The 60904-nt window shown below is 55.4% G+C and overlaps 2 protein-coding genes across 3 annotated transcripts; one reads left to right on the top strand and one right to left on the bottom strand.

Moving 5' to 3' along the window:
- Positions 1-3171: 3171 nt before the first annotated feature.
- Positions 3172-28608, bottom strand: LOC142913394 (activin receptor type-2B-like). The gene is made up of 12 exons (XM_076060934.1): positions 28597-28608; positions 27660-27821; positions 27421-27527; positions 27107-27207; positions 18457-18614; positions 14805-14945; positions 13692-13838; positions 10107-10240; positions 9759-9870; positions 9497-9635; positions 6654-6784; positions 3172-4804 (listed from the first exon to the last, which is right to left on the bottom strand). Exons 1-12 carry the CDS (start codon positions 28606-28608, stop codon positions 4220-4222), a joined length of 1929 nt encoding a protein of 642 aa, XP_075917049.1. The 3' UTR covers positions 3172-4219.
- A 9402-nt stretch (positions 28609-38010) lies between these two features.
- Positions 38011-52819, top strand: LOC142913353 (semaphorin-4D-like). Of its 2 annotated transcripts, XM_076060858.1 has the most exons (14): positions 38011-38127; positions 41220-41371; positions 42036-42092; positions 42606-42704; positions 43460-43571; positions 44170-44277; positions 45407-45552; positions 45984-46156; positions 46249-46393; positions 47059-47260; positions 49734-49855; positions 50818-50981; positions 51318-51379; positions 52183-52819. In XM_076060858.1, the coding sequence occupies exons 1-14, from the start codon at positions 38034-38036 to the stop codon at positions 52746-52748; spliced, it is 2202 nt and encodes a 733-aa protein (XP_075916973.1). In that variant the 5' UTR covers positions 38011-38033; the 3' UTR covers positions 52749-52819. The 2 variants fall into 2 exon arrangements, with proteins under 2 accessions (XP_075916973.1, XP_075916974.1); XM_076060859.1 differs by lacking the exon at positions 42606-42704.
- The last annotated feature ends 8085 nt before the right edge of the window (positions 52820-60904 follow it).

The raw sequence follows: 60904 nt of genomic DNA, 5'->3' as shown, positions 1-60904 counted from the left end.
ATGAGGATGTCTGCTGCTGTACATTTGGAGTTATTTCTCTCTCTCTCTCTCATCACTCATCATCACTACGGTGGCTAGGAGATTAACTCTCTCGCTTGGTATATGGAGGTCGTGGGTCAATACAGACCCTGAGGATGTCTGCTGCTGTACATTTGGAGTTATTTCTCTCTCTCTCTCATCACTCATCATCACTACGGTGGCTAGGAGGTTAACTCTCTCGCCTGGTACACGGGGGGTCGTGGGTCAATACAGACCATGAGGATGTCTGCTCCTGTACATTTGGAGTTATTTCTCTCTCTCTCATCATCATCATCACCACTACAGTGGCTAGGAGGTTAACTCTCTCGCCTGGTATAGGGGAGGTCGTGGGTCAATACAGACCCTGAGGATGTCTGCTGATGTACATTTGGAGTTATTTCTCTCTCTCATCATCCACATCACCACTACGGTGGCTAGGAGGTTAACTCTCTCGCCTGGTATACGGGAGGTCGTGGGTCAATACAGACCATGAGGATGTTTGCTGCTGTACGTTTGGAGTTATTTCTCTCTCTCTCATCACTCATCACCACCACCACGGTGGCTAGGAGATTAACTCTCTCGCTTGGTATACGGGCGGTCGTGGGTCAATACAGACCCTGAGGATGTCTGCTGCTGTACATTTTGAGTTATTTCTCTCTCTCATCATCATCATCACCACTGCGGTGGCTAGGAGATTACCTCTCTCGCCTGGTACACGGGGGGTCGTGGGTTCAATACAGACCCTGAGGATGTCTGCTGCTGTACATTTGGAGTTATTTCTCTCTCATCACCATCATCACCACCACCACGGTGGCTAGGAGATTATCTCTCTCGCCTGGTATACGGGAGGTCGTGGGTCAATACAGACCATGAGAATGTCTGCTGCTGTACATTTGGAGTTATTTCTCTCTCTCATCATCATCATCACCACGGTGACTTGGAGATTAACTATCTTGTCTGGTATTACAGGAGGTCGTGGGTTCCATCTCGACCTTGACGATATCTGCTGCTGTACATATGGAGTTTTCGTGGTAGTGTATAGTGTATTTTTACGCGTGCATGGTGTGGTGTACACATAAAACAGCGTATCGTGTAGTGTATAGTGTACACTACGCGATACACTACACCAGTGGCGTCGCTAGGATTGGTGTCACCCAGTGCGGTGACCCATGTTGTCACCCCTCATGGACCTCTGCCCGCACCAGACCATACAGACTCCTGAGATTTTTGTACCGTTACTCGTACATCGTAATTCCCATATATCACTGAATGCAATGGCAATATTAGTGACGTAAACAACGAGCAACATTAAAATTACACCTTTAAATGACAATATCGCTTTTAATTACTACTTCATTCTCAAAAACGTTATCGATATAGGTTCACAAAAACTAAATGGCGCAATATTGTAGCTAAAACACCAGAAAATCTGACAAAATTCAGCGACTATAGAAACACCAGCAGTGACCGAAACCGGCAGCGCGTGCAGACGAAACCACGTGACTTCGAAGCGTCACTGTGATTGGGTAGTAACGACAGCTCTGACCGGGGCGCATTAGGTTAAAAAGTAAATTAGCATAGAGTTTTAGCCTTTGTAGGTGTATTGTACACGTGTAGAGGTGCTAACTACTCACTGTTCGGTAACCTGCATGGCCACTAGGTATCAAAGGGGCAGTGCAGCGTTACCTCGGTGTAGATAACGGTTAGGGTCAGACGAGGTGAAGTGGGTCGTAGCCACGGTTTGGTAAGAACCAATCAGACAGTTCCACGTGTGAATGTGGGATTGGTTACACCTGGCCACAAACGGGTATAAGGGTGAGTTCTCTCCCTACACGAAGACCGAAGCCCGGGCTGAAGATAGCCAGGACCCTGGACCCGGCTTCCCGGCCCTTCTGAGGGCTAAGGCTCGGCGTATCCAGTGGTCAAGACCCGCCAGGCCAGCGGTGGGTCAGATAGCCTCCCTAGGTCCAAGCCGGAGGACTGTAGGATAGCGGTAGACGTGTAAGTCCCGCCAAGACAGGATGCTGTACCTCCTTAGGTTAGCAAGAGACTTGTGTGTAGGTCCCGCTAAGTCCGGACGCTGTACCTTCTTAGGGTATCGGTTGAGAGGACCGTATACCCCTCTGTGTGTGTTAAGGACTGTGTAAGAGAAGACAATAAACAGAGTGTGCCTCGTAAGAAGTTTACTCGTCATTATACAACACAACACACGTGTGGCGATGTCAATGGGCTGTGTACACTTACCTGCAGGGGCAGGCAGGGTCCAGCAGGGGCAGTCGCTATATCCCCAGCCCCAAAGCAGGAGGGGGCTATGGGGTGTCCTGGGATCCCCCAGAGCCCCCTCTGGAACTCTCTGGAAGGTGGGCGGAGTCAGGGGCTGACGCACCGGTGCTGGGTATAAAAGCCGGACCACGGGAAGGGTCCGGGGCCAGTCCAAGACAGAAGCCAGAAGACCGGCTGGCTAGTGCCCTGGGACCCCCTAGCCCCGCTGCCCTTGTAAGGACCGGGACTCTGTGTGGCTCAGTTGTGAGACCCTGGGATACCCCCGGCCCGATGTCTTTGTGAGGGCCGGGTCCGAGTGGGCCAGTGGTCGGAACCCGCACCTTGGCTGGGTCGGGTCGGTGCAGCCTCCTCTAGGGCACCCGTAGCCGGAGGACCCAGAGTTGTAGCCCCGTGACAGGGCAACGCTTGCCCAGAGGCAGTAACTCCCCAGGCAGTGGTTGGAAGGGCCCATCGCCCTGTGTGAGACTGGGACTGTACTGCCGGGTGTTTATGTTGCATAAAAGTGTCGCCTCCAAGATTTGTCTCTGACTTCCATAAAACCCGCTGCGCGTGTAAGCTGGACTTAGCTATAGAACTGCAGGAATATATTTATTTATTAAAATAATAAATTTATACTGAAACACTGCACAGAAATTGTACAGTCATTTTGGTGTCACCTCCTCTGATGGTGTCACCCTGTGCGGTCCGCACCCCCCGCACCCCCCTAGTGACGCCACTGCACTACACTCCTATGCACTACCCTATACACTAACCCATACACAACCCCTGTTGTGGGTGTGTGATCTTGCTGATCCTAAACGGGCTACGATTTGCTAATGCGTCATAGTCATTGGGAGCGTAATGGGGCGGAAGCTTTACAAACGACAAACATTTGAGAGTGATGCCAGTCTTTATTAACACCGGAGGAATCTGAAGAGCTGTAAAGCTCTTGGTGTGTCACAGATGTCCAGTAGGGGGCACGGTGTCAGAACGTTACAACAAAAACAACACAAGACACAAACACGATAGGACTTTAACAGTATAGGAAAGGTTGATGGTCACTCATCCAGCTGTGGATTGACCAGTGAGGCCTAGTGGAGTCTGTTCAGTCAGGCCTAGTAAAGACCCAAACACCTCTATTATGGCTAGTAAAGCCTGTTTAGTAAGGCCTAGTGAAGCCTGTCCAGTCAGGCGTAGTAAAGCCTGTCCAGTCAGGCCTAGTGAAGCCTGTCCAGTCAGGCCAAGTGAAGCCTGTCCAGTCAGGCCTAGTGAAAAAGCCTGTCCAGTCAGGCCAAGTGAAGCCTGTCCAGTCAGACCTAGTGAAAAAGCCTGTCCAGTCAGGCCTAGTGAAGCCTGTCCAGTCAGGCCTAGTATAAAAGCCTGCCCAGTCAGGCCTAGTGAAGCCTGTCCAGTCAGGCCTAGTGAAAAGCCTGTCCAGTCAGGCCTAGTGAAGCCTGTCCAGTCAGGCCTAGTGAAAAGCCTGTCCAGTCAGGCCTAGTGAAGCCTGTCCAACCAGGCCTAGCAAAGCCTGTCCAGTCAGGCCTAGTGAAGCCTGTCCAGTCAGGCCTAGTGAAGCCTGTCCAGTCAGGCCAAGTGAAGCCTGTCCAGTCAGGCCTAGTGAAAAAGCCTGTCCAGTCAGGCCTAGTGAAGTCTGTCCAGTCAGGCCTAGTGAAGCCTGTCCAGTCAGGCCTAGTGAAAAGCCTGTCCAGTCAGGCCTAGCAAAGCCTGTCCAGTCAGGCCTAGTGAAAACAGCCTGTCCAGTCAGGCGTAGTAAAGCCTGTCCAGTCAGGCCTAGTGAAGCCTGTCCAGTCAGGCCTAGTGAAAAGCCTGTCCAGTCAGGCCTAGTGAAGCCTGTCCAGCCAGGCCTAGCAAAGCTGATGGTCATTCGTCCAACTCATGGGGTACCCCCCCCACCCCTACCCACCGCGCCCGCCCCGGCCTAGAGGCTCGACTCCTCGATGGGGGCGACAAGGAGGAGGAGTGAAGGGGGTGTCGGGGTGGAGAGACGGACAACGACGCCGGGGTCGGAGCAGAAGGGCCTGGCGGTGCCGGTGGTGGGTGGAGGGGCGGTGACGGTGGCGGTGGTGGTGGTGGGTGGAGGGGCGGTGACGGTGGCGGTGGTGGTGGGTGGAGGGGTGGTGACGATAGTGGTGGTGGTGGCGGTGGGTGGAGGGGCGGTGACGGTGGCGGTGGTGGGTGGAGGGGCAGTGGTGGTGGTGGTGGGTGGAGGGGCGGTGACAATAGTGGTGGTGGTGGCGGTGGGTGGAGGGGCGGTGACGGTGGTGACGGTGGCGGTGGGTGGAGGGGCAGTGACGATAGTGGTGGTGGTGGTGGGTGGAGGGGCGGTGATGATAGTGGTGGTGGTGGTGGGTGGAGGGGCGGCTGTGGTGCCACCGCTGCCACCAGGCAGCCCCGGGTCAGTCCGCAGCTGCGCCAGACGCTCCTCCACGCAGTGCGCCGAGAGGCGAGCCTCCGCGTCCTTGTCCCAGCACTCCTCCATGGTGACACACAGCTGGGACAGTCCCTGGGAGTCACGCACCAACATCGTCACCACCACCGCTACCACCACCATCCCCACCAAGCCACCACCACCACCAAGCCACCACCACCACCAAGCCACCACCACCACCAAGCCACCACCACCACCAAGCCACCACCACCAAGCCACCACCACTGCCACCACCACCACCACTGCCACCACCAAGCCACCACCACCAAGCCACCACCACTGCCACCACCACCGCTACCACCACCACGCCACCACCGCCGATAGCGAAAGATCAAAATCAATCACCGATTGACAGACCGGGAGAGACGATGGTAAATGTGACATCAGTCGTGGTCAATCCACTGCTGGATGAGTGACCATCATCAGAGGTTAAAACGCAACTCCAAATACAGCAGCAGACATCGTCAGGGTCTGGATCGAACCCACGGCCTCCTGTAGACCAGGTGAGGTAGTCAACATCTCATAGCCACCGCTGCACCCTAGGAACATTGACCAGGAGGCGCGACAGAGGAGGCTAAGAGAGAAGGGAGACGACATAGAGGGAGGGAGGAGGGGAGGGAAAGAGTGAGTGAGCGAGTGACTCAGTGAGTGAGTGGGTGAGCGAGCGAGTGACTGAGTGAGTGAGGAAGTGAGTGAGCGAGTGAGTGACTGAGTGAGTGAGCGAGTGAGTAAGCAAGTGAGTGACTGAGTGAGCGAGTGAGTGACTAGTGAGTGAGTGACTGAGTGAGTGAACGAGTGAGTAGGAGGGTGAGTGAGTGAGTGACTGAGTGAGTGAGTGGGTGAGTGAGTGACTGAGTGAGTGAGTGAGTAAGCAAGTGAGTGACTCAGTGAGTGAGTGGGTGAGCGAGCGAGTGACTGAGTGAGTGAGGAAGTGAGTGAGCGAGTGAGTGACTGAGTGAGTGAGCGAGTGAGTAAGCAAGTGAGTGACTGAGTGAGCGAGTGAGTGACTAGTGAGTGAGTGACTGAGTGAGTGAACGAGTGAGTAGGAGGGTGAGTGAGTGAGTGACTGAGTGAGTGAGTGGGTGAGTGAGTGACTGAGTGAGTGAGTGAGTAAGCAAGTGAGTGACTGAGTGAGTGAGTGGGTGAGTGAGGGAGTGAGTGGGTGAGGGAGTGAATGAGTGAGCCAGTCAGTGAGTGAGTGACTGAGTAAGAGAGTGAGTGAGGGAGTGAATGACAGAGTAAGTGAGTATTGTGAGCGAGTTAGCGAGCGATTTAGTGAGTGAGTGAGTGAGCGAGTTAGTGAGTGAGTGAGCGAGTTAGTGAGTGAGTGAGCCAGTCAGTGAATGAGTGAGTGAGGGAGTGTGTGAGTGAGCCAGTGAGTGAGTAGGAGAGAGAGTGAGGGAGTGAATGAGAGAGTGAGTGAGTGACTGAGTGAGTGGGTGAGTGAGTGACTGAGTGAGCGAGTTAGTGAGTGAGTGAGGGAGTGTGTGAGTGAGCCAGTGAGTGAGTGACTGAGTGAGTGGGTGAGTGAGTGAGTGAGTGACTGAGTGAGTGAGCGAGTGAGTGAGCGAGTGAGTGAATGACTGAGTGGGTGAGTGAGTGAGGGAGTGACTGAGTAACTGAGTGAGTGAGTGAGCGAGTAGGTGAGTAAGCAGGTGAGTGAGTGAGCTAGTGAGTGAGTGAGAGACTGAGTGACTGAGTGAGTGACTGAGTGAGTGAGCTAGTGAGTGAGTGAGTGACTGAGTGATTGAGTGACTGAGTGACTGAGTGAGTGACTGACTGAGTGACTGAGTGAGTGACTGAGTGATTGAGTGACTGAGTGACTGAGTGAGTGAGTGACTGAGTGACTGAGTGAGTGACTGAGTGAGTGAGCTAGTGAGTGAGTGAGTGAGAGACTGAGTGAGTGACTGAGTGAGATGTCGACCGGGTGCTTGAGCCAGGGCTCCTGGATCGCTGGGCGGCCATTGCCGTGCACCACGATGTGCTGGAGCTCATCCAGCGTGGGGCACTCACCCACCTCGTCCTCAAAGGGAGCGCGGTGCTCACCCAGCACGCCTGGCACAACACACACAGACACACACACAGACACACACACAAACACAACACACACAGACACACAACACAGACACAACACACAGACACACACACACAGACACACACACACAGACACACACAGACACACACACAGACAACAACAACCGCCATTCGCCACTAAGTGGCGGTGACGTCACCACGACGCTTGTGCCAGGCCATGTGCACCTTGAGGCCACGTGAAGTATCGAATGCCCGCCAGCAGGAGGTCACGGGGCAGACCCAGGTGCCACGGGTCGACTGACTGAGATGACTGAGATGACTGGCTGATGCACCACCTGTGCCCCCTACTGTGCCAACCTGCTGTGCTTTAGCCACCCGGCGCTCCGCTCGTTGTTGTGAGCGTCGCTCCTCCGCCCTCCGTTGTTGTTGGAGGGCGACTACCTCCAACTGCCCAGTAGTGTCCTTCACGAGCCTCCTCCACAGAGGCCGATCTTGACACCGCTGGTACCAGTCATCGGCAAGTCCACTCAGCTCCACGTACTCCTGTACCACATCACTCCATCTCTTCTGTAGCCCATGCCGCGCCCGTTTAGCCCCCTTGATCCGGCCGAACAAAAACTGTTTCGGCATGTGGTGGCTGGGCATGCGGGCTACATGGCCCAGCCAACGCAGCCTTGCCTGCCGTAGGAGCTCACCGATGGGATTTTGTCCAGATCTTTCGAGGATTTGTGAGCTCCTCACACAATCCAGCCTGGTTAAACCCAGGATGGATCGTAGGCAGGCCACCCTAAAAGTTTATAACCGGGGGGTCCACGTTTCGCAAGCGTAGAGAAGGGAGGGAATGACCGTGGCCGAGAAGACCTGGAGATGCGGAGTGAGAGACCAGGTAGCTCCATACAGCGTTACGCAACCGATGAAAAGATATTGCCGCTCGACTGATTCGGAGTGAGACCTCTGCTGTTAAACCGGAGCCGGTCATGAGCACACTGCCCAGGTTTGAGAAACTCTCCACTCTCTCCACAACTGCCCCGTCACCAATTGGGAGTTGTGGGGGTGGATTGACCGATGGTACAAAATACCCAGGCAGGTGCTTAGTTTTGGTGGGGCTGATGGTAAGGTCCTACCTCTTAATGGCAAGCTCCAGGTTCAGCAGCAGCGCCTCCAACTCCTCCTCTGAGTGAGCAACTATCACCAGATCGTCGGCATACGTAACATTGTTGAGCAATAGGGAGCCATCCCTTGACCGCACCCGGGCATCGATCAGCCTCCCATTATATCTGTACCCGATGGAAATTCCACCGGTACAGCTATTGAAGGGCTCATGAACTACGTGGTCAAAATAGATGTTAAATTATGTGGGAGCCAGAGGACATCCCTGTCGCACCCCAAGGTGTACAGCGAATGGCTCCGACTCCCAGCCACGTAGTTTTACCCGGGCCCGCTCATCATCATGAAGGTCCTTAATGATTGTGAGCAGAGGGTCAGGTACTCCAAAAGCACGAAGAACAACCCAGAGCCCAGGCCTACTGATGGTATCATAGGCCTTGACCAGGTCAATAAAGCAGAGATGTAGGTCTTGTTGGAATTCCCTACACCTCTGCTGTAGCAGACAGACGTAAAATATGGCATCAGTGCAGGACCGCCCTTTCCTGAAACCGCATTGGGGCTCCGCAAGCCTCTCCTCAGCGTGCCTGGCAAGGCGATGTCGAATAATCCTTGCCAGGACCTTTCCCGGCACACTGAGGAGTGAGATGCCCCTGTAGTTGTTCCAGTCTGTGTGGTCCGCCTTCTTAAAGAGGGGGACCACCAGAGCATCCTTCCAATCCTGCGGAACCCATCCAGTGGTCCAGACTGTTGTTATGATGTCATGTAGGGCAGTTTGTGCACAAACGCCACCCTCCCTCAGCATTTCGCTTGGGAGATCATCTCTGCCCGGTTCCTTTCCTGGTCTCAGACTCTGGATCGCCTTCAGTACTTCTGCAACAGATGGCACCTCAGCCAGCCACTCACAGGGGGTGACTTCTTCCTCCAATATTTGAGGCACCGCAGCCTCGCCAGGGTCATCCCCACTTTGTCCCATGTTCTTTTCCTGGGTGAGGGATTTCCCCTCCCCTAGGACCTCACAGAAATGCTCAACAAATCTGCAAACCTGTTCCTGGGGGTCAGAGATTGGATCACCGTTCTTTCCCTTAATGATGGTATTACACACACACACAGACACACAGAAACACACACACACAAAGACACACGCACAGACACACGCACAGACACACACACAGACACACGCACACACCACACACACACAGACACACGCACACACCACACACACACAGACACACGCACAGACACACACACACAGACACACACAGAAACACACACACACAGACCCACACACAGACACACGCACAGACACACGCACAGACACATACACACACAGACACAGAAAAAGATACACACACACCACACACACAGACACACGCACAGACCCACACACAGACACACGCACAGACACACGCACAGACACACGCACAGACACACGCACAGACCGACACACAGACACACGCACAGACCCACACACAGACACACGCACAGACACACCCACACATAGATCCCCCCCACACACATCACGTGGTGTCGGCACCGTGGTATCGGGGTGGGCGGGGTCGGCCAGCACCACGCCCCGGCGGCCTTTGTCTCCCCCGGGGCCACGCTGCCTCCGCCACCGCCACTCACCGCCACCGGCCGTGCAGCGTGTGGCGATCTCCCACAGAACCAGCCCCAGGGCGTAGACGTCGATGCGAAGGAAGGCGTCGCGCCGCAAGCAGACGGCGCCCTCCAGCAGCTCGGGGGCCATGTAGCAGAGAGTGCCGACCTGCAGGGCGCGACGCTCGGGTTTCACGTTCGGCGCGACGCTCTCCGGTCTCTTGGCGGGTAACGAACGGCGGCGGCGTCCGACGCTCGGCGTCTCCGACGAGCAAGCGGCGACGGCGTTTACCCGCGGGATGTCGCCGAGCGGGCGGCCCGGCTGGAGTTTGAGCGCCAGGCCGAAGTCGGCGATGACGGCCGACAGATCGCTCCTCAGCAGCACGTTGTTGCTCTTCAAGTCGCTGTGGGTAGAGATAAACGGGGGGGGGGGGGGTGGGGGTATTGGGGTGATATAATAACAAAAAGAGTTTAAAGATTAGATTAGTTTTTAGTTTTCTCTCATCGCGTTCGAGCGGTCGAAGGGTCAGAGAGAGCAGCGTGAGCAGCAAGCGGAGTCTGAACCCAAGGTTGGCAGGGCCCCCCCCCCCACCCACTCCGCCACCCACGGTGATCCGTGGGCGGCCTGCTACTGACATACCGATGGGCGATGGCCGGCTTGCCTCCATGAACGTGGTGGTGCAGATGGGCGAGGCCGCATGCCAACGTCTCGCCAATGTGGCACAGCTCGGCCCACGACAACGTGGAGCACTTGAGGTGATCGGACAGGGAGCCCTGGGGTGATGAGAGGGGAGCAGCAGCAGTGGTGGTGGTAGTGGTGGTGATAGTAGTGGTAATGGTGGTGGCAGTGGTGGTAGTGGTGATGACAGTGGTAGTGGTGGTGGCAGTGGTGGTAGTGGTGATGGTGGTGATGGTGGTGATAGTGGTGGTGGTGGTGATAGTAGTGGTAGTGGTGATAGTAGTGGTAGTGGTGGCGGCAGTAGTGGTGATAGTGGTGATGGCGGTGATAGTGGTGGTGGTGGTAGTGGTGGTGGTAGTAGTGGTGGTGGTAGTGGTGGTGGTGGTGATAGTAGTGGTTGTAGTGGTGATAGTAGTGGTAATGGTGGTAGTGGTGATGGTGGTGGTAGTAGTGGTAGTAGTGGTGGTGATGGTGGTGGTAGTGGTGGTGGTAGTAGTAGTAGTGGTTATAGTAGTGGTGGTAGTAGTGGTAGTGGTTATAGTAGTGGTGGTTGCAGTGGTAGTAGTAGTGTAAGTCTTTGGATGAGTAGTCTATGGGTCTCTATGTGAGTAGTCTATGAGTCTCTGTGTGTTGCTCTTTTCCTCGCACTTTCTGTTTATAGGTGGCGTTGTATCGCCACTTTGGAAGGGTCTAGCCAGAGATCAATCGATCTAATTTTTGGTCCGCGTTTTGGGCAACTGAGAAAATGGGAGACGTCTTCTGGCGTTGCTTGGCACAAAGGGTAGCAGCAGTTTGGGACGTTTGGGTCGATTCGATGTTGGTATTCGGCTAGCACGGAGCAGCAGTCACCTGAACGGAGTCGAGCCGGTCTTGTGCGAGTTGCCCGGGTCTGGGGATTATTCATCGTCTGCTATGGGTGGGGGCCAACCCCCTAGCACGACATTGGGGGCTTGTAGGCGTTCAGGCGGTGCACGGTGGCGGCGGTGCACAAGTGGTTCTACATTGATTTGGTGGTGCTATTTGGTGGAAGAGCGTTTAAAGTTTATTGCACGTTGGCGGAGCTGAAGTAAAGGAAGGTGGATTTCATTTCCCTAGCAGGTGCAGGGGGGGGCTCTGAGTAGCTTTGTGCAAGGATGCGTTGTCGAGTGGCATGATGCCGGATATTGATCGGTGAGAAGCTTGCAGTGTTCTTGAATCGGAAGAACTTTGGTTTCTTGGTGGAGATGGTCAATGGGCGCCACGAGGTGGCATCCTGTAGCTAGGCGAAGTGCCTGGTTTTTTGAGGTTTGGAGCTTTTGGTAACCTGTAGAGGAGTGGTTTGGGCACCAAATGGGACTGGCGTAATTGATGATGGGACGTCCAATGGCTTTGTGGGTTAGGAGTAAAGTCTCCTTTTGTTGACCCCAAGATGTGCCGGCTAAGGCTCGTAAGATGTTATTTCGTTTGTTAACCTTTGCATGGACGTTTCTGCCGTGTTGAGCGAAGCTAAACATAGTGTCAAAGGTTACACCTAGAATTTTGGGGATTTTTGCTAGTGGGAGGCGTTGGTTGTAGCAACCCGCCGGGGTGGTGTGCTTGGTGGTGGTTGCGATGATGCTTATGAAAATATTTTCAGAGTTATGTGCGGATGTGTGGATATGGTTGATGTTGTCGGCGAATAATGCTTCTGATTCTGAAGTAAAAAGTGGCCAGTTGGTTTTTTTAAAAGTTGTAATACAAGCGATGTTCAGGAGTTTGTGAAGGCTTGGCGGCATTGAGGGTCAACACAATTGGTAGGTGGAAGGATCCAAGGGCCCTAAAGACTTACCAGCCGATTGACGACAGGAGGTTTCCTGATGCTATTGAGATATCTGGTGAGGATGAAGGGCCAGATAATGGAACTCTGGTTTGATTTTCACCGAGTACCCCATAGGGGGAGCCGTTCAAGATATTTTACCCTTTTATCTGGCAACAAACCTGACACATTTTTGACAAGGAGTCACGTTTGCTTTGACCACAATACCTGTGGTCAGAATGCAAACAAAAAACACACAACTCTGATCATGTATTGGCACTGTACTTGAAATTGATTGGTCCACACCGGAGACAGTTTTCCTTAGAGCCCTCGTCTAACATGGGTGTTGGACCGCAGGTATTGTGGTCAATGCAAACATGACTCCTTGTAAAAAAAAAGGTGTCAGTTTGTTGCCAGATATAAGGGTAAAAACCAATTATCATATTTTGCTACTGGCAAAGGAGGTTCCAATGGTGTAAATTGAGTCGTTGTTTGGTAAAAGTCGATTTATCTTGAACTGATAGTTACGAGGGCAAGAACTGGTCGGTTGGGGTGTAGACGTTGATCACAGTGAGTGGGCCGAGATGGGATTTGATACGGACGCTTAAGACTTCTGTGGCGATATCGGAAGGAGGCATTGGGATTTTAATTTCTTCAAATTGAATGCTGTTATGGTCGGTCTCGACGGAGGAAAGTGAAATTTTAAAATTTGGGCGGTCTCTGGGAATCAATCCGCCATCTTCAAGCCTGGGTCCTCGGTCTCCGGTCTTCGCGCGCGTGGACCAGGCAGCGTGTTCGCTGTCCTGGTCCGACTTAGTAATTATCCCGTCCAGCATGTAGATAGTCAGCCGTGGTGGTCACCACCCTAAGTATATATTCAGCCATGGTGGTCACCACCCTAAGTATATAGTCATCTGTGGTGATCACCATCCTAAGTATATAGTCAGCTGTGGTGGTCACCATCCTAAGTATATAGTCAGCTGTGGTGGTCACCATCCTAAGTATATAGTCATCTGTAGTGATCACCATCCTAAGTATATAGTCATCTGTGGTGATCACCATCCTAAGTATATAGTCATCTGTGGTGGTCACCATCCTAAGTATATAGTCATCTGTGGTGATCACCACCCTAAGTATATAGTCATCTGTGGTGGTCACCATCCTAAGTATATAGTCATCCGTGGTGGTCACCACCCTAAGTATATAGTCATATGTGGTGGTCACCATCCTAAGTATATAGTCATCTGTGGTGGTCACCATCCTAAGTATATAGTCAGCTGTGGTGGTCACCATCCTAAGTATATAGTCAGCTGTGGTGGTCACCATCCTAAATATATAGTCAGCCATGGTTGTCACCATCCTAAGTATATAGTCAGCTGTGGTGGTCACCATCCTAAGTATATAGTCAGCTGTGGTGGTCACCACCCTAAGTATATAGTCAGCTGTGGTGGTCACCATCCTAAGTATATAGTCAGCTGTGGTGGTCACCACCCTAAGTATATAGTCAGCTGTGGTGGTCACCATCCTAAGTATATAGTCATCTGTGGTAGTCACCATCCTAAGTATATAGTCATCTGTGGTGGTCACCATCCTAAGTCATTATCCTGTGAATGTTAACCTGTGGTAATAAACATGTTGCCTCCAAGATCAAGTGTGCACCTCGGTTAAACGCACTACATGTGTGTCTTTGTGCGTGTGTGTTTGTGTGAGTAGTCTATGAGTCTCTACGTGAGTAGTCTATGAGTCTCTGCATGGTGAGTGAGTCTATGAACCCGCTCGTGGAAGGCGGTGATGATCCACAGCTCGGCTTCGGCGTTCCCTTCCCGCCTCTCCGCGCCGATGAACTCCAGCAGGTTGCGGTGACTCAGGCCGGACGTGCCGAAAATATCCACCTCGTTCTGCCACAGCCGTTGGTTCTGCTGAGCGTCTCGGACGAAGACAATGCCGATGACGACGGCGGGGAGAAGAGGAGGAGGGAGCAAACGCGTGAAGTTACCCAGTCCGAGGTCACGTCCAGAGGCGCAGAAGTCTCGCGGGGGGGAGCAGAAATGCACGCGGAGACGTGGGGTGACACACGTGGCGAGATCCGCAGACACACGAAGACACACGGGAGACACGCGGAGAAATGGAGACATATGGAGACGCATGGAAACACACGCAGACACACGCAGTGCGTTTCTGTGGGTCTCTGGGTTTCTGTGAATCTCTGAGTATGGGTCTCTGTGGGTCTCTATGGGTCACTGTGGGTCTCTAAGGGTCGTCTCTGTGGGTTGCTGTGAGTCTCTATGGGTCTCTATGGGTCACTGTGGGTTTCTGTGGGTTGCTGTGGGTCTCTGTGGGTTGCTGTGGGTCTCTATGGGTCTCGATGGGTCTCTGTTGGTTGCTGTTAAGTCTCTATGAGTATGGGTCTCTGTGGGTGTTTATGGGTCTCTCTGAGTATGGGTCTCTATGGGTCCACTGTGGGTCTCTGTGGGTCTCTGTGGGTTGCTGTGAGTCTCTATGGGTCTCTATGGGTCACTGTGGGTCTCTGTGGGTTGCTGTGGGTCTCTGTGGGTCGCTGTGGGTCTCTCTGAGTATGGGTCTCTTTGGGTCTCTATGGGTCACTGTAGGTCTCTGTGGGTTGCTGTGGGTCTCTGTGGGTTGCTGTGGGTCGCTGTGGGTCTCTCTGAGTATGGGTCTCTATGGGTCTCTATGGGTCATTGTAGGTCTCTATGGGTCACTGTGGGTTTCTGTGGGTTGCTGTGGGTCTCTGTGGGTCCCTGTGGGTCTCTCTGAGTGTGGGTCTCTTTGGGTCTCTATGGGTCACTGTAGGTCTCTGTGGGCCTCCGCCAGTCTGTAGAAACACGTGTCGTGTAGGGTCTGTGTGTGTGTGTGTGGGGTCTCACCACGGGCTGGACAATCTTCACCGCGACGATTTCAGACAGGAGCTGAGCGCGCCAGACGCAGCCGAAGCAACCGCCGCCCCTAAACTCCAGCAGGCGCACCGGCCGCAGCAGCAGCAGCAGCGCCGTCAGGCTCACCGCCTCCTGTTGGCGAAGTGGACCGTCAGCCACCCTTGCTGCCGTTAACGGCAGAGACCCCCCGTCGCGTAGCCTCGACAGACCGGCAGGGCAAGTGACTACACTATACACTACTATACACTACACTTTACACTACATTATACACTACACTATACACTACACTATACACTACACCATTCACTACACTACTATACACTACACTACTATACACTACACCATACACTACTATACACTACACTATGCACTACACTATACACTACACCATACACTACACCATACACTACACTATACACAAGATATACAACACTATACACTACCATACTATACACTGCACTATACACTCAAGTTTACACGATACACTGCACTATATTCCACACTACACTATACACTACACTATCCACCACTTCACTATACACCACTACACTATACACTACTATGCACTACACTGTCCACTACACAACTATACGCTACACTATACACTATTATACACTACACTATTATACACTACACTATACACTACTATACATGACACTCTGCACTACACTATATACTAGTAATGAATTGGCCACGTCTTGTTTACGTGACACTAACCTTACTGATTGGCCGTGTCGGGTGGTGGTTGTTTTAACGAAACAACGTTTTTATTTGACTCAAAACAATTCTCTTTTCTGGAGGGGGAGTTGCCCAGCACCATGCCCGGCCGCCGTTGTCGCCCCGATGGCAATGCTCACACATCGCACCGGGTACTCATTTCAGGCTTAGTCGATCTAGGGGAGGCCCAGGACCGGTTCAGATAATCCACGCGGTGTTGGCCGTGAGCGGGAATCGAACTCGGGTCGCCAGGTTCATAGCGCAGCGCGCTAACCACTACACTGCCGCTCCCCACAGACACACACACACAGACACAACAACAACCGCCATTCGCCACTAAGTGGCGGTGACATCACCACGATGCTTGTGCCAGGTTATGTGCACCTTGAGGCCACTAGAAGTGTCGAACGCCCGCTGGCAGGAGGTCACGGGGCAGACCCAGCAGGTGCCACGGGTCGACTGACTGAGATGACTGAGATGACTGGCTGATGCACCACCTGTGCCCCTTACTGTGCCAACCTGCTGTGCCTTAGCCACACAGCGCTCCGCTCATTGTTGTGAGCGTCACTCCTCCGCCCTCCGTTGTTGTTGGAGGGCGACTGCCTCCAACTGCCCAGCAGCGTCCTTCACGAGCCTCCTCCACAGAGGCCGATCTTGACACCGCTGGTACCAGTCATCGGCAAATCCACTCAGCTCCACATCCTCTTGTACCACATCACTCCATCTCTTGTCTAGCCCGTGCCGCGCCCATTTAGCCCTCTCGATCCAGCTGAACAAAAGCTGTTTAGGCATGCAGTGGCTGGGCATTCGGGCTACATGGCACAGCCAACGCAGCCTTGCCTGCCGTAGGAGCTCACCGATGGGACTTTGTCCAAATCTTTCAAGGATTTGTGAGCTCCTCACACAATCCAGCCTGGTTAAACCCAGGATGGATCGTAGGAAGGCCAGCCAAAATGTTTCTAACTGGCGAAGATGTTCCATTTGGGGGGGTCACGTTTCTAAAGCGTAGAGAAGGGAGGGAATGACTGTGGATTGGGAGATCATCTCTGCCCGGTCCCTTTCCTGGTCTCAGACTCTGGATCACTTTTAGTATTTCCTCAACAGATGGCACCTCAGCCAACCACTCACAAGGGGTGACTTCTTAAAATATTTGGGGCACCACAGCCTCTGCAGGCTCATCCCCATGTCGAGGGATTTCCCTTCCCCCAGGACTTCACAGAAATGCTCAGCAAATCTGCAAACCTGTTCGTGGGGGTCGGAGATTGGATCCCCGTTTTTCCCCCTAATGATGGTAATAGGTATGGCGCTGCAGGTTACTTTTTTGATGGAGTTAAATAGGGATTTGTGATCGCGGGCCATTGAGGCAGACTCCATCTCCACAGCAACCCGCGACCACCACCCATCCTTTTAGCGCCTCACGGCTCTCCGAACCTCTGAGCGAAGGCTACGGTAAGCCTCCTCATTCTCTGACGTGGGATGCTGTAGACAATTCGAGTGGGCCTGTCGCTTTATCTCAACTATCCTGAACACCTCCTCTGTCAGCCAGGGTTTCTGGGAGGTCTGGACCGCAGTCACAGTCCTAAACCTCACCCATGTACCCTAGACATCTGGAGGAGTGGGGGACGATGCTAACCCCAGCCGCAAGCGATGATTAAATTCTTGCTTGCAACTTTCATCAGCTAGCTGAGACCAGGCCACCTTAGGTTGGAATGGGGTCCTGGGTGTATACCCACCACCCGAGTGGAAGAATGGCAGGCGCATCTTACAGATGACAAGTCGATGGTCAGAGGGCAGATCAGCTCCACGGTAGGTCCTGGTGTCAAGGACATGGACCCACATCCGCTGATCCGTCACTATGTAGTCCAGCAGATGTTCTTGCTTGGACCCGGCATGCGTCCATGATGTTGTGTGGATGCGCCGATGCCTGAACAGCGTGTTGGTAATTTAAAGCCCATGGGCTGCACAAAAATCTAGCAGCCTCCTACCGTTGTTATTGAGCTGATCTGGCCCATGCTTTCCAATCACTCCAGACCAGGTGCCAGCATCATGACCAACTCGGGCATTAAAGTGACCCAACAAGATGACTCTATCCCGAGGGGCCACTTTAGCCAGCACCTATGACAGGAGGTCATAGAAGGCATCTGACTCATCGACCTTGCCAGCATCCCTCCACGGATGTTCGTCTTCGGTGGGGGCATAAGTAACCCTGACCACCACTCCTCGCCTCCGGTTGATGGGAAGGCGAGCCCAAAGTAGCCTGGGGCTTACAGCTTCCCACAAATCACCGCCACGCTCCTACGCCCCCTTCATTCTTTTGTTCAGAAGAAGAGCCACTCCCTGTTGTTTAGTAGTCTCCTCCCCGAGTAGAGGACTGTCCACTCCTCATAGTGGCAGGAGCCATAGCTGGTCCACCGGACCTCCTGATTGCCACAGAGATCCAGACGGTACCGGCCCAGCTCCCGACAGAGGAGTGGCAGCCTCTCCTCCGCAGTGAGCGTTCGAACATTCCACGTGGCCATCCGTAGTGGCTTTTTGTTGTTTATGGAGGAGCCCCGAGGGTAAAGAATCAATCTCCTGGCTCCGCCAAATGGGGTTTGGCCAGGAGACGTCAAAGACGCCTGTCCCCCCGGGGCCTCCGGCACAAGCTTATTCATTAGATATTTTAGACATGGTTTAGTGGTAATTTATTGAAGGTGGAGGGGTTACCAGCCCCTCGCACCCGTCCAGAGCCCCCATTTAGCTGCTGTGGTGGCCACAGACGCAATGAGGGGAAAGGCCAATCGGAATTGGCCCTCCCCCCACGGCACTGCCCATGACGTTGCCCGTCCGGCACCACGAGGAGGGAGGGGGTTGTTCTGCCAGACACAGACACACACACACAGACACACACACAGACACACAGACGCACACATAGTACCACCACCACCTGCGGAGGCGTTGTGGCATGCGTCAGCTTGCGGCATCGCCGGTACATCCACACGGAGAGCAGCAGCAGCAGCAGGAGCAGCAGCAGCGTCGTGACGGCCAGCAGGGCCACCGGCGTGGGCACCGGCCTGGCCACCGGCGTAGGCTGCTGAGTGCCCTCTGCAACAGGAGGCTCAGCTGTGAAGCCACTCACAGGGGCTGCTCCCATAGACTGCAATGTTAAAGGCTGCCATAGACTTCAATGTTAAATCCTCCCATATACTTAAATGTTAAAGGCTGCCATAGACTTCAATGTTAAAGTCTCCCATAGACTTCAATGTTAAAGTTTCCCATTAACTTCAATGTTAAAGGCTCCCATAGACTTCAATGTTAAAGGCTCCCATAGACTTCAATGTTAAAGGCTCCCATAGACTTCAATGTTAAAGGCTCCCATAGACTCCATTGTTAAAGGCTCCCATCGAATTTGAAGCTTTCGTGACTGCAGGAATCCATGCTCTTTGGTTCTTTCGGCAAAGTCACGTAGGTATAAAATAAAATAAATCACGACGTCATCAGCTACCATTCCTGGATGTTTTGATCGAGAAGAGACCTGATGGCTTGTTGGGACATTCGGTCTACAGGAAAGCCACCCACACGGATGCCTATCTAAAGCCTGACTCCCACCACCATCCAGCCCAGAAGAATTCCCTCGTCAAAACACTACACCATAGGGCCCGTTGCATCTCCGACCAGCACCACCTAGCCAGTGAGTTGGAGCACGTACACCAAGCCCTCAGGATGAACGGATACTCGGACCGTACATCTGCAAAGCTGTCTCCCCAGCCATGCGGAGACAACCTTCTGAGGATCCAACCAAGACCATCACTTTACTGTACATAGCAGGGGTTACCAAATAGATTTCCAAAATCTTAAACAAGCACAAGATCCAGGTTCGTTTCAACACAGTACACAAAATCAGTGATTTAATCCCATCTGAAAGGGATGTGATTCCTGACATGCAATACCCTGGTGTCTACAAACTGAGTTATGGTTGAGGCAACAGTGACATTGGGGAAACGAAACGACATGTCTCGGACTGTGTTCGTGAACACAAGGTAGATCTGAAACACGGTAGGACTAATACCTCTGCCGTTGCCGATCATTGTTTTAACGCTGTGGGTTCACACGAAATTGATTTTTCCAAGACGGAGGTACTCTGCAAACCTACCGGCTACCTTCAGAGATTTGTTCATGAAGCCATCCAGATACATAAACACAGACACAACTCCAACCAAGAAGATGGGTACAAACTGAGCAATCATTGGAAGGACGTTATTAACCAGGTACAGTCTTAACTGACTGTGATGTTTCCATCCTACCTGCCTATGTCAGCTGTTATTTCCGACTCTCTGTGTGTATCTCTCTATGCATCTCTCTTAGATATCTCATGCTCACATGTCCTTTTGATTGCACTCTCATGCTCACATGTCCTTTAGATTGCACTCTCATGCTCACGTGTCCTTTGCATTGCACTATCATGCCTTTGGATTGCACTAACATACTCACATGCCCTTTGGATTGCACCCGTTGGGTTTGCACGCATGCCTTTGGATTGCACCACTCTTCGATTTTACAATAACATCACGCTAATCTCTCACATTAACATCGCCACTTCCATGCCCTCGTCGAGGAGGCCACTCTCCTATCTTAAATTTCGATTTAAAGCTTTTGTGACTGCAAGGATTCATCTTCTTTGGTTCTTTCGGTAAAGTCACGTAGAATGAGAATAAAATAATAAATTAATAAAATAACACAATAAAATTCTCACGACGTTTCGGCCACAACACAAGTGGCCTTCTTCAGGTGAAAGGAACAGACCTGTCGGGACGACAGAGCTTCAATGAACGTTGTTAAGATTCGTAGCGTCTTTTAAGCTGGTTTACAGAAGTGAGGCACCTTGACCCTTTCAAACCTTGACAAAGGTGCCTCACAATTTAAGGCCACACAAGCAATTGTTTACTTTGAGGCTAAAGCAACCTATTAGTTAATGATTCCTTAACACTGCTTTTTTGTTTGCCTCCACGAGTGTGCAAGGACTCTAAGTTATATTTATTTAACGATGAGTGAATGTATTTAATAAACACATTTTTCTAAAAAGTAGATTTGTTTGCAAAATACATTAATTTATTTAACACGCAAATTTATAATTAGATATCACTATCAAATTATTTTTTCATTTACTGCTTCATAATTTATTCAATAAAAATAGTTTATTGAATAAATATATCTCTTTCCTTTCTTTTTTCCTTTCATTATTTTCTTAAACGAGGATTCTTTATTCATCCTCAGTTTACATTCTCTCAAGGGGAGCTCTGTACAGAAGCGCAGCACCACAGTCAGGTAGAAATTGAAGGCAGCAGGAATAAAATGGCCACCTACGCAAAGGTCGCAGCTGCCAATCTGCCTGGAGTCACGAGGCCCCCCACTAGGGCCTCTCCTCCAAAGCGAACCCCCCCAAGCGCGCAGCGACCACTGCCGCTGCGCGAGAACGGCATCCGCTGCTACACCTCGAGCTCCGTCACGATCGAGGCGTACGTCGAGGCCCTGGCCGCCATCGTCCCGCCAGCCACCATCACCCACGCCTCGAAGGTCAGCGGGAAAGCCGTCTTCTTCCTGACGACGAAAAAGGTGGCAGATGCGGCCGTCGAGAAGGGGATGACCGTGGGGGGACTCCACGTCCAGCTGGAACCCATCGCTTCGGTGGCGGCGCGAATAGTCGTTTGGAACGTGCCGCCCTACATCCCCGACAAGGCCGTGTTGGAACACGTGTCCAAGCTGGGCACCATCGTGGTGCCAGTACGTGCCCTGGCACTGGGGTGCAGAAATCCTGCTCTCAATCACATTTTATCTTTCAAGAGGCAGGTGCACGTCCTGCTGACTACCGGACAGCAGGAAGAGGGCTCGTTTGTCATTGTCAATGCAGGCATTGCTCATAGACTGTTTTATGCCAAAGATTGCATCAGATGCAATCTTTGCAAAGAAGAGGGGCACTTACGAAGGGATTGCCCTAAACCAACGACGGCGAGGGTCGGAGAAAAGAGCGGGGAGGAGGGAGGCAGAGCAAGGGGGGCAAAGCAGCAAGAGCCCCTATTGCAACAAGCCCCCCAACAGCCCACACCGGGCCCGCGAGCCACGAATCCTCCTACACCTGAAGTCGTGGCCCCAACTTCGCCGCCTCAAGGAACAAATCGCAAGAGGAAGAATACAGAAGGACCCGGATCTCAAGGGTCAAATTCAGAGGAGGAACCCCTCCCAGACCTCGAACAGGAAGAAGCGGTGAAACCCCCCACACCAGGGGAGGAAGCAGAACAGCTGCCAGACGCCGAAGACGCGGTTTTTGCCTTCCCGGATGCCACGCCGAGTGACGCGTGGGCGGCGAGGAAGAAACCCGCCAAGAGGAAGAAGCAGCGTGCATCTGGGGAAGGGTTTCTACAGCAGGAGACCGTCGACGATGAAGGCGACATCACCACGGAAATCGACCCGCCTACTGTTGTCATAGAGACTCACTCCCCACCAGCTATACAGGAAGTCCTTGACCAAGAGGTAGAAGTTGGCAGAGAGACACTCACCAAGGGCAAGGACGAAATGGATGGGAATGAGGAGGAAGGTCCCCGTCCCACTGCTGATCCAAAACCAGCGGAAGAGACACCGGGCCATCCACCCGAAGAGCCTGAGCAGGAGCCATCCCAGGCCATCCCTGACACTGGGGGAGAGGACGCTGCTGGGCCATGCGCCAGCTCAGCCGCTGCAGCCCTTCTAGCGGAGCCGGACGCCGAGGAAATCGATTCAGATCGGGACGACTGCTTCAGCATGGGGAGCGAGAGCAGCCAGGGGTCTACACTCCTTGACCCTCAGACTCCCCTGATCTCCTCGGAAGATCTCTGGAAATTCCTCGACGAGACCAACATGAGGAAAGACAGAGCAGACATTGCCTTGGCTCGATGGAAGGACAGCAAGGCAATAAAGGCCTCTGTGACTCAAGCAGAGAGACTCCTTGCCAAGCAGAGACTCGAGTCCCAGGGCAAGGAGAGGGCAAAGCTGACATTTTTCCGCAAACAAATTATAAGGTGGGAGGCCACGGGGGAAAGGAATAAGCAATGCCTATGTACATCGGCTCCCTGAACGTGAACGGGTGCAGGGAGGCAGTGCGGAGGTTTTCCGCAATGTCTCTTGCGAGGAAACAGGCTGCCTCTGTCTTCTTCATTCAGGAGATGCATCTCACGGTCGAGGACGAGGATGACTGGAGGAAGGAGTGGGGAGGGGACTCCTTCTACAGCCACCTTGACAACACCTCCTGTGGAGTCGCGACCCTGTTCGCTAAAGGGTTTCATCCCGAGCTCATCATCCACACCCAAGTGGTGAAGGGAAGGCTGCTCGCGGTAACGGTCAGGGTGGGCGATGTCACCACCCACCTACTGAACATGTACGCGCCTGTGACCAACAAGGAGAAGATCCCGTTTCTGCACCTCCTGAGGAGGCACCTGGCCGGGATTCCGGACGACGAGTGCGTGATTGTGGGTGGCGACCACAACTGCACACTTGGCGCCCTGGATCATTCGGGGGGGCAGCCGGGGGGAGTAGGGCCTAAGAGGGAAATGCAGGGACTCCTGGAGGACGCCGCCTTGGTGGATGTGTGGCGCATACATCACCCGGGCCAACGCCAGTTCACGTACACGAGGACGAGGCGCGATGGCTCGGTGACGCAGTCCAGGCTCGACAGATTTTACATCTCTAAGAGCTTTGTGATGTGCGCCATAACGACTGGCATCAGGGCGGCACCCTTCACGGACCACAACCTCATCGTGCTCCGTGTCAGGCTGGAGAGGGCCCGTGAGGGCGCGTCCCACTGGCATTTTAACAACTCACTGCTGGAGGATGGCACCTTCTTAGAAATGTTCGAAGACTTCTGGGAAGAGTGGCGAAAAAGCAAAACGCAGTCCGACTCTCTGGCCCAGTGGTGAGATATGGGCAAAGTGCACACCAGGCTGTTGTGCCAACAATACACCTGGGGGAGCACCAGACTGAAGAACGTGGACATCACCGACATGGAAGCCCGAGTCCTCAATTTGGAGGGTCGCCTCGCCGAAGACAGCGACCCTGCTCTTCTCCAAGAATACGAGGAGAATAGGGAGCGTCTCAAAGGGCTACATGAGGAGCAGACGAGGGGAGCGTTTGTGCGATCCCGGGTGAAGCTCATCACGGACCTCGACACGGGATCCCCGCTTTTCTACTCCCTCGGGAGGCAGAATGGGAGACACAAATCCATGGAGTGCCTCTTTGATGGTGACGGTGTCCTGGTGCACGAACTCCAGCAGAAGTCGACCATCATCAGAGACTTCTACGGCAACCTGTTCTCCCCTGAAGAAACATCGGAACCGGCCCAGGCGGAGGCATGGAGTGGTCTACCCACCCTGGGGGAAGACGGGAAAGAGCTGCTAGAGCAAAAGCTCACCAGGACTGACCTTGACGCAGCTGTAAGAGGACTGGCCCCGAATAAATCCCCAGGGTTAGACAGGCTAAAAGGGGAGTTTTACGCTGCTTTTTGGCCATACCTGCAGGAGGACTACAGAGAGGTGCTGGAGGAAGCCTCAGTCGCCGGGGTGATGCCTCAGTCTTGGAGGAGGGCGGTGCTCACTCTGCTTCCCAAGAACGGAGACCTGAGGGACCTACAAAACTGGCGTCCGGTGTCCCTCCTGAACACAGACTACAAAATATTGACGAAGGCTCTCTCCCTGCGACTGAAAGGGGTGATTGCACAAGTCGTAAACGGGGACCAGTCCTACACCATCCCCGGACGAACCATCCACGACGGCATCTTCCTGGTCAGGGACCTCATCGCGGTGTCCCAGAGGTTGGGCATCCCAGTCGCGTTTCTGGCTCTTGACCAGGAAAAGGCTTTTGACAGAGTGGACCACAAGTACCTGCTGGGAACCCTCAAGACCTTGGGTTTTGGGGATGCCTTTGTCCGAACGATCTGCCTACTCTACACCAAGGCGGAGTGCATAATCAAGATCAACGGTGCCCTCACTGCCCCGGTCAAATTCGAGCGAGGAGTGAGACAGGGATGCCCATTGTCGGGCCAACTTTATGCCCTGGCATTAGAGCCTTTCCTGAGTCTCATAAGGCGGAGACTCAGCGGCCTGGTGCTGAGGGAACCAAGCGTCAAGTTGGTCCTGACGGCATACGCCGACGACGTCCTCCTCATCCTGCGCTCCCTGGCTGATGTCGCCCTGCTGCATGAGTGCCAGGAGGTCTTTTCGAAGGCCTCCTCATCAAAAATGAACTGGCAAAAGTGCAGCGGCCTGCTGGTTGGAGCGTGGGACATGACCGAGTGTCCCGAGAAGGCAAAAGCCATCAATTGGAGCACAACATCGCTGCACCACCTGGGAGTGTTCCTCGGACCAGAGGAGGAACCACCGCAGAGGAACTGGGTCGAGCTGGAGGAGAAGGTGAAGGAGCGGCTGGGCACCTGGGGTCGCCTGTGCAAGTTCCTCACCTTCAGGACAAAGACGTTGGTGGTGATCCAGCTGGTGACGTCCATGCTGTGGCACCGACTCTTCTCCCTGCACCCCCCCATGAGCCTCGTTAACGCACTTCAGAAGCGAGTCCTCGACTTCTTCTGGTCGGGTGGAGGACACCGGGTCGCGGCTGGGGTCCTGGCCCTGACACTGGACGAGGGCGGTCACGGGCTGGTGTGCGTGCGGAGTCAGCTGGCCACCTTCCGACTGCAGGCGGCGCAAAAGTTCCTGCACGCCGCCCCTGCACCGGCCTGGAGCATCACGGCCTCCTTCCTCCTGAAACAGCTGGGGGGTCTGCAGTGCTCAAAACAACTATTCTACATGGACCTGCAGGGCCTCCCACTGGGACAGCTGCCACCCTTCTACAGAAGCGTCCTGCAGACATGGAGCTCCCTTGCCGTCAGGAGGCTGAACCAACCGCGATCCGCCGTGGATTTGGTCTTCGAACCGATCCTCAGGAACCCACAGACAAAGCTGCCATCCACCACCACCACCCCTGGCATGGAGAGGCACCTCGCCAACGCACGGCTCACCAGGATGGGGGATCTGGTGGAGCCTGAAACACGGGGCCGGTGGCTCGGACCAGCAGACATGGCCGCAAAGACAGGGCTGCAGCCGCTCCGGGTGGCTGCCCGGATCCTGGCCGAAGCCAAGGGGGCCTTCTCAGCGGCAGCGGGGAGAACGCCCCCCATCGGCGTTGGGGATGACGAGGCCCCTCTCGATCCCCCTCCACCGGAGCTCTCAGTCGTGCCACTGCATCGTCAATGCCGACAAACGAAGGCGGATCACAACCTGTGCCAGCTAGAAGACCTACCGGAGGTGGCCTTCGCAAATGTAAAGAGGAAGGTGCTCTACTCCTACATGGTCCGGTTCCACCAACAGGACACCCTGAGGAGCCACAAGGACCATGCCTGGAGGAAAGCCCTGCCCTGCGTCTCTCCGGAGAGGCCTCGCTAGAGGCAACTCTACTCCAGCCCGACGTACAACCGCATCGGCGACCTCAGCTGGAGCATCGCCCATGGCACCGTCACCACCAACGTCTCCCTGGCGCGCTTCACCGACACGTCCCCGGAGTGCCGGTTCTGCGGTAAAGTGGAGATGGTGGTGCACCAATACATGGAGTGCAAGAGCCTGGACTCGCTGTTCAAGGTCCTGAGAAACATCCTCCTAAGGTTCAGCCTCCACTTCTCCCCGACGGTCCTCATCTTTGGATACCCGAAGGGCGACGGACCCCAACATCTTCAGGGGCTGGTCAACGTGCTCTTCGGCTACGCCAAGCTCGCCATATACAGGGCGAGGAAGTTGGCCCTGGAGGGGCAACGTCCAGCCAGCAGCCTGGGCATCTTCCGCACTCTGGTCGGAGCCAGGGTGTGGCTGGAGTTCCGCCACGCGCGGCTGACCCACGCCGCGCCAGCCTTCAAGGAGCAGTGGGCGCTGGAGGAGGCCGTGTGCTCGGTGGCAGATGACGGAGAGCTCTGCATGCAGATCTAAGCTACCCGTCGGAGGCCATTTGACTGTGGGAAGGGCTGCGTGCAGATGCAGCACTTGTCATAGTTATAAAGAAAAGAGAGAGAGCGCGAGAGAAAGCCAAATGGAGTAGGACGAGAGAGGGCAGAGAGAGAGGGGGGGCAGAGAGGGGGGTAGAGAGAGAGGGGGGCAGAGAGGGGGGTAGAGAGAGAGGGGGGGCAGAGAGGGGGGTAGAGAGAGAGGGAAGGGGAAAGGAGGGAAGAAAAAAAATATATTGTTGGGTCTTTCATTTAAAAGGGGGGGGGGGGGTTACATAAAGCAAAGCATTAAAACAAAACAAAAAAAAACGAAATGATGAACGGAGCAAAGTGCCGACTACACCCGAGCATCTTCTTGTTTCCTCTGATCGTAAAAAGAGAGAGAGAGAGCGAGAGAGAGCGAGAGAGAGAGAGCGAGAGAGAGAGCGAGAGAGAGAGAGCGAGAGAGAGAGAGAGAGCGAGAGAGAGAGAGAGCGAGAGCGAGAGAGAGAGCGAGAGAGAGAGAGAGCGAGAGAGAGAGAGCTTGAATGGCATCAACTCTCCCGGCCTCACGAACCATCTCCAGCGTCTCTCCCGGCTCGAAACTGACCGTGGGCCCTGGGCCGTAGGGTGAAGTCGATGTTACAGAGGTCCCTGTCACAGCAGCAGAAGTAGACGAACGGGTTGCTACTGGACTCCACGCACTTGCTCCTGGTCACAGTGGGAAACCGAGAGGGGGACGTGGGAGCAGGAGGTGGGGGGGGGGAGGAGGAGGTGGTGGGTGGGAGGAGGAGATGAAGGTGAGGAGATGGTGGGGGAGGAGGAGGAGGGGGGAGATGGTGGGGAGGAGGTGGGGGGGAGGAGGTGGTGGGGAGGAGGAGGAGGGAGCTGCTGTGTGCTGGTCTGACCGGTCTGCCTCCTCACCTTCCACGGCAGTCGTGGACCCAGCAGCCCTGACGATCCAGCAGGATGTCGCCCGACACGTTGCGCCACGCCGCGTAGCAGAAACCGCGACGACTCTCCCCCTCCTCCTCCTCCCCCTCCTCCCCCCTCCTCCCCCTCCTCCTCCTCCCCCTCCTCCTCCCCTCCTCCTCCCCCTCCTCCCCCCTCCTCCTCCTCCACCTCCTCCCCTCGCCGCCACCGCTGCCGACACCGTCACAAACCACGGTGCCTCCGGCCGCCGACAGCCCCCCCACCGCCTCCTCCTCCTCCTCCTCCGCGTCGCCGTAGCGGCTGAAGGAGAAGCAGAGACGGTGGCGGCGCTGCTGCTGCTGCGTCTCCACGGCCGCGGGCGGCCAGGCGAGCGGCCAGCGACGAGGGCGCGCCTAGAAGGGGTCGTCCAGACGGGGGTCGAGCCGTGATCCGTCAACCCCGCGGGTGTGCCTTGTACCACCACCACCACTCCCCACACTACTACACACAGTGACCTAACCACTGCACCACCACTCCCCACACTAACCACTGCACCACCACTCCCCACACAGTGAACTAACCACTCCACCACCAATCCCCACACAACTACACACAGTGACCTAACCACTGCACCACCACTCCCCACACCACTACACACAGTGACCTAACCACTGCACCACCACTCCCCACACAGTGACCTAACCACTGCACCACCACTCCCTACACCACTCCCCACAGTGACCTAACCACTGCACCACCACTCCCCACACTACTACACACAGTGTCCTAACCACTGCACCACCACTCCCCACACAGTGACCTAACCACTGCACCACCACTCCCCACACCACTCCCCACAGTGACCTAACCACTGCACCACCACTCCCCACACTACTACACACAGTGACCTAACCACTGCACCACCACTCCCCACACCACTACACACAGTGACCTAACCACTGCACCACCACTCCCCACACCACTACACACAGTGACCAAACCACTGCACCACCACTCCCCACACTACTACACAGTGACCTAACCACTGCACCACCACTCCCCACACTACTACACAGTGACATAACCATGCACAAACCACCCCCACACTACTACACAGTGACCTAACCACTGCACCACACTCCCCACACTACTACACAGTGACCTAACCACTGCACCACCACTCCCCACACTACAACACATAGTGACATAACCACTGCACCACCACTCCCCACACAGTGACCTAACCACTCCACCATCACTCCCCACACTACTACACACAGTGACCTAACCACTGCACCACCACTCCCCACACTACTACACACAGTGACCTAACCACTGCACCACCACTCCCCACACTACTACACACAGTGACCTAACCACTGCACCACCACTCCCCACACAGTGACCTAACCACTGCACCACCACTCCCCCACACTACTACACAGTGAGCTAACCACTCCACCACCACTCCCCACACTACTACACACAGTGACCTAACCTACTACACCACCCTCCGCACACTACTACACAGTGACCTAACCACTGCACCACCACTCCCCACACCACTACACAGTGACCTAACCACTCCACCACCACTCTCCACACTACTACACACAGTGACCTAACCACTGCACCACCGCTCCCCACACTAACCACTGCACCACCACTCCCCACACAACTACACACAGTGACCTAACCACTGCACCACCACTCCCCATACCACTACACACAGTGACCTAACCACTGCACCACCACTCCCCACACTACTACACAGTGAGCTAACCACTCCACCACCACTCCCCACACAGTGACCTAACCACTGCACCACCACTCCCCACACTACTACACAGTGAGCTAACCACTCCACCACCACTCCCCACACTACTACACACAGTGACCTTACCACTACACACCACTCCGCACACTACTACACAGTGACCTAACCACTGCACCACCACTCCCCACACCACTACACAGTGACCTAACCACTCCACCACCACTCTCCACACTACTACACACAGTGACCTAACCACTGCACCACCGCTCCCCACACTAACCACTGCACCACCACTCCCCATACCACTACACACAGTGACCTAACCACTGCACCACCACTCCCCACACTACTACACAGTGAGCTAACCACTCCACCACCACTCCCCACACTACTACACACAGTGACCTAACCACTACACCACCACTCCGCACCACTACTACACAGTGACCTAACCACTGCACCACCACTCCCCCACACTACTACACACAGTGACCTAACCACTGCACCACCACTCCCCACACTACTACACACAGTGACCTAACCACTGCACCACCACTCCCCACACCAACCACTCCACCACCACTCCCCACACTACTACAGTGACCTAACCACTGCACCACCACTCCCACACCACTACACACAGTGACCTAACCACTGCACCACCACTCCCCACACTAACCACTGCACCACCACTCACAACGTCCACCGCAACTTGGTACCCGATTTATCGACCGACTCTGCTCACCGTAGTTACACGTGACGAGGTGGAGGAGGAGAGGCAGGACCAAGTGGAAGAGTAGGCCAAATGTGCAGAGTTTGCGCATCGCCATGAACCCCACACGGAGACAAAATCGATTGGGACGTTGGGGGGAAGGGGGCGGGGCGAATGGGGGCGGGGGGAAGGGGGGCGGGGGGAATGGGGGGGAAAGGGGGCGGGGGGAAGGAGGGCGGGGCGAATGGGGCGGGGGGAAGGGGGCGGGGCGAAGGGGGCGGGGCGAAGGGGTCATCGCCTTCACCTGCTCGCCGCGTGTATCCCTCCGCGCGGTGCAGCGCCCCCCACACCCCCCCTGCGGGAGAGGTGAAGCGGCTCTCGTCCCCCCCACGTGACCTCCGCGCACTTCCGCGCAGCCGGAAGAAGTAGAAATCAGCAGGAGACGAAGAAGTAATGAAAGAAGAAGAAGAAGAGAGATAAACAGACGGACAACAACAACAGCAGCAGCAGCAACAAGGCGCGAGTTCAGTGCAAGAGGAAGCTCGCGGATTTCCCTCCCTGGTGAAGAAAGGCGGCGAGGAGGATGGTGATGGGGGAGGATGGTGATGGGGGATGTGGTGATGGGGGTGATGGGGGAGGTGGTGATGGTGGTGATGGGGGGTGATGGGGGAGGTGGTGATGGGGAATGTGGTGATGGGGGAGGTGGTGATGGGGGAGGTGGTGATGGGGGAGGTGGTGATGGGTGAGGTGGTGATGGGTGAGGTGGTGATGGGTGAGGTGGTGATGGGGAATGTGGTGATGGGGGAGGTGGTGATGGGGGAGGATGGTGATGGGGGAGGTGGTGATGGGGGAGGTGGTGATGGGGGAGGTGGTGATGGGGGAGGTGGTGAATGGGTGAGGTGGTGATGGGGAATGTGGTGATGGGGGAGGTGGTGATGGGGGAGGATGGTGATGGGGGAGGTGGTGATGGGGGATGTGGTGATGGGGGAGGTGGTGATGGGGGAGGGTGGTGATGGGGGAGGGTAGGATGGAGGTGGTGATGGGGGAGGTGGTGATGGGGGAGGGTGGTGATGGGGGAGGTGGTGATGGGGGAGGTGGTGTGGGAGGGTGGTGATGGGTGAGGTGGTGATGGGTGAGGGTGGGATGGGGAGTGGTGGTGATGGGGAAGGTGGTGATGGGGGAGGTGGTGATGGGGGAGGGTGGTGATGGGGGAGGTGGTGATGGGGGAGGTGGTGATGGGGGAGGTGGTGATGGGGGAGGTGGTGATGGGTGAGGTGGTGATGGGGAAGTGGTGATGGGGGAGGTGGTGATGGGGGAGGATGGTGATGGGGGAGGTGGTGATGGGGAGAGTGGTGATGGGGGAGGGTGGTGATGGGGGAGGTGGTGATGGGGGAGGTAGTGATGGGGAGGTGGTGATGGGGGAGGGTGTGTGGGGTGGTGATGGGGGAGGTGGTGATGGGGGAGGTGGTGATGGGGGAGGATGGTGATGGGGGAGGTGGTGATGGGGGAGGGTGGTGATGGGGGAGGGTAGTGATGGGGGAGGTGGTGATGGGGGAGGATGGTGATGGGGGAGGGTGGTGCTGGGGGAGGGTAGTGATGGGGGAGGTGGTGATGGGGGAGGTGGTGATGGGGGAGGGTGGTGAAGGGGGAGGTGGGATGGGGGAGGTGGGTGATGGGGGAGGTGGTGATGGGGGAGGGTAGTGATGGGGGAGGTGGTGATGGGGGAGGTGGTGATGGGGGAGGGTGGTGATGGGGGAGGTGGGTGATGGGGGAGGTGGTGATGGGGGAGGTGGTGATGGGGGAGGTGGTGATGGCGAGGTTGGGGAAGGTGAGGGCGGTGATGGTGATGGGGGAGGTGATGGTGGTGAAGGGAGTTGCTGATGGGGGTGTGATGTAGTTGTGATGAGGAGGTGTTGTTGGGGTGATGGTGATTATGGAAGTTGTGATGTTAGTGGCTTCGGGAGTGCACCTAGCCTGGCACAAGTGCCACTTAGTGGCGAATGGCGGCTCTGTTGGTGATGGTGTTCAGGTTGGGTGGTGATGGTGATTCAGGTTGGGTGGTGATGGTGATTCAGGTTGGGTGGTGATGGTGATTCAGGTTGGGTGGTGATTCAGGTTGGTGGTGATGGTGATTCAGGTTGGGTGGTGATGGTTGATTCAGGTTGGGTGGTGATGGTGATTCAGGTTGGGTGTGATGGTTATTCAGGTTGGGTGGTGATGGTGATTCAGGTTGGGTGGTGATGGTGATTCAGGTTGGGTGGTGATGGTGATTCAGGTTGAGTGGTGATGGTGATTCAGGTTGGATGGTGATGGTGATTCAGGTTTGGTGGTGATGGTGATTCAGGTTGGGTGGTGATAGTGATTCAGGTTGGCTGGTGATGGTGATTCAGGTTGGGTGGTGATGGTGATTCAGGTTGGGTGGTGATGGTTATTCAGGTTGGGTGGTGATGGTGATTCAGGTTGGGTGGTGATGGTGATTCAGGTTGGGTGGTGATGGTGATTCAGGTTGAGTGGTGATGGTGATTCAGGTTGGATGGTGATTCAGGTTGGGTGGTGATGGTGATTCAGGTTGGCTAGTGATGGTGATTCAGGTTGGGTGGTGATGGTGATTCAGGTTGGGTGGTGATGGTGACTGTGGTAGAGTTGGCGGGAAGTTACGCGTGTTGTGATGGGAGCGGTGATGGAGGTGTCAATGGAAGTGATGTTTGGGGGGGGGGGGGTGATGGGGGAGGATGGTGATGGGGGAGGTGGTGATGGGGGAGGTGGCGTGATGGGGGAGGTGGTGATGGTGGGAGTGGTGATGCTGTGGGTAGTGTGATGATGATGGGGGTAGTAACAATATTTGGTTCTCTGGAGTCTGAGAGTTGATGCATGGAGTGAAGTTACCTACGGAGTTACTTTTGAGTGAAGTTACTATAGACAGTGTTGCTATGAGTGAAGTTACTACAGTCAGTGTTGCTATGAGTGAAGTTACTACAGTCAGTGTTGCTATGAGTGAAGTTACTACAGTCAGTGTGGCTATGAGTGAAGTTACTACAGTCAGTGTTGCTATGAGTGAAGTTACTACACTCAGTGTGGCTATGAGTCAAGTTACTACACTCAGTGTTGCTATGAGTGAAGTTACTACAGTCAGTGTTGCTATGAGTGAAGTTACTACAGTCAGTGTGGCTATGAGTCAAGTTACTACAGTCAGTGTTGCTATGAGTGAAGTTACTACACTCAGTGTTGCTATGAGAGAAGTTACTACAGTCAGTATTGGTATGAGTGAAGTTACTACACTCAGTGTTGCTATGAGTGAAGTTACTACAGTCAGTGTTGCTATGAGTGAAGTTACTACAGTCAGTGTTGCTATGAGTGAAGTTACTCCAGTCAGTGTTGCTATGAGTGAAGTTACTACAGTCAGTGTTGCTATGAGTCAAGTTACTACAGTCAGTGTTGCTATGAGTGAAGTTACTACAATCAGTGTTGCTATGAGTGAAGTTACTACAGTCAGTGTTGCTATGAGTCAAGTTACTACAGTCAGTGTTGCTATGAGTCAAGTTACTACAGTCAGTGTTGCTATGAGTGAAGTTACTACAATCAGTGTTGCTATGAGTGAAGTTACTACAGTCAGTGTTGCTATGAGTCAAGTTACTACAGTCAGTGTTGCTATGAGTGAAGTTACTACAGTCAGTGTTGCTATGAGTGAAGTTACTACAGTCAGTGTTGCTATGAGTGACGTTACTACAGTCAATGTTGCTATGAGTGAAGTTACTACAGTCAGTGTTGCTATGAGTGAAGTTACTACAGTCAGTGTTGCTATGAGTGAAGTTACTACAGTCAGTGTGGCTATGAGTGAAGTTACTACACTCAGTGTGGCTATGAGTGAAGTTACTACAGTCAGTGTTGCTATGAGTGAAGTTACTACAGTCAGTGTTGCTATGAGTGAAGTTACGACAGTCAGTGTTGCTATGAGTGAAGTTACTACAGTCAGTGTTGCTATGAGTGAAGTTACTACAGTCAGTGTTGCTATGAGTGAAGTTACTACAGTCAGTGTGGCTATGAGTGAAGTTACTACAGTCAGTGTTGCTATGAGTGAAGTTACTACAGTCAGTGTTGCTATGAGTGAAGTTACTACAGTCAGTGTTGCTATAAGTGAAGTTACTACAGTCAGTGTTGCTATGAGTGAAGTTACTACAGTCAGTGTGGCAATGAGTGAAGTTACTCCAGTCAGTGTTGCTATGAGTGAAGTTACTACAGTCAGTGTTGCTATGAGTCAAGTTACTACAGACAGTGTTGCTATGAGTGAAGTTACTACACTCAGTGTTGCTATGAGTGAAGTTACTACACTCAGTGTTGCTATGAGTGAAGTTACTACAGTCAGTATTGGTAGGAGTGGAATTACTCCAGACAGTGATGCTATGAGTGAAGTCGCTCCAGTCAGTGTTGGTAGGAGTGGAATTACTCCAGTTAGTGGTGCTATCAGCAGAGTTATTATTGTAATTGTTGAAGTTATTTGAGTACGATGGTGGTGAGATGTAAACTACCTCGCCTTGTATGTAGGAGGTTGTGGGTTCGATCCCGACCCTGACTGACGCCTTGTGTATATTTTGTTGCTCTCCCCATGGTCGCGTGGATTTTTCTCCGGGTCCTCCAGTTTCCCCCCCCCCCTCCATATTTAATTGGCGGCTTTTGAATGTGCACGCGAAGATAAGCCACTCCATTGGGCGATCACTTGTGGTCACGTCGCTGCTGAAAGAGACCTATATAGCTCGGTGGGGCCTTACGCTGTCAAAATAAATATAGATTATAGTTTTAATAGTTTACTTTATGGCCGGGAGGGATGACGTATGATGTTCGAGACTCACGAGGGAGTGGAGGGAGCGGTGTTAGCCTTTTGAGCGAACACGCCCAAGAAGACAACCACAGCCGAGGTGGGAACCGTGGCACGTGCGTCACTTCTGTGTACAGTACGCGTGTTGAAATTCTTTCGCACCCTACTTAGCCAACCCGTGCTAATCAGAGGTGCAGTGTTGATTCGATGGGTAGTGTCAGTCTGCGGGCAGTGTGTATGCATGTTCAACTTCTTTCGCACCCTACGTAGCTAACCCGTGCTAATCAGAGGTGCAGTGTTGATTCGATGGGTAGTGTCAGTCTGCGGGCAGTGTGTATGCATGTTCAACTTCTTTCGCACCCTACGTAGCCAACCCGTGCTAATCAGAGGTGCAGTGTTGATTCGATGGGTAGTGTCAGTCTGCGGGCAGTGTGTATGCATGTTCAACTTCTTTCGCACCCTATGTAGCCAACCCGTGCTAATCGGAGGTGCAGTGTTGATTCGATGGGTAGTGTCAGTCTGCGGGCAGTGTGTATGCATGTTCAACTTCTTTCGCACCCTACGTAGCCAACCCGTGCCAATCGGAGTATACGGGCTAAGGCCAACGAACCGAACACAAAAAGCGGTTCTCAAAAAATTGAGTTTGCGATCTTGATGATTTGAAATTTGCACGGCTCCAGTGGCTTCTTAACATCGGAAGGAAGAGCGTGCCAGACGGCCGCAGAAGCCGCCCCTGAAAGCGCGCGATGCGATGATCACCGCCGTCTTTGTTCGATGGCGCGCCAAAGGCGAGGATGAGCGGAGTTTGCGTGTGATGGTTTACGCTCCTCGACGAGTGAAGTTGCTCCGGTCGGTGTTGAGAGATCGGCAAGGTAGTGCGCGGTTCACTTGTGGCAAGCGCCTTGCGTGTAAGTGAAATGAGTGCGTTCGTCGCCCACCGTGCTAATCGGAGGTGCCGGTACCAGATGGATGGTGACTTCGCAGGTCCTCGCGAGGTGGTGATGGTTTGGGGGGGGGGAGGGCCTTCATCCGGCAATGGATAGGTCGTGAATGATGACGGCGATGATGTTTTATGAAACTTTAAATCTTCCCGAATAACGTTTGATCGTTAACTTTTGAAACGAGTCTCCGTCACGTGAAAAGAATGGTTCTTGCTGACTCAAGAGTTGAAAATGACCACGCCATTATGAACCGAATAACTTATTTTTTTAAAACGTGACAACTCTGCCGCACAACTTTATTCCTAATAGTTTTTACCTCGTTTGAGATGAGTAACAAAAATAATATACTGTAAGTAGAATTTTATCAAGGCAAGTTATACTTCTCGAACATGTATTAAGGAAACAAGAGAGTTAATGTAGACATGGCACATAGGCTGAAGTGGCCCATAGACTTACATCACCCATAAACTAACGTTGCCCTTGGACTAATGTCACCCATGGACCAACGTCGCCCATGGACCAACGTCGCCCATGGACCAACGTCGCCCATGGACCAACGTTGCCCATGCACAAATGTCGCCCCATAGACTGTCAAGTTCTTGAGTAATATCATGGACGGAGCTAAGTGGAAGGAAGGCCACGATCGCCGGCGTCTTTGAGGAAGCCCATGGCTCGAAGAGAGGCATTGTGGGGAAAAAAGAAGCTTGGCACAAAAACGTGGGCACAGCATAGCGCCGCTCGAAGTTCACGTTTGTTATGGTCCAGGTTAAACCTGAATTGTGCTCGGTTGTAAATGTTGTGGGTTTTACTCTCCCAACACAACCGGTTAGTGCTGAACTAGTAACGAATTGGCCACGTTTTGTTAACGTGACAACCTCCTTACTGATTGGCTGTGTCGGGTGGTGGCGGGTTTAACGACACATTTATATTTACGCGATCTCACCCAAAATAATATAAGCCTCTTATTATGGAAATGACAATGTTGCGAAACTCCCTTCACGTGCGTGTGCCTATTTTTACTTATTTTCGGACCGCACGTAGCTAACCCTGCTAAATCGGAGGTGCGACATCGACATTCCATGCCGCAGAGGAGAGTGTGGACTAATGTCATCTGTCCCCCGTGCTCATGGACTCTTCCTTGTGGGGTTGCTGCTGCAGTCTGTGATACAATTTCGGCTGTGAGTGACTCTATGACTTCCTGTCTGACCGAGCAACTTCCTGATGGCCCTGAATGACTCGGCTCTGTGGATAGCTCACCACCTCCAAATAATCTGCTCTATTTAAGACCGGGAGCAAGCGAGGGCTTTACCATTCTGGCGAATTGCCCGATGATGCTGGATGTAATTACCAGCGAAACATCGTACTCAAACTGTAAATGCTGTGGGTTCACTCTTTAAGACACCGGTGGGCTAAAGTAGTGAACTATTTGTCTTTTCTCAACGTGACACTTTTTTTGCTGATTGGCCGTGTCGGGTGGTGGAGGGTTACGACACATTTATAAATAAAGCGATCGAACCCAAAAACCTATGTTATTAGGAAGGTATTTTTATGTTTATTTATTCAAAATGTATACAACACAACACCTAAAAGCAAGAATGTGCGAAGATAAGATGTTTTAAATAATGATGATTAGTGATCAGGCGTTTTTGAAAATCCGGTGACTCCTTCCCCCACGAAGCCACGGGACAGTCGATGATTGCCTGTAGTCCACGACGTTTCTGGCAGTTCCCTTTCTTCAGAGCACGTCATCTTTTGTGTCAAGGCCACCCGTGTTATTGACGAGTGTGATGTAAAAAAGAACTGATTTATTAACTGTGAAGAGTCGCTGTGTTTGTGCTGTGCATGTGTACGCTGTGTCTGTGTACGCTGTGTCTGTGTACGCTGTGTCTGTGTACGCTGTGTCTGCGCTGTGTCTGTGCTGTGTCTGTGCTGTGTCTGTGTATGCTGTGTCTGTGTACGCTGTGTCTGTGTACGCTGTGTCTGCGCTGTGCATGTGTACGCTGTGCCTGTGTACGCTGTGTCTGTGTACGCTGTGTCTGTGTACGCTGTGTCTGTGCTGTGCATGTGTATGCTGTGTCTGTGTACGCTGTGTCTGTGTACGCTGTGTCTGTGCTGTGCATGTGTACGCTGTGCCTGTGCTGTGCCCGAGTGCGCTGTGTCTGCGCCGTGCGTGCGCCACACGGATGCCGACCTGCGTGACGAGATAGGACGGTTTGCGGCAGGAGGAGGCAGAGGAAGGGACCCACGGCAGGGCCCTTGGCTACGCTCGGTGGCCACTGCGTTCTCCTACGCAGCACCCAGGGTGGTGAGGAGGGCGGTGAGGAGGGCGGTGAGGGTGGTGAGGAGGGTGGCGGGGGTGGTGAGGGGAGAGCAGCGGGGGAGATGGGTACCGTGCCGGCGCTGGTGCTGGTGCTGGGAGCGCTGCGCGTGGCCGCCGAGGGGCCGCTGGTGCCCCGAGTCAGCTTCTCCTACGAAGGTGAGTGCTGGCTGCTGCGGCGGTGGTGGTGGTGGCGGCGATGGTCGGTGCGATGGGTTTTGTGCGATAGCGGTGTGGGTCGTGGTGCGATGGGGTGGGTGTTGCGACGGTGGCGGGTGTGATGGCGGACGATTCGATAGCAGCCGCAGCGGCGGAGGATGCGGCGATGGTCTAGGCTGCGATGGCGGTGGGCGTGACGGTGGTGGTTTTAAGTCGCACCGGCTCGCCCTCCTCGCCACGCTGTTCCCTGTCCTGCGGCGCACTACACGGGCGGTTGGATTGCCGGGTAGAAGTGGCGGTGGAAGGGGGAGAGCTTCTTATGGAGCTGAATGAGATTTCCTGTTGCTTTTTTTGCCTGTTGCTTTTTTGCCCGCTGTGCAGGTCAGATCGTTTTGTAAAGTTGAAATGTCCGAGCGAATGTTTTTGGCGTTTTTCGCTCATCCTCGTACCAGCCTGAGGGTTTACTCAAGTCCTCAGCGGAATAACAAAAAACCCGTTTTTAACAAAATCAAATTCTTTCCCTTGCGCTGCCTCCGCCCTGGAATTCCTCCCTCCTGTCATCTCCCGCCTCTTCCCAAGCTCGCGCGAGAATAAATAAGTCGCGCGATGCCACCGGCCTCTCCGCAGGCACGGCATTCCCGTCGTCGCTCGCTATCTCGCTGCCTGTTCAACCCCCCCTCCCCCGGTGGTGTGGGGTGGGGGGTGCTGGGGGGGAGGAGACGGAGTGATGATAGTAACAATTGTGACGATAGTAACAATTGTGACGATAGTAACAATCGTGACGATAGTAACAATCGTGACGATAGTGACAATCGTGACGATGGTGACGATCGTGACGATAGTAACAATTGTGACGATAGTAACAATTGTGACGATGGTAACAATTGTGGTAACAATTGTGGTAACAATTGTGACGATGGTAACAATTGTGACGATGGTAACAATTGTGACGATGGTAACAATTGTGACGATAGTAACAATTGTGACGATAGTAACAATTGTGACGATAGTAACGATTGTGACGATAGTAACGATTGTGACGATAGTAACGATTGTGACGATAGTGACGATTGTGACGATAGTGACGATTGTGACGATAGTGACGATTGTGACGATAGTAACGATTGTGACGATAGTAACGATTGTGACGATAGTGACGATTGTGACGATAGTGACGATTGTGACGATAGTGACGATTGTGACGATAGTGACGATTGTGACGATAGTGACGATTGTGACGATAGTGACGATTGTGACGATAGTGACAATTGTGACGATAGTGACGATTGTGACGATAGTGACGATTGTGACGATAGTGACGATTGTGACGATAGTGACGATTGTGACGATAGTGACGATTGTGACGATAGTGACGATTGTGACGATAGTGACGATTGTGACGATAGTGACAATTGTGACGATAGTGACAATTGTGACGATAGTAACAATTGTGACGATAGTAACAATTGTGACGATAGTAACAATTGTGACGATAGTAACAGTTGTGACGATAGTAACAATTGTGACGATAGTAACAGTTGTGACGATAGTAACAGTTGTGACGATAGTAACAATTGTGACGATAGTAACAGTTGTGACGATAGTAACAGTTGTGACGATAGTAACAGTTGTGACGATAGTAACAGTTGTGACGATAGTAACAATTGTGACGATAGTAACAATTGTGACGATAGTAACAGTTGTGACGATAGTAACAGTTGTGACGATAGTAACAGTTGTGACGATAGTAACAATTGTGACGATAGTAACAGTTGTGACGATAGTAACAGTTGTGACGATAGTAACAGTTGTGACGATAGTAACAATTGTGACGATAGTAACAGTTGTGACGATAGTAACAATTGTGACGATAGTAACAGTTGTGACGATAGTAACAGTTGTGACGATAGTAACAGTTGTGACGATAGTAACAATTGTGACGATAGTAACAGTTGTGACGATAGTAACAGTTGTGACGATAGTAACAGTTGTGACGATAGTAACAATTGTGACGATAGTAACAATTGTGACGATAGTAACAGTTGTGACGATAGTAACAGTTGTGACGATAGTAACAATTGTGACGATAGTAACAGTTGTGACGATAGTAACAGTTGTGACGATAGTAACAATTGTGACGATAGTAACAGTTGTGACGATAGTAACAGTTGTGACGATAGTAACAATTGTGACGATAGTAACAGTTGTGACGATAGTAACAGTTGTGACGATAGTAACAGTTGTGACGATAGTAACAATTGTGATCACGGTGGGAGGTGTTGTTAACACGGCGCCGTGATGCCAGCGGAACGAACGGTGGAAATTTCACCTCCAATGATTATCTCTCAGCAGCAGCAGCGGCGGCCCATCAGAGATTACCCCCCCCCCCGTGTGTAGCCTGAACACACTGTCGGGGCAAGTGCCGTTGGTGAGTAGCGGGACCCGTGAAGGCCGTGGGCACGGTGGTACACGAGGGCGTGGGTGGCCAGCACCAACGCCCGGCCGCCTTTGTCTCCCCCACTGTACCCATTTGAGGCCGAGTCGACCTAGGGGAGGCCCAGGAACCGCTTTGGATAATTGCGTCGCTGGTGTCGAGCGTGAGCGTGAATGGAACTTGGCTCGCCGGTTTAGCGGCGGAGCGAGCTGACTGCAACGACGACCGCTCTCCGCAGCGCCCGCTTCTCCCCCCGCATTTACATGACGCCCGCTTGTGAATATCGATAACCCCGCGGTGGGGGGGGGGGGGGGGGGTTCGGAACGCACGCCCCCTCCCCTCTCCCCCCGCTTGAGTTCACGCGGCCCACGGGCGGCGGTGTGCCGCGCCGTCCGCGAATTCGCGACCCGTTCGTTGCGGCCCGGCGGCCACGTGAGGCCGACTGCGACGCAGCGGCGCGCAGGCAAATTTTTTTTTTTCCCCACCGGCGATCCGCCGCTGCCGGCACTAATCGGGTACTAGAGGGGCGGGGGGGACGGACATACGTTCGAGCTGGGGAAACGGCGCCGCATGCAAATGATTTCGCACCATCGGTTACTTCTGTCATTGCAAGGGCCTCACCCCACCCCCGCCCCGCTCCCTCCCCCCACCCCTTCAGAGTTGGCGCGGGAGGCGGCGATGAGTTTCCGCGCCGTGCCCAACGCGTCGGCGCTGCTGCTGGTGCCGCAGCGCTCGGCGCTCTACGTGGGCGCGCGCGACGCCATCCTCGCCCTGGACGCCCGCAACGTCTCCCGCGAGCTCCACCCCGCCGTGAGTGAGGGGGGGGGAACCCCGCCAGCGGCCGGGGGGACCCCCTAGCCGGGGCACCCGGGGCGTGGGGGCACCAGGGGGACGTGGATCTGGCGGGGACGCCACTAGCCGGGGGACCGAAGGGCACCCGGGGGACAGGGACCCGGAGAGATCTGGGGAATGTGTGGATGGGGATCCGGGGGTGACAGGGGACCGCCGTAGCCAGGGGGACCTCCGTAGAGAACGGGGACCTCCGGAGAGACGGAACCCCGACGCTCGTGACCCAGGGACTCGGTGACTTACAGGTCCTGAGACTCGCGACCTCGGGCCGGCCCGTGAATCCTGACCCCGTGACCTCTGACGCCGCGACCTCGGGTTCACGCGGGTGACCTCCCCGCGTATAACCTTCGTCTCTTTGAGGCGTCTGTTGAAGGCTCGGGCGGCGTGAACGGCCGTGGGCTTCCCTCGACATCGTGACGCCTCGTGTTGAGTAGCGTTGTTGTTCCCAGAGTTCTGTGTTTGTGTCTGTGAACGCCTGTGCTTGTCAAGCCGTCTGCTTGACCATCGGTATGACTGCGTTGTGCGTCTGTTCGGTCGCCCCGTCTGCGTGTCCGTCTCTCGAGCGCTCGTATCTGGCCGTGACCCTCTTGCCTCTGTGTCTGTTTGCCTCTCTCTCTCTCATCAGCTCTCCTGGAAGGCTGACAGCCAAATGAAGATGTGTCAGTCGAAGAGGAACAGCCAGGTACCGTAAACTAATGCACGCTTTTCTTAAATATAGCTATTTTATTCAGATGCAGCCTGGCTATCACAAATGATAGCTCAACGATGTGGCTTATCACGTGGAAATAATTGATAGCAGCCAAATACTCTTGAACACGTTTCTAAATGCGGAGGGAAAAACCGGAGGACCCGGAGAAAAATCCACACGACCACGAGGAGGGACACCGTAAACTCCGAATACAGAACGGGCGTCAGGGTCGGGATCGAACCCACGGCCTCCTGCGCACCGGGCGAGGTAGTTAACATCTCCCAGCCACCGTGGCGCCCCAATCCTTTTACATCCATGGGGGGGGGGGGAGGGGGCGGTGGCATTGCGACCGTGTGGATTCCATAATCGCTGCGGGGAAACCCCGGTGTGTCCGTTAGGGTCTCGTGGGCGCGTGCGGTCCAATCGTCGTCAGCGTGAGAAAGGTGGGCCGCGTTGCGAGCGTGAGGGGTGGCCCGGTGCGAGCGTGAGGGACGCCCTGTGCCGCAGAGGGAGTGCTTCAACTTCGTGCGGGTGCTGCACCGACTCGACGGCACGCGGCTGTACGCGTGCGGCACCGGCGCCTTCCAGCCCAAGTGCGCCTACATCGTGAGCGCTGCCGCCCCCCCGCCCTCCGCCACCGCCGCCGCCACGCGCCAGGGGGGGTGGGGACGCGTGCGTGGGTGTTCCGTGGGTGTTCCGTGGGTGTTCCGTGGGTGTTCCGTGGGTGTTCCCGAGCGTGCGCGGTTCGATTCCCTCTCACCGGTGACGGTCGTCCGAACCGGTCCCGGGCCTCCGCTCGGGTGGCTCGGCCTCAAACGAGCACCCGGCGTGGCGGCGTGCGGTAAAACATCGTCACTGGGGAGACAAAGGCGGCCGGGCGTGGTGCTGGCCACCCACCCCCCCCCCCCCCCCCGCTCGTGTGCCGAGCCGGCCTTCCAAGGTGCTCGTGAACAACACTTGTCCCAAAAGTCTGTTGAGGCTACACGGTGGGGGATCTTTGTATTTATTGGTGGAGCAGTCGTGCAGTGGTTAGCGCACCGCACTATGAACACGCACCTTGGGGTGTTGTAGTGTTTCTGCATTGGCTTGTGTGGGTGAATATTACCGTGTCTGTTGAACTTCTTTTGCACCGCACGTAGCCAACCGTGCTAATCGGAGGTGTGGGGGAAGGACAACAAACTAAACACAAAAAACTGTTATAAAAAAAAGAGTTTTCAATCTAGATGATTTAAAAGTGCACGTTAGTGCTTTGTTGTGTGTTGATGGGAGCCGGTGTACGTTCTGGCACGAGTTCACGCGTGCTGGCGTGACCTGTGGCTGTGACCCCGTGCGACCCCCCCCCTGTGCGACCCCGCGTGTAGAACGTAACCGACTTCTCGTTTGTGAAAAATCCTGGAGGGACCGTGATGGAGGAGAACGGCAGGGGCAAGTGCCCCTTTGACCCCGAGCAGAGGCACACCTCGCTGATGACCGGTGCGTGTCCATCGCAGCTCCCACACTGCCCTCCGCTCACCCACGCCACACCACACACCTCGCTTCACCACACGCACGCTCTGCATTTACCCGCACGCCACACTAAAGATCCCACGCACACACCGCTGTACGCATCGCGCATCCTACACCCACCCACCCACCGCATCCTACGCACCCTCTGCATCACCTCACCCCTGCTCGAGTCATCGCGGCCGTCCCGTCGACCTCCCGGCTGAGTTGGCTGCAGGGAGACAGCGCGGCAGTGCGGGGGACCACAGCGGAGAGGGATCGCGGCGATCTCGCGGTTGGAGAGCTCCGTGCGTCGCCGCATTCGGGGGCCGCGTCTCGCGTCTCCGTTCTCGGCTGCGCCGGCCGGTGCCGCGCAGCGCCGGCAAATTCGTTCGTTTTTATCATCGGGCGCACGCCTGCCGAAACCCTCCATGGAAAACTCAACATTCCCCACGTGAAAAAAAGTCTCCCCCATCCCCCCGCCCGTCTCTAATCTTTAATCGAGCGTCGACGCCGGTGGAAGCGTTACGCTCGACGGAGAGCGACGGCCGTGACGGTGACGGCGGCATCGCGTCCCCTCCCTCTGCAGGAGGAGAGCTCTACTCGGGCACGCGCAGCAACTACCTGGGCACCGAGTCGGTGGTGCAGCGGAGCCCTAGCAGCATGTCCAGCGAGCTGTCGAGCAGCTGGCTGTACAGTGAGTTCGCCCCCCCCCCCCTTCTCTCTCCCTCCACCACCCCCCGCCAATTTGTGTAGAAATTCATATCCGCAGACTTTTGCGCGTGGGCCGCGCCGTGACTCTGCACGCCGTCAACGCCGCTCCTCGCGACGCCGGCCGCAGGGAACGGCGAACACGCGGCGGTTGCTGTCCCGACGGATGTCGATTATTTCTCCGCGTGATAAATTATTATTATTGATTATATTAATCGGCGGGGGGGGAGGGGCAGAGGGGCCGGGATTGACAAACATCGGACTGACTCTTTATTACAATTTTACGCCTGGCATTTTTGCCCCTTCGAGTCGGCCTATGCTCAGCCGCTGCGATAACTAAAACGCAGTAGACTCCGTGCTAATGACGGGCAGGACGGCCGCTGATAATTTAAAATAGCGGATAATCAAAAATTTTGAACCATTTTCCACGGATCTCTATGCTAAAAAAAGCACTAATACAGCAAAACCTTGAATTGCGAGTAACTTGGCCTGCGAGTGTTTTGCAAGACTAGCAGAAATTTTAACTAAATATTAACTTGATAAGCGAGCGAGGGTCTCGCAACACGTGCGGTGTACGTGTAGACGCTTTGTACTGCCGAGCGCCACGCGATCGCAACCGGCGTACGAGTGCTTTGACGTACGAGTGCTTTGGATTACAAACACGTTTCCAGAACGAATTGTGCTCGCGATCCCAAGGTTTTACTGTTTTGGGGCATAAATTATGTTTAAGTTAAGAAAATTGAGGGTGATCACATGGAGAACATATTTTTTTGGTTTAAGCACCTAAAACAAGTGTATCAATGTGCACTTGTTTTTAGGTGCGCGCGGTTAATCCGCAAATCGGAAAAACCGCCCGCGGATGATCGAGAGTCGACTGCACGTGCACGCACGACGACGTTGTCGGCGTTGTTGTTGTCGGTGTTGTTGTCATTGTTGATGTTGTCGGCGTTGTTGGTGTTGTTATTGACATTGTTGGCATTGTTGTTGATGTTGTCGACGTTGTTAGTGTTGTTATTGACGTTGTTGGCGTTGTTGTTGGCGTTGTTGTTGTTGGCGTTGTTGTTGGTGTTGTCGGCGTTGTTGTTGACGTTGTTGTTGGTGTCGTGGCCGCACAGACCCGACGTTCGTGGCGTCGGAGTTTGTGAACGAGAGCGAGTCGCGGGAGCAGGACAACAAGGTCTACTTCTTCTTCTCGGAGACGGCCGTGGAGTTCGACTTCTTCTCCAGGGTGGTGGTGCCGAGGGTCGCGCGCGTCTGCACGGTGAGGAGGCGTCGGGGCGGGGCGGGGGGGTACGAAGAGAGGGAGAGACGCGGGCGTGCCAACCCCCGCGGCACGACGGGGGGCAGGAGGGTGGCAGCGCGGCGGTCGCCCAGGCCCCCTCCTCTGGCCTCGTGGCCGGAGGAGGGGGCCTGGGGTCAATTTCAGAACTCGGGCAACTCTCCGGGTGGAGTTTTGCGTGTTCCCACGGCAACGTAGGAGACGCACGCATGAAGCCGTCCCGGGCCTCCCCGGTGCGGTCGCGTGTAAAGCGTCGGCGCCACGCGCGGTTACCGGTCGTCCGCCCCGCCTCGTGCGCCGTGGCCGTGCACCACGGGGGGGGGGGGGGGGGGTCGCTCGCTTACGGCGCTTGCCCGCGGCACTCGCCCGTGCGAAGGACGAGCTGGGGAATGTCATCGTCCCGCGTTCCCCAGGGTGACACGGGCGGCCTGAAGAAGCTGGAGAGGAAGTGGACGACGTTCCTCAAGTCACGGCTCGACTGCTCGCTGGGAGGGACGGCGTTCGCCGGACTCCGGCACGTCGTGTCGACCCGCAGCCTCCGTGGCCGGCCCGGCACCGTGTTCTACGCCCTCTACACGGACCGCTGGTGCGCGAGTCGCCCTCCGCCCCACGCCACGCGGGTACCGACGCGCGGTCGACGCGGGCTCTGACGCGCGGTCGCCGCGGGCGTCCTTGCAGGGGCGGGGGCGCCGTCTCGGCCGTCTGCTCGTACCGCGTGGACGAGGTGCGGCGCGTCTTCTCCGGACGCTTCAAGCACCAGGGAGGGGCCGACCGGCGGTGGGCCCCCTACGCGGGGGCCCTGCCCGCACAACGGCCCGGAGACGTGAGTACCGGCAGTGCGCGCCACGGTAGACTCCACGGTACACGTCACTGTACACGTCACGGTACATGTCACTGTACACGTCACGGCACACGTCACTGTACACTCCACGGTACACGTCACGGCACACGTCACTGTACACGTCACTGTACACGTCACGGTACACGTCACTGTACTCGTGACTGTACACGTCACGGTACACGTCACTGTACTCGTGACTGTACACGTCACGGTACACGTCACTGTACACGTCACTGTATACGTCACGGTACACGTGACTGTACACGTCACGGTACACGTCACGGTACACGTCATGGTACACGTGACTGTACACGTCACGGTACACGTCACGGCACACGTCACTGTACACTCCACGGTACACGTCACTGTATACGTCACTGTACACGTCACTGTACATGTCACGGTACACGTCACTGTACATGTCACGGTACACGTCACGGTACACGTCACGGTACACGTGACTGTACACGTCACGGCACACGTGACTGTACTCGTGACTGTACACGTGACTGTACTCGTAACTGTAGACGTGGCTGTACACGAGACTGTACACGTCACTGTACACGCGGCGCTCGCTGTGCACGTGGTGTGGACTCCAGCACTCTCTAGGACACGCGGCCCTCCGCTCCCCCCACCCCCCCTCGCAGTGTCCCCTGGGCTGGGACTCGCAGACGCTGCCCTCCGAGACGCTCAACTTCGTCTCCGACCACCCCCTGATGGACGAGGCGGTGAAGGCCGAGGGGGGCCGGCCCTGGCTGCTGGTGCCGGGAGTGGCCTACAACCGGCTGCTGGTGGTCGACATGGCGGCGCTGGACGGCAAGAGCTGGAGGACGCTGCTGCTGGGCACAGGTGGGGGGGCCCCAACACACAGAGACCCCCAACACACGCAGACCCCCAACGCACGGAGACCCCCAACGCACGCAGACCCCCAACGCACGGAGACCCCCAACACACAGAGACCCCCAACACACGGAGACCCCCAACACACGCAGACCCCCAAAACACGGAGACCCCCAACACACGGAGACCGCCAACACACGCAGACCCCCAACGCACGCAGACCCCCAACACACAGAGACCCCCAACACACAGAGACCCCCAACGCACGCAGACGCCCAACACACAGAGATCCTCAACACACGGAGACCCCCAACACACAGAGACTCCCAACACACGGAGACCCCCAACACACAGAGACCCCCACACACGCAGACCCCCAACACACAGAGACCCCCAACACACGCAGACCCCCAACACACGCAGACCCCCAACACACGCAGACCCCCAACACACAGAGACCCCCAACACACGGAGACCCCAACACACTGAGACCCCCAACACACAGAGACCCCCAACACATGGAGACCCCCAACACAGAGACCCCCAACACACGCAGACCCCCAACAAACAGAGACTCCCAACACACGGAGACCCCCAACACACGCAGACCCCCAACAAACAGAGACCCCCACACACAGAGACCCCCAATACACAGAGACCCCCAACACACAGAGACCCCCACACACAGAGACCTCCAACACACGCAGACCCCAACACACATAGACCCCTACACACGGAGACCCCCAACACACGCAGATCCCCAACACACGGAGACCCCCAACACACGCAGACCCCCAACACACAGAGACCCCCACACACAGAGACCCCCAATACACAGAGACCCCCAACACACAGAGACCCCCACACACAGAGACCTCCAACACACGCAGACCCCAACACACATAGACCCCTACACACGGAGACCCCCAACACACGCAGACCCCCAACACACGGAGACCCCCAACACACGGAGACTCCCAACACACAGAGACCCCCAAGACACGGAGACCCCCAACACACAGAGACCCCCAACACACAGATACCCCCAACACACAGAGACCCCCAACACACGCAGACCCCCAACACATGGAGACCCCCAACACACAGAGACCCCCAACACACGGAGACCCCAACAAACGGAGACCCCCAACACACGCAGACCCCCAACACACGCAGACTTCCAACACACAGAGACCCCCAACACACGGCGACCCCCAACACACAGAGACCCCCAACACACGCAGACCCCCAACACACGCAGACCCCCAATACACGGAGACCCCCAACACACGAAGACCCCCAACCTACAGAGACCCAAACACACGCAGACCCCCAACACACGGAGACCCCCAACACACGCAGACCCCCAACACACGCAGACCCCCAACACACAGAGACCCCCAACACACGCAGACCCCCAACACACGCAGACCCCCAATACACGGAGACCCCCAACACATGGAGACCCCCAACACACAGAGACCCCAACACACGCAGACCCCCAACACACGGAGACCCCCAACACACGGAGACCCCCAACACACAGAGACCCCCAACACACATATACCCCTACACACGGAGACCCCCAACACACGCAGACCCCCAACACACGGAGACCCCCAACACACGGAGACTCCCAACACACAGAGACCCCCAAGACACGGAGACCCCCAACACACAGAGACCCCCAACACACAGATACCCCCAACACACAGAGACCCCCAACACACGCAGACCCCCAACACACGGAGACCCCCAACACACAGAGACCCCCAACACACGCAGACCCCAACAAACGGAGACCCCCAACACACGCAGACCCCCAACACACGCAGACCCCCAACACACAGAGACCCCCAACACACGGCGACCCCCAACACACAGAGACCCCCAACACACGCAGACCCCCAACACACGCAGACCCCCAACACACGGAGACCCCCAACACACGGAGACCCCCAACACACAGAGACCCCCAACACACGCAGACCCCCAACACACGCAGACCCCCAACACACGGAGACCCCCAACACACGGAGACCCCCAACACACAGAGACCCCAACACACGCAGACCCCCAACACACGGAGACCCCCAACACACGCAGACCCCCAACACACGCAGACCCCCAACACATAGAGACCCCCAACACACGCAGACCCCCAACACACGCAGACCCCCAATACACGGAGACCCCCAACACATGGAGACCCCCAACATACAGAGACCCCAACACACGCAGACCCCCAACACACGGAGACCCCCAACACACGGAGACCCCCAACACACAGAGACCCCCAACACACAGAGACCCCCAACACACGCAGAGCCCCACACACAGAGACCCCCAACACACAGAAACCCCCAACACACAGAGACCCCCAACACACAGAGACCCCCAACACACCCCTGAATTCCCAGTGTTGGGCCCCGGCCCCTGAATGGGTGCGTGTGTCTGTGCCGCGTCTCGGCCGCCCCCCCAGACGCGGGCGCGCTGCACCGCGCCGTGCTGCCGGAGTCGCGCGGAGATCCTCACCTGGTGGAGGAGCTGCAGGCGCTGGGGCAGCAGGAGCCGGTGCTGTCCATGGTGCTGACCCACGACCAGGTGACCCCTCCTAGTGCGGTGCACTCACAACTCACAACTAGTGTGGTGCACTCACAACTCACAACTAGTGTGGTGCACTCACAACTCACAACTAGTGCGGTGCACTCACAACTCACAACTAGTGCGGCGCACTCACAACTCACAACTAGTGCGGTGCACTCACAACTCACAACTCTCCCACTGGAACGGTGCAACTCGCTACTAGTCTCAAGTACTCGCCACTACTGTGGCGCGCTCGCTATCTCTGCCCGCCGACTGGTGGCGTTTATTGGCGTGGCCGAGCCTGACCGCAAGCTCGCGTGCGGTGCGTGTGCGGTCCTGTGCGGCGTGCGGTGTGTACGTGCGGTGTGTACGTACGGTGTGTACGTGCGGTGTGTACGTGCGGTGTGTACGTGCGGCGTGTACGTGAGACGTGTACGTGCGGCGTGTACGTGCGGCGTGTACGTGCGGTGTGTACGTGTGGCGTGTACGTGCGGTGTGTACGTGAGACGTGTACGTGAGACGTGTACGTGAGACGTGTACGTGCGGCGTGTACGTGCGGTGTGTACGTGTGGCGTGTACGTGCGGTGTGTACGTGAGACGTGTACGTGAGACGTGTACGTGCGGCGTGTACGTGCGGTGTGTACGTGCGGTGTGTACGTGCGGCGTGTACGTGCGGCGTGTACGTGCGGTGTGTACGTGAGACATGTACGTGAGACGTGTACGTGCGGTGTGTACGTGCGGCGTGTACGTGCGGCGTGTACGTGCGGCGTGTACGTGCGGCGTGTACGTGAGACGTGTACGTGCGGCGTGTACGTGCGGTGTGTACGTGCGGTGTGTACGTGAGACGTGTACGTGCGGCGTGTACGTGAGACGTGTACGTGAGACGTGTACGTGCGGCGTGTACGTGAGACGTGTACGTGCGGCGTGTACGTGCGGCGTGTACGTGCGGCGTGTACGTGCGGCGTGTACGTGCGGCGCAGACCTCGGTGGTCGTGGCCGGCCCCTCGGGGGTGGTGCAGCTGCCCGTGTGCCGCTGTGGCCGCTACCGCGCGTGCTGGGACTGCGTACTGGCGCGGGATCCCTGCTGCGCCTGGGACCCCCAGCGGAGGCTGTGCAGGCGTCACGGCGGGGAGACCGGCGCCGGGTGAGCGGGGCGGCAATCGCACAAAGACAAAGACACCCCCCCCCCCCACCCCCCCCCGTAGCCTTCGCAGACTGTTAGCGAGAACTTCGCACGAGGAGGTGGGCCGCCAGCACTACACCGACGGTGATGATGTTTACACATCACACCGGGTACTCATTTGAGGCCGAGTCGACCTAGGGGAGGCCCAGTACCGGTTATAATAATCGTCACTGGGTGTTGGCCGTGAGCGGGAATCGAACCCGGGTCGCCGGGCTCGTAGCGCAGCGTAGCGCTGACCGCTGCACCGCCGCTCCCCCATCCCCCTCCCCTGTGTGCCCCCCCCCACCCTCCCCACAGGTCGTGGCTGCAGGACGTGAGCGGTGGTGACGCGACGACGCTCTGCTCCGCTCACCCGCCAGGTCGGTGCTCACCGCGCTGCACTCCGCTGTCTCTCCCTCCCCGTGTCTCCACTGTTTCTTCCTCCCCGTGTCTCCACTGTCTCTCCTTCCGCATGTCTCTCCCTCCCCGTGTCTCTCCCTCCCCGTGTCTCTCCCTCCCCGTGTCTCTCCCTCCCCGTGTCTCTCTCTCCCCGTGTCTCTCCCTCCCCGTGTCTCTCCCTCCCCGTGTCTCTCCCTCCCCGTGTCTCTCCCTCCCCGTGTCTCTCCCTCCCCGTGTCTCTCCCTCCCCGTGTCTCTCTCTCCCCGTGTCTCTCCCTCCCCGTGTCTCTCCCTCCCCGTGTCTCTCCCTCCCCGTGTCTCTCCCTCCCCGTGTCTCTCTCTCCCCGTGTCTCTCCCTCCCCGTGTCTCTCCCTCCCCGTGTCTCCACTGTTTCTTCCTCCCCGTGTCTCCACTGTCTCTCCTTCCGCATGTCTCTCCCTCCCCGTGTCTCTCCCTCCCCGTGTCTCCGCTGTCTCTCCCTCCCTGTGTCTCTCCCTCCCCGTGTCTCTCCCTCCCCGTGTCTCTCCCTCCCCATGTCTCTCCCTCCCCGTGTCTCTCCCTCCCCATGTCTCTCCCTCCCCGTGTCTCCACTGTTTCTTCCTCCCCGTGTCTCCGCTGTCTCTCCCTCCCCATGTCTCTCCCTCTCCGTGTCTCCGCTGTCTCTCCCTCCCCATGTCTCTCCCTCCCCATATCTCTCCCTCCATGTGTCTCCGCTGTCTCTCCCTCCCCGTGTCTCCGCTGTCCCGTCCTCACCGTCGTCTCCGCCGCCCCCGCGTCGCGTGCAGACGTGGTGGCCGTCCGCGTGGCGCTGGCGCCGCTGCTGCTGCTGCCCTGCTCCCCCCCCTCCCGCCTGGCTCGCCTCTCCTGGGAGCGAGACTCCGGCCCGGCCCCGGGGCAGCCGCTGCCCCGGGCGGGCCTGCTGCTCCGCCAGGGCGCCCCCCCGGCCCCCCGGGATCTCACGGGCACGTACCTGTGCTGGGCCGAGGAGGGCGGCCACCGGCGCCTCGTCGCCGGCTATACCGTGCAGCTTCCGGGCTCTTCCTCCTCCTCCTCGTCGTCGACCGCCTCCTCCTCCGAAACCGAGCGGAAGTCAAACGGGCGGCAGGCGAGGCCGGACCCAACGACGGGCACCGCGGCCACGTCAGAGTCGGCGCACGGCGTGCCCGGTAAAGACGCCTCCGCGTCCGATTCCCCGCCGGGGTTCGGCCCGGGGTTTTTGGTCGGCCTGCTGGCGACGCTCGTGCTGGCGGCGGCGGCGGTCGCCGCGAAGAGGCGCTTCTTCCCAAACGCCGCCTTCCCGTGCTCGCCCGGCGCGGACGACGTCGCCGACGCGCCGCCAGCGACGCCTTGAGGGCTCCCTCGTCACGAGGGGCGGTGGGGACCCTTCGGAGGTCTCTCGCCGAGGGGAGACGCGGATGCCGAAGCGCAAGGTGGGGGGGGGGGGGGCGGGGGGGGGGGGGCGGACGGGGACTGCGATGCCCTCGCGAGCCGGAGAAGTAGGAGTGAGACGTAGAAATTCCATGGTGGTTTGAAGGTGCCTGGTTAAACTCAACCGGCTTGAAAGGATCGACAGAGACCGTACGGCAACTGTGTGATGGCTGGGTTGTGAAGGCGAGTGGGGGGGGGGGGGGGGTGGGGCGAGTGGGGGTGTGGGTTGGAGGATGTGATGGCGAGGATCAGCAAGTCCTGCGGGGGGCAGTTGGGGGGCTGGTGGGCCTCACCTTGCGTGGCATTGGCCGCCACCTCCGTGTGCTTCTGCAGGCCGTGCTGCAGGCCGAGCTGCGGCGAGTTGTTCGGCTCATCCAAGTACTCGAGGCACCGTTTGGTGTCCTGCACGCGCACGCAGAGCGCCTCCGTATGGCTCGCGCAGTCTGTTGGGGCAAGCGCTGTGAAGCGTAGGGGGCGATGTTTACACACCGCACCGTTTGACGCCGAGTCGACCTAGGGGAGGCCCAGAACCGGTTCAGATAATGGTCACTGGTGTTGGCTGCGAGCGGGAAACGAACTCGGCTCTCCAGGTGCATAACGCAGCGCACGAACCGTTAGCATTAGCCCTCCACCTGAACGGGTGAGAGGCTGAACCAGGTGAGAGCCTGAACCCCGTTGAGAGCCTGAAATGATGATAGCTTGACCAGGTGAGAGGCTGAACCAGCTAAGAGTCTAAATGAGAGCCTTAATGGGTGAGAGGCTGAACCAGGTGAGAGGCTGAACCAGGTGAGAGTCTGAATGAGAGCCTTAATGGGTGAGAGCCTGAACCAGGTAACGGCCTGAACCAGGTGAGAGCCTGAATGAGAGCCTTAATGGGTGAGAGGCTGAACCAGGTGAGAGGCTGAACCAGGTGAGAGGCTGAATGAGAGCCTGAAATGATGATAGCTTGACCAGGTAACGGCCTGAACCAGGTGAGAGTCTGAATGAGAGCCTTAATGGGTGAGAGGCTGAACCAGGTGAGAGGCTGAATGAGAGCCTTAATGGGTGAGAGCCTGAACCAGGTAACAGCCTGAACCAGGTGAGAGCCTGAATGAGAGCCTTAATGGGAGAGAGGCTGAACCAGGTGAGAGGCTGAACCAGGTGAGAGGCTGAACCAGGTGAGAGCCTGAACTGATGAGAGGCTGAACCAGGTGAGAGGCTGCACCAGGTGAGAGGCTGAACCAGGTGAGAGGCTGAACCAGGTGAGAGGCTGAACCAGGTGAGAGCCTGAACCAGGTGAGAGGCTGAACCAGGTGAGAGGCTGAACCAGGTGAGAGAGCCTTGAGCTGCTTCTTGGAGGTGCACGGCGGTGTCTGTGATGCCGCTGTCGGTGCAGCCACGGAGGCGCTCCGGTCCAGCCAGGCCGGTCGTGGTCACGGCCGCGCGCTGGCCCCGTGATGACGGCCCCACGCCGCGGGAACGGCGCGACTCGCTAGCCACGGGGATTATTATGAATGGGGCCACCCCCCCCCACCCACCCGCTACCCCCGGGTGTCCTCACCAGGCTGTTGAGCTTGAGAGCGAGCTTGATGTCATTGACGAGCTTCTGTACCTTGGCATCGGCTCGCGGCTCTGGGGACGCGCAACGGCGGCGGGTCGTGAACGCGCGACGCGCACAACGCGTCTGACAGCCGCTCCAACCACAACCCTTCACTAAAACCGCAACATCCACAACCACCGCCAACAGCTACAACTTACACCACATCTGCAACCGCCACCTCATCCGCAAACGCCACCGCATCCACAAACACAACGTCCAGTACATCAACAGCAGCTCCATCGAGTACAACCATAAGCACCACAACATCCACCACAACCACCACTACATCCACAACAACTGCAACATCCACAACCACCACCAAGATCCACAACTACAACATCCACAACCACCACCAACATCCACAACTATCACATCCACAACCACCACCAAGATCCACAACTACAACATCCACAACAACCACCGCCAAGATCCACAACTATCACATCCACAACCACCACCAAGATCCACAACATCCACAACCACCACCACCAACATCCACAACTATCACATCCACAACAACCACCACCAAGATCCACAACTATCACATCCACAACCACCACCAAGATCCACAACATCCACAACCACCACCACCAACATCCACAACTATCACATCCACAACCACCACCAAGATCCACAACTCTCACATCCACAACCACCACCAAGATCCACAACTATCACATCTACAACCACCACCAAGATCCACAACTACAACATCCACAACCACCACCAACAACCACCACCAACATCCACAACTATAACATCCACAATCACCACCAACATCCACAACTATAACATCCACAACATCCACAACCACCACCAACATCCACAACCACCACCAACATCCACAACTATAACATCCACAACATCCACAACCACCACCAACATCCACAACTATAACATCCACAACATCCACAACCACCACCAACATCCACATCTATAACATCCACAACATCCACAACCACCACCAACATCCACAACCACCACCAACATCCACAACATCCACAACCACCACCAACATCCACAACTATAACATCCACAACATCCACAACTATAACATCCACAACATCCACAACCACCACCAACAACCACCACAACCACCAGCAACATCCACAACAACTACAACATCGACTGCTCGGACCTGGGCTTCGAATGCGTGGGTTCCGTCCAGGCACTCCGGTTTCCTTTCACGTGGATAATTACTCATTGATTGGCCGATAACACCCTTCATATATAGAGGACTGCAGAGCTCAGGGTGACATTTAGGCGCCGGCTGCTGCGTTCCCCGCTCGTCAGTGATTCCTCCTCGAGCCTCCGAGTGGGCCGCTCTCTCTGCCCGAGAGCGAGCGGCGGATGGTGGCGCCGCGCTGTGAGTCGACATGGCTATTTTTGTTGTCACCGGAAGCGGATGGACTTGGCGAGAAAGGGGGAATTGCCGGAGCTTCACGGCGAGCAGGGCGGTGCCGGTGCACAACGCCGAACGGCGAGCGTTGCCGGCGCGCGAGATATTCGTCGACTCGACGGTCGCTGTGGTGGAACGGCAGACGGAGCGGGCAAGGCGGCGGCAGCAACGCGCCGTGGTGAGCCAGCGGCAAATGTTTTCACCTCTGCATTCGTAGAATCAACGTCACGCGTTTAAGAGATTCAGTGAAACCTTAGATCGCGGGCACAATTCGTTCCGGAAACGTGTTTGTAATCCAAAGCACTCGTACGTCAAAGCACTCGTACGTCGGTTGCAATCGCGTGGCGCTCAGCAGTACAAAGCGTCTACACGTACACCGCTCGTGTTGCGAGACCCTCGCTCGTTTATCAAGTTAATATTTAGTTAAAATTTCTGCTCGTCTTGCAAAGCACTCGCAGGCCAAGTTACTCGCAATCCAAGGTTTTGCTGTACTTTGGCTGCTTTAATTTTGCGTGCGATCACGAGCCACTTTCTCACGAAGCTGCCGGTCGCGACAGCCAGGCCACTTACTGAAAAAGAGCCGCGTCGCTCCAGTAGGCCCTTTCCTGGTGAAAAAATAAAAAGTTATTTTTTTTCCTTCCGTCGTCGCCTGTCACTCACCCGCCTCCTCGTCGTCCTGGGACGTCTGCTCCTCTGCGGATCCCTTCGCGTCGCTGTCGGTCAGCCTGCCGTCGCCCACCGCACATCAAAGGCAAACGCCTGTAGCGGACTGCCGAGGCAAGTGCTTTCAAGTCGGCACCTATTCAGGCTGACGTGGCACACGAAGGGGTAAGGTGGCCAGCACCAAGCCCCGACCGGTATTGTTTCCCCACCGTTGATGTTTTGCACACCGCACCAGGTACTAAATTTTTTAAGGTTCGGCCAACCTAGGGGAGGGCTCGGGACCAGTTCAGATATCAGTCACCGTGTTGGCCGTGAGTGGGAATTTGAACTCGGGTCGTGGGGTTCACAGGGCAGTGTGCTAACAGCTGCACTACTGCTCGCACCAGCGCACAAAAAGACAAAGATGAATATCCCCTGAATAGCCTTAACAGACTGTAGGGGCAAGTGCTGTTAGCGAGCACCTACGAAGGTCGGAACAGCACACGAGGGGGTGGGTGGCCAGCACCGCGCCCGACCACCTTTGTCTCCCCGGTGGCGATGTTTACACACCACACCAGGTACTCATTTGAGGCCGAGTCGACCTAGGGGAGGCCCGGGACCGGTTCAGATAATCGTCACTGGGTGTTGGCCGTGAGCGGAATTGAACCCGGGTCACCGGGTTTATGGCGTAGTGCGCTAACCGCGACACTAACGCTCCGCACAAGTGCACGCACACTTACACACGTACACGTACATCTCTGCACCTGACCACACATGGGGAACACATCAAAAGGAAGTGTCTACAAAACAGCCAAAACCAAAACAACGGTCTTCACACACAGCAAATCAACACATGCAGGAGTAACTACTAACTACGCAAACAATGACAATGATTGCTGTGATGATGATGCCGGCGATGATGGCGATGATGATGGTGACCCGTTTCCCTGGCCTCTTTGGCTCGCTCCTCAACCCTGCGGCCTTTCTTTGGCGGCCCCCGGGTCAGGATCCAGCTCCACGTGTTTGCGGCCGCCCTTCTCTGCGTGCTTCAGCTTCTCCGGTTTCTACGGCGGCATCGACCGCTCCAGTTAAGGTTTTCTAGAGCAGGTCAACCACCACCATCAGGACCAACACTACCAGGACCACTGACACCATCACCACCACCACGATCGCTCTCCGCAGCGCCCACGCCCCCTCCCCCCGCTTGAGAGAGCCCCTCTAGTGGATATTGATTGGAGTAAATCGACAAATGGCTGATTGGGGTGGAGTTCTTATTCAGTGGTTGGCAACACTGCACCATGAACCCAGCGATCTCGGTTCAATTCCTGGGCGCAGCAAAAATTAGTGGCGAGGAAAACTTCCCCCTTCAACCCACACAAGAAATATGCATTTAAGGGTTGTGTTTAAGAGTTGGCGTTTAAGGGCCAACTCTTTAACGCAAACCCTTAAATTCAAGTAGATGCGTTTTACGGTTTGCGTTTAAGGGCCAACCCTTAAACGTAAATGGTGAAACACAATGGTTTGCATTTAAGGGGTGGAGTTTAAGGGTTAGTGTTTAAGAGTTGGCGTTTAAGGGTTGTATTTAAAGGTTTGCGTTTAAGGGTCAACTCTTTAACGTAAACCCTTAAACTTAAGTATATGCGTTTTAAACGTAAATGGTGAAACACAATGGTTTGCGTTTAAGGGTTGGAGTTTAAGCGTTGGCATTTAAGAATTGGCGTTTAAGTGTTGTGTTTAAAGGTTTGCGTTTAAGTGCCAGTTCTTTAACGCAAACTGTTAAACACGGTTTTAAGTGTTGGTTTTTAAGGGTTGTGTTTAAGGGTCGGTTTTATGGGTTGGCGTTAAATTGGTGGTGTTTGATGGTTGGCGTTTAAGGGTTGGTGTTTAAGAGTTGGCGTTTGAAGGTTGTTTAAAGGTTTGCGTTTAAGGGCCAACTCTTTAAAGCAAACCCTTAACACAAGAAATATGCGTTTAAGGGTTGGCGTGTAACGGTTGCTGTGTAAGGTTTGGCGTTTAAAGGTTGGTGTTTAAGGTTTGTTGCATTTACGGATGTTTAAGAAATTGTAGATTGTTTCCATAGGGTGTTAATAGATTTAAACATGGTAAACAACATGCGTCCACATTGGTTTATAATAACATTCCATTCCATCTCATTAATAACAGTATATTAATCTGAATGGTATAGGTAGTGGAAGTATTAACATTACAAAGTGTACCTTTTCTGAGAAACCATCTGACATTTTACCCCTTTTTAACTGTATCATCTGTGACCAACTGCATACATATGTAGTGCCTTGGATTCACTCGGACGACAATCGCCTTTCTTCCACCGTCACTTTTATTTCCATCGTTCCGCACACACACACACTATATAATTTCTCCTCTCCGCGCTCCGCCAACTCGAACACTCGAATTCCCCTCAGCACCGTCCGCTCATACTCCTTGTCTCCCCACACAGTCTCTTCTTCTCTCCCCGCACACACAGTGGTTCTATCTCTATCTTCTCACACACAGTGACTCGTCTATCTCTTCACACGCAGTGACACTGTCTATCTCTTCACACACAGTGACCAGTCTATCTCCTCACACACAGTGACTTGTCTATCTCTTCACACACAGTGACTCGTCTATCTCTTCACACACAGTGACTTGTCTATCTCTTCACATACAGTGACTTATCTATCGCTAACTCTCCCGGTACCTACCTATACCGTAATCTCCACTCTGCTAACACTAACTCTCGCTATCGCTATTTATTGTCCTCTGGCTTCGGCTCTCAATCTATTTCCCACTAACACTTGCCGGCTTCCCTCTTCGCATCTCTCTCTACCCGCTGCTGTCTCCACTTCTCGCCAACAACTCCCCCGCCGTCCAAATCAACTAGCGTTTTTATCCCCTTTCCAATCAGCCTTAATTAATTGCCACGTGTCTCGCTGGCATTTTCCCGCCTGCTCAGCACCTGTCCAACGGCCCAGACTCCGTGACGCCACTTAACGCTAGCAGCCTCTCGACCAATCACAGCCCTTGTCCCTTGACTCCCTTAATTACTTTGGCTTGCTTACACCACCCGTGACTTCATCACCTGCCCGACCTTACATGACCCACACTGTATGTACTGTACATGGCCAATTTACCCATGTGTATTTTCTACTCCACTACATCACCCCCCCCCCCCCCCCCGTAATGAAAGAACCTAGCCGTCCCCGGCTACGCTATACTCGAATTGGAGTAGTGGCGTGAAGCGGACGGAACGATGATAACATATATACAGAACGCACTCGCAGCACATAACCATTTTGTACAACCACCCAACGCACCACACAATGACACTCACACAACACCTTTATACAGAATCCCCAAACCCCCCAAAGTCAACGTAGTGTACTTCTCCTGGAACAGGTTCCCACTGCCGGCCCATCTCCCCTGCACGGGAAACCCTGCGGTAAGGGAGGGCCTCGCTCGTCTCGCCAACGAGGGGCGCTCCTGGGCTCCACCCTGCGCCCATCCCTGTCCCAGCGACACTCTGCTGGCGGGGCTGTCCGTCGTTCCCGGTCGGGACGGACATTGGTCCGGATCTGTGGCCGTTCAGTCGGCGTCCGGTTAGCAACCCTGCCCGAAAGGGGCGATCCTGCAGGCACACGGGGGGCAGATCTCTGGGACACGCGCACTTGTGACCTCCCCACAGGTTCGTCGGACACATCCAATACAGGACGCTCTCGGATGGGGGATGACGCGTCATATGGTAACACAAATTTCTTCAGGCGCGACGGGTGAACAAACCATGTCCGACGACCGAATTTTATTCGCACACTCTGATCCCGTAAAACCTCCACAATATCAACGGGCCCCTGCCAGGGGTAGTGAAACTTTGGGGATGTTCCCACCGGCACCATGGGGCAGTGCAACCAGGCTTTATCTCCAACACTCCACGGCTCTCGTGGCTGCTGCCTGCCGTACAATCTTTCGTTAGCGGCTTGTTGTCATGCCGTATTTTTAAATGCAGCCTCCCGGGCTTCCCTCAGACAATCTAAAGCTACCTGCATTGGAGCAGGCACCGTCGTAGATTTCTCTCGCTTCCGAATTCCCAATTTAACAATAGCCGGCGCTTCTGGTTCCCGTCCATACATTAGAAAAAATGGCGAGTACCCCGTTGAGGCATGCGGGGCCAATCTATACGTGGCCAGCGTCGCTGCAACATGCAGGTCCCAATCATCATGAGCGATGTTTACTTGGTGACAAAGCATGGACGTCAGCGTCCTATGCAGCCGCTCGACCATCCCATCAGTCTGCGGGTGGTATGGGGACGTCCGGATCTTTTTGGTCCCCAGCGAGTCACACACGTCTTTAATCAATTTCGATGAAAAATTTCTGCCTTGGTCAGTAAGCAATTGTTCCGGGGCCCCCTTATCTAAGACGTACCCTTTCAAGAAAGCCTCAGCGATCGACATCGCTGACTGGT

Source organism: Petromyzon marinus, unplaced genomic scaffold (assembly GCF_048934315.1).
Source record: "Petromyzon marinus isolate PM22_M1 ecotype Great Lakes invasive population unplaced genomic scaffold, UKy_Petmar_22M1.pri1.0 PM_G_Scaffold_25, whole genome shotgun sequence".
Taxonomy (NCBI): domain Eukaryota; kingdom Metazoa; phylum Chordata; class Hyperoartia; order Petromyzontiformes; family Petromyzontidae; genus Petromyzon; species Petromyzon marinus.
The sequence above is the reverse complement of the archived record's forward strand: the minus strand, read 5'-3'. Positions and strand labels throughout refer to the sequence as shown.

Bases quoted from the DNA above. Each gene is read 5' to 3' on its own strand.
- LOC142913353 (XM_076060858.1), top strand. From the start codon at position 38,034: ATGGGTACCGTGCCGGCGCTGGTGCTGGTGCTGGGAGCGCTGCGCGTG. The intron at 38,128-41,219 runs GTGAGTGCTGGC...CCACCCCTTCAG, and splicing joins AGTCAGCTTCTCCTACGAAG to AGTTGGCGCGGGAGGCGGCG. The intron at 42,093-42,605 runs GTACCGTAAACT...CCTGTGCCGCAG, and splicing joins AGTCGAAGAGGAACAGCCAG to AGGGAGTGCTTCAACTTCGT.
- LOC142913394 (XM_076060934.1), bottom strand. The intron at 27,208-27,420 runs GTGAGGAGGCAG...CACTGTGACCAG, and splicing joins GTCCACGACTGCCGTGGAAG to GAGCAAGTGCGTGGAGTCCA. The intron at 13,839-14,804 runs GTGAGACCCCAC...CGAGACGCTCAG, and splicing joins TGAAGATTGTCCAGCCCGTG to CAGAACCAACGGCTGTGGCA.